The 72,089-nt window shown below is 35.8% G+C and overlaps 1 long non-coding RNA gene across 1 annotated transcript; it reads left to right on the plus strand.

Moving 5' to 3' along the window:
• The first annotated feature begins 20,466 nt into the window (after window positions 1-20,466).
• On the plus strand, window positions 20,467-25,326 carry LOC131029076 (uncharacterized). The gene is made up of 3 exons (XR_009102679.2): window positions 20,467-21,839; window positions 21,927-22,167; window positions 24,606-25,326. It is a non-coding gene; the product is annotated as an uncharacterized LOC131029076 (long non-coding RNA).
• The last annotated feature ends 46,763 nt before the right edge of the window (window positions 25,327-72,089 follow it).

Here is a 72,089-nt window from a genome sequence, read left to right on the forward strand (position 1 = left end):
GCTGATTGGGCAAGCAACATTGATGACAGAAAAAGCACAAGTGGAGGAGCTTTCTTTTTAGGAGAAAGACTAGTGAGTTGGCTTAGCAAGAAACAAGGATGTGTTTCACAGTCAACATCAGAAGTTGAATACGTTGCTGCAGCATTGAATTGTACCAACATTGCATGGATCAAACAACTATTGGAAGGTATAAATGAGAAAGTTACCAAGCTAGTAACTATATTCTGTGATAATACTAGTGCCATTAACATTTCAAAGAATCCTATTATGCACTCTAAGACAAAGCACATCTCTATCAAATATCATTATCTTAGAGAAGAAGCTCAAGAGAAGAAAGTGGTGTTGGAATATGTTAGCACAAAGGAACAAATAGCAGATATCTTCACCAAACCACTACCAAGGGACACTTTTGAATATCTCAGAAGTAAGTTAGGGGTCCTACCCCTATCTTCTACTCACTGACCGAGTTCGGTGAAAGCATCAATTCAATGACTCTATCGAATATCTTATAAGAGTTGATGTTGATTTACACACTTTAGGATGTTTTCTAAAGGTGTGCAGGAAATAATGCAGGAAAAAATACAGGAAACAATATAGGATACAATACAGGGAACAGGAATTGAAGACAAAATGCTCTAACTGAGACTTAGTTGATACACAACAACAAGAATTCACTTCATACAGGAAGAAATTATGTTTTAGTTCTTTACTTTTTGGCATTGTTGTCAAAGGGGGAGAAAACTGATTTAAAAGACTGAAACTGAAGGAGAGAAGATTGAAAAAAAGGAGAAGTCTAATGTATGGGGGAGAATTCTGATGACAGCAAGAGAGCATTTCAGCATTTCAGAATCACAGCAATCCGAATCTTTTTAAGGTCAAATCAATTGGTTTTGCCATCAATGCCAAAGGGGGAGATTGTTGGCATTTGGCATTATAACAGACAATGGGAGATTGTTGGCATTTCAATAAGGATATTGAGAAGGTTGTTGATGATTATGGATATAACTGATTAAGGATGTTTACTATCTTGATATTATTATTTTGTTATTGATGTCAAGAAATTGATTTTCTAATTTAGTATGATGTTGTCATATCTTGAGAAGTATGATTTGAAGAGTATAAAGATGTCGGTAAAAGACATAGAAAGAATATGATAAATAAGGGGATGAATAAGATATTCAATGGGAAACTATTACCGAGTCAGACAATGATGAGATCATGATTTTTAGATTGTTTAAACATCATACATATGTTGTAAATTGTAAGGTTAATACTATACTATGTTACCGAGCAAAGAACCTAGTCGGTAAACCCTAAGGAACCTAGTCGGTAAACCCTAAGGTTATCGCTATCGGTTAATGAAGACAGAATGTCTACCGAGTGAAGTTTAGTATTTACTGAGTTGTTACCGAGTTATAACCAAGCTATAACATAATACATTAAATGGTTCCATGCATTATTTAATGAAGGAAGCTGATGAGCTGGAACTAATTAAATGATCGGTATGTCGTGCATGAAGTTTGTTAATAAATCTATGGCAAAGGAAAATCGGCATGAAGATCTACAACTTAGATTGAACCGCAATACCCTAGCACAAGTTCCAAGAAATGTATGCAAGTTCCAAGGCAGGGTAAAACATTTTCAGAATGAAGGATACATTGAACCTGGTCAAAGTTTGAAGATCTGATGGTTATGATTGATCATGAGAAATGTGATCAAGGAGATTAAGTGGTTGGCGAATTGTTTATAAATAGGGAACTATTGATAAACAATGCATGCGAGCAAATGTATGCACAGGGATGCTACATAGTGATTACCGAGCACAGAAGCTTGAAGACCTATTTGAATAACAGAGTATAGAAGCCCAGCAGATGGACAAGATTAGTTCTATGTCTAGATTGTATTGAGCAAATAAGAATCTTCTTTAGCATTTTAGATGTGAAGTTGCAGATAGATTTTTATTACTGTTATTTTGTGAAAGTGACAAAAAATCTCTTAACTGAGTGGACTTAACAGTCTTATTTGTAAAACCCTCTAGCAAGGTGACATTCTGATTGAGTGTTTGAAATTTTTTAACAAGGTCACTTCTAACAAGGTGAAGATCCTAACAGATTTGAGGGAAATCCCTTAACCGAGTCACATCTAGTAATGTGTTTGTAATCTTTAACAGGATTTGCTTTTAACCAAGCATACTCTAGAAGAGTATATTTCTTAGTGGGTCCGAAATCCCATAGTGGTTTTTCCCTATTTGGGTTTCCACGTTAAATCTGGTGTTATGAGGTTTATGATGTTTATATGCTTTTGAGTTTGCATGTTTAGCAGTTTTGGTTATATTACTGAAGTATATGTTACCGAGGTTGAATCTGATGTTTGTATGGAAGATTAAGTTTGTATGATTCACCCCTCCCCTCTCATCTTGTTGGCTATTGGATCTATACTTACATTAAGTATCAGAACTATCAATTGGTATCAAAGCTTTGGACTCCGGAAGAAAAGTTTAAAGGTAATTGAGGCAAAGATCCAAAGATGTATAAGATGTATGATTCACCCCCCCCCCCCCCCCTCTCATCTTGTTGGCTATTGGATCTATACTTACATTAAGTATCAGAACTATCAAAAACCTCCATAACATCCAATATACTTGTCGAAAAAATAGTAACTTCTTATTGGTAAATAATTAATTATCATAGCAATAAAATCCTAATGGTAAAAAATAATCACTATTGATGGTGAATCCCTCATCCATTATGAGTGATTTACATATAATATTAGTATTAATTAAAGGTTGATGACACCTTGGTTCTAATATTATTACACTTGACATCATACATTATAAATACATCCATAGGAAAACATAAATGAACTAATTACAAGGTCCATGGACTTCTTGTACCATGTAAATTTTTATATGACTAGAGGTTTTCTCAATGAATCAATAACATTCTCTTAAGTTTTTATCTTCTTTAGCTCTATTTGTCTATTAATAATTATTTTAAGAACAAAATGGTATTTTTCCATTGGTAGTTATTGTTGTAAAGATTAAGAGTGCATCATGAAGTTGTAGACTTCAAGGGATCAACCAAGAAATAAACCAACCACAAGAGAATGTTGCAACATGAACAAGAATGGAGCAATAAAAATTGAATTGAAATGATTGAGATGAAATTGATATGATACAATGGAGGTAGAAATGCAACTACCTTGTTACAAATATTAATTGCATGATGCATTTTTAATTAATATTAAATAATGAGCTATGACTCATATCTATCTAGAATGACACTTAGGATAACTAATTTATGAACAATATTAAATAAAATTTACATGTGACATCTAAACCATCATAAGTAATCTTAAAAATGTGAATAGGTCCTAACTATGAACTAGTTAGGATATAACCTTATTCACACCAACACACTCCCTTTAGTGCAACTTAGGTTGAGAAATTATTATGAAAATGATGCAAGTCTAATATAAGAATGCAATATATGGGTTTGGACAACTAGCCCATGTTAGGTACCTATGCACAAATAACCATGCAACTAATCTCTCACAAACAGGGAAATGGAGAAAACCTTGTGGGACAAAACTCCTCTCCAAAAAAGAGATATGAAAATCATGTACAAGTGGATGATGAAGTGATGTACATGGAGGTCTCAACATCAATACCCCCCAAGAATCCAATTGATAGACCCCCCATAGGAGGGAAAGAGAGACCATGTAGCCTCTCTCCTCCCCCCCCCACCCCGCCAAAAAAATAAAAAATAAAAATAAAAAAAGAATTGTTTGCAATAATCATGGTAAGTATTTGAAGGATCCAACACTTGCAAACCACTTGTCTCCTCATAGGGAGAAACAAAACCATGTATAGATGTAGGTATGCTTGCCATATAGGATATGTTGGAAATGATGGAAACACTAACAATGAAGGTGATCTCTTTGAAAATTACTCATGTGTCTCCTTTTCCAAGTGATATGACAATGCCCCAATCAAACAAGAAAGTGACAAGTTGGAACTATACATGGAAATTGATGTAGAACAAAATCCAAAGATGAATATGATGAGACAATGTGAAGGTAATGATTATCATTAAGGAAGAGAGATAACCCTTCAAATATATCCACTTTATAAAGAAGCCCATCAAAGAGGAAAATAAATATTTAAATTATCTTTAAAATCATCATAAATCATCATGCCTACGTTGAGTTTTTAAATTTGTATTCATCACTAAAATCTTCAATATGTAAATAATATTTAGCCTATACTTATTTTCTAAATGGATTCTCAAAATAGAAAGATTGCTAACTAAGAAGAGAAGAGGTGGTATAGAAATCATGTCCACCACTTTGTTAGTTTCCCATGATTGTACTTGAAGACTGGTGGAATTGTTGTAAGTATGTCATCCACTTGTTATAGTGTGATTGTTGCAACTTTATTCAAGATTGTAAATAATATAGCTTATAGTGATTAGTGTACATGCACCATCATTTTCTTTTCTATTATATAGATCACTTCTATTTATTTACCACTAAAATGATTAAATTCATATTTTTTAATATGTACTATAATTCATGATATTAACTCTAAATATTTCTAGATGATAATAGATTTTCCTACCTCCTCATACAACAACACAATACCCATAGTGTAATCACTTACATCCAAGTTTTGACTTTGAAAAGTTGTTGAATAGTTTAAAGTGCGCAAATTAAACCCATGCTTAGCTTTTCTTAAATAAATTAAATTTATGTTTTTTACTATCTTAATTATAAGTTTCTTCAATGTCCATTAAAGCATGTAATTGGTTTGACATATACAAAAAATATTTTACAAACTTCTAGATTTATTGAGTTGCTCCAGCAAGACTCTTTATTTGATAATTATTACTAGTATTTGACCACTTTAAAATAAATTCCACTTGGAAGGGACTCATTTTCACCTCTTGATTGATAATCACATGACCAAAATACACCAACATATTTGTGGTAAATTCACATTTTTCTCATCTAACAAGAGTTGGTTAGATTGTAAAAAATATTAAACACTTCTTTTACGTGAGAGAATTTCTTCATATACTATATATTGAACAACTTATATCTTAAGGAAAAAGAACAAAAAGAAACTATCAAAGGCCTTAATACTTTATTTATTAGCAACATGAAGGTGGGAAAAGCGTTACATAAAAAATAGTAACATCAAAGCATTCCAAATTCTTTTTCTTCCATATATCTCCTTTATTTATCTTATATCTCCTTTATTTATCTTAAATTGGTGACACCTTAATTATAAACTTGATTTAGTTTCTAACTTTCATGCTAGATTCAATTGAGAAAATAATCTATTTGGGATAGTAGCTACCTAAATTATATACAAACCCTAATAGTCCACAAACATGCACTATGTCTTGTTCTTCTTTGGCACAATTATAATCAAATAACCATAAGGCGATGTACTAAGTATTATCAAATCTTGTTCTAATAATTTATTCAGCTAAACTTTTCAACCTCATTCGCTATAGTAATGCTTTGAAAATACATCAAAGTGTGGGTATATGACAATGTAACAAAACTTAGATCTCTAAACTTTTCTTCACTTACAAATTTTTATATAAGATGAGTGAGTGAGAAACCCATGCAACCACTAAAGTTGCCCTCCTACTACTCTCCTTTTCCTCTAATCATCAAACAAGTAAACTTCCCACTTGCATTACTTAACTTTTTAGATCGTTAAGCACTGACTATAGATATTGTAGTTTTCTTCACTAAAGCATTCAAAGTGAATGGATCCCCATATAGAAAAATCATATATTATTTTATCCCATGGAATTAAATGCCATCCCTTATGTGCAAATATGAAATTCCAATAAAAACCTGCATAATTGAAAGCCTGCATAATTGAAAGGAAAGAAATCAACCAAAATTTTATCCTTGAAAATGGCTTTTATACAAAATGATGACATAGGTTTTTATGTGATATAGACATTCATTCCTTGCTCGAGCTAATTGAGTGAAAGAACTCACCTATTATTTAGATTTTGATATGGAACAACTATGTGATTTTTTTTGTCCATTGAAACTCTTAGCATCTACACAAGTATACTTTTTCATCACATAAGAAATACTAAAAGGTTGAGTTTGAATCTTTCTTCTTCCTCCTCCTTGAAGGTGCAAGTTTTAGATGTAGCTTTATTATCACAATGTGAAAAATAGAATTTATCTTTATCCTTCCCCTTTTCCTTCTTTTGGATAGAAGTATTATCTTTATTATTGTACTTTCCTAGGCTTTACCCTTGATTTTTCCATTGGCTATTTTTTATCACTTTTTCCTTGCTCTTTGTTGTGAATGGAGATGTTTTTTTAATTTTCAAGTCAAGATAGTGGACTTGAACATATGATTTGTTATTATTATTATTTTTTATGAGTATATGAGTCTTTAGGTTCCTAAAATATCCTTTAGTGTACTTATCTACAATTACTTGTCCTTGGCATGCTTGTCAAGTTGAACCAATCTTTTCTAAAATTCACTTGTGTATTCTTGTAAACAATAACCTTATCTTTATGAGAAATAGTTGTCATTACATTATATGCTCCAGATAGAAAATTGGATAAATTTTCTTTTTCATCAATCTTTCATTTATATATAGGAGCTAGTTTCCTATAGTCTAGGGACAATGCATAACTTTTGGACAATGTCAATGTGTGATTAGCAAGCTTAAGCCTAACGGATAAAATTTGTTTGTGTGGTGAGAGATTTTGCAAATTAAATAAAACTTTTATTTGTGATATATGTTTATATTTCTCCATACTTATTTCCACATTATAGGGTTGAATGTCTATTTTAGCTTTAGCTTTAAATAAATTCCCTTTTGAAGAATATCCTTGTTAAATTTTAAACTTTCCTAGATTTCTTTCTTCTTTATGAGATTTATTGTTTTTCAAACTCTTTGATTAAAGCAATCAATATGTTCTCCAACCAATCAAAATTTTCCACCAAAAATTGCTTATTATCACATCATCTTCTATCCACTTGAAATGGGTCTCACAATATTCTTCATCACTTACCATAACTCTTCATATTTGTATCCACTATCTAGAGCAGATTTCAAATTTGTATGGATTTAGATTATCACTTCCACTTGATTTAACATATGAAATGTTTTGTCCAAAAGATTCTCTATATCTTAGATACTACTTAATTTGTAAAAGAGTGAAGTTATGCTATAATCCTTATCTACAATAGATCCATGATAACTCTACAAACAACACACTCAACATTCATTACAATATCTTTTTATATGATTACTATAGTCTAAGCTTGCTTAGAATTAAAATACAAGCATAGAAGAAACAAGAACAAAGATCATGCACACCTCAAATGAGAACCAACACCAAGGTACTGCTTAAAAAAACCTAAGATGCATGAAAAATATAGGAAGAGTGTGTAAAGATGTCTAATGTCTCTATCTCAAATGGTCATATATATATATATACTACATCACCATACATGATTCATTGACACTTGCAACACAAAACATAAACCTCTTCACATCTACTTCACCTCCTACCAAGAGCGAAAATTCTAGTCATTTCAAATCCTCCAAATAAACATGAAAATGAAATCAACCCTTGCAACCAAAAGATTATCAAGTTGCAAAACTCCTCCACCTTCCAATAGAACCCAAGAAGCGAAAATGGTGTAGAATGAATGTTTCCATCTTCCAAAATCCTTCATGTTATACTCTCTACTTGTGACAATATTTCACTAATTTTCTAGTATTTTTTTTTATCAGTAAAGGCAGAGCCGAGTTTTATATTAATTATGCATAATTAAAGTATTAACATAGTTGAATGATGGAATACCAAAAAGGCTTATAGAGTGCTTTTGAAATCATTCTCAGCATTTTCGAGAAAGAATTTCCAGGCAAGCAGCAAACCATAAGCATCATAATCTATCATCCAAAATCTATCAAGATTATGTAGTCTAGGATCTTTAAAAACTATAGAAAGTTTAGATAGTAGATTGTCAACTGCATGAATAATAGAGATTTTAACATAATTATGTAGCCAAAATTAACTATTACAAGAGTCTAAAGATAAGCAATGAAAATGCTTTAAACATAACCAAATTTAGAAACCTAGCTTGGAATTTCATTCAAGGGTTCGGATTAAGAAGCAGCATTTCTCGCACTCCCATGACCTCTACCTGGAGGGTAGCCACGGCCACAACCAGACCCACGACGACCCCTGCTTGCACTATCCCAACAATCTTGTTTGGCCTAGTGGTTCTCATTTTCGACTTTCAAAGGTAGAATTCCATTAAGTCTTGCAAACTGAAGGAGCTCTTCCTCTCTACTGTGGTCTTCTGAGTTTTCCCCTAAGAATCGCCACTTGAGATATCTGAGGCCTACTCCAGCAAAAACCCTATGTCTATTCAGGTCCTTCCCTTTCAAATCTAACAGGAAGGGGTAATACTTAATGAGCTCACCATGAGCATTGAACAGAATCCTCTCACTTGGTCAAGGAGCCCCTGAATCATGGAGTGCCTTATTCAAAATCTCTTGGAATTCTTGGAGGATTTCATCTAGAAATAGCTTCTTGGTGAGGCTCCATACAACTTGCTTAGCCAGTTTTAGGTACATCAGGGAAGCAACAAATCTGGAAGAAATACTAGTGTTGTCTCGAGGATACTCCTCCCTATTCAAATGCCCACTGCCCAGAATCATCTTTACCACCAAGATAATAGGAGGCTCCGAGTGGAGAAGGAGACGCTTCAGTCTCAAGTCTGTAATTCTTCTGAAGGAAACTTGGCGCATCGAAGCCGAGAGGGAAATGGGGGTGTCTTCTCCAAAGAAGGAAATAGGCCTTGGATATACGCTCATAATAAACCTATGTGGCACCTCTGTCGACATGGTTGGCAATTACATAGTATTCAGGCAAGAAAGGAATGGGCAGATTGAACTTTGGGATGTTTCTAGCAAGAAAGGGATGATAACGACTTGCAGAATATGCTAAGGCAATATCATCGGGCACATTCTTTAATGCCTAATTATGAGGAATAGCTTTGCATTAAATTCGCCAGCTAAGGTGGCGGAGTATATTTGTCCTAGACAAGACAAATCTCCCTGGCTCAGTTAAGATGGCTACCCTACGGACAATGTATACCTTGAGTCCGAAATGATGGCTCCTACCAGCTAGATCTCGGGAGGTGAGGAAAGGAAAAGGCTTAAGAGAGCATTTAGATGACATCACTGTGTCTGGGCCCACTGTTTACCCGAAGTGAAGTAAAGTTTGAATTCAAAAAAAGAAATAGTTGTTTCCCACTAGACCGCCAAAGATAGGCATTTAAACATTTGCTTTGAATTAGGAGGTGACTTTAGTTGATTTTAACTCTCCTCTCTGAAATATGTCTCTTACTCTTAAAATATTTAAGGGGCATATTCCTGTTGATTAACCTGATCTACTAGGTTAATTAACTGAGCTCCCTGACCCCACCAATGAATGAAGGTTCTCTGAGCTGCTAATTTTGATAGGGCATCTGCCACTGAATTTGCTTCTCTATAGATATGCTTCGCTTCAAAATGCTCTATTCTATCCAAACTTTCTATTATATTGTCTAAGATTGCCTGTAGTCTCTAATTTGGGGTTTTTTGCCTCTTAATTTCATTAATTGCTATCTCTGAGTCTTCCTCCACTATAATGTTTCTTAGACCATGCTTGATGCAATCCATCAATCCTAGTTGTAGTGTTTTGAATTCAGCTATATTATTAGTGTCAGGTGGAATCAACTTTACCATTTTCCCTATGATCGATCATGGGTGATCTCTGATTACATATCATATGCCAGAGGGGCCTGGGTTGCCTTTAGAGGCACCATCAAAGTTTAATTTTAGCTATCCAAGCTTTGGAGGGGTCCAGGTAGCATCCTTTCTGGAGTTGGTTTTTTGCCCAAAAGATGGAGGAATCCTGATCCCTTGCTAGTTTTTCCTGATGCTCTCATCCCATGAAGAGAAAACTTTGGGCGGTTCCAAAGAGAAAGCTATTTTGCAATTTATTGTGTCCACTATTGTCGATTCAATTGAGTTTAGGATTGATTCTAGCCTTCTAGCTTTGTCTTCAAATAGTCTGTGATTCCTTTCTTTCCAAATTTCCTAGACTAAGCATGATGGGGATACCTCCATGATTTGACTCAAGGTGCTCTCCTTCATTGGGAAAGGCCAACTTTGAAATAGAGATTTTATGTCATTCGGCAGGGCTATGATCGGCCCTAATTTAGCATAGAGCCAACACCAGCATTTAGAAGCAAAGGGGTAGCTCAGTAGGAGGTGGTCCACTATCTCTGCCTGGGATTTAGACATGATGCACCTTGAAGGTCCTTCATATCCCATTTTTGTAAACTTTTATGCGGTCAGGATTTTTTTTGATAGGCTAGCCACGTGAAAATCCCTGCTTTTGGAATGATCTTGGAACTCCAAAACAGCTTCGTCAGAATATCCTGCTTGTCCTAATCTGAATTACTGACCAGAACTCTATAGCCATCTTTTGAGTTATATTGCCCTGTTTTGGAGGATGCCCAAATTAAAGAGTCTGCTCCTCTTCTAGGATTGATATTTCTTGCTTTTAGTTGTTCTAAGAGTTGGTCTAGGTCTTCCCCCGAGATTGGCAATCCTTCCATTGATTTCCACCTCCAACTTTGAGTATTCGGCAAGTCATCCTCTTCCAGATAGTCTCTAACTCAAACACCCCAATGTTGTTTAAACCAGTGCTCTGTAATAGGAATATTGAGGGAGTTTTCAACAGGTGGATAACCACCCCAAGAGTCCTCCCAGAAGAGACTAGCTGATCCATCATGAATATCGCATGTGATTGATTATGAGACCAATTTTCTGCAGGAGATGATAAAGTTCCAGGTTCTAAATCCCTTGAGAAAATTTCCTATTCTAAGAAGGTTGAGGGGATCCTGATCTAGTAGATACTTGGTTGCCAGCATTCTGACCCATGTGATATTAGGATTATTTATGAACTTCCAGACTAGTTTGTCCCCTAGGGATTTGTTTTGCAATTTAAGATCCTTGATGCCTAATCCCCCCATTGTCTTGGGCTCGATTATTTTATCCCAAGCAATTAAGACAATTTTGTTCTTTTCCTCAGTGTTTTGCCAAAATAAATTTCTCATCTTCTTAATTATAAAGGAGTTGGCACTAGCTGATAGGGATAATATGGATAATAGATAAATAGGAAGGTTCGAGACCACTGCTTGAATCATCACTAGCCTTCCAGCCCAAGAGAGCCACTTTCCCTTCCAAGAGTTTGAATTTTGTTCCACTTTTAACTTTAAGGAATCCCAAAATTTAGTATTCCTTAGACCTCGGTTTATTGGGATGCCCAAATGAATGCAAGGGAGCTAGATCATTCTCTGCAATCTAGAATTCTAAGGATCTTGTCCTGTAAAAGATTTGAAGTAGAGAAAAAATAAACTTTAGTTTTATCCTTAATTCTTATTTGACCTAACGTCTTTCCATAAGATTCTAATATCTGGTTTAGGCGGGTTGCTTCCTTAACTTTTGCTGCCCCCAAGAGAAGATTATCATCTGCAAATTGTTGGTGGGTAACTACAAAAATTTTCGTTACTTTGATTTCCTATAAAAGGTTATTAGAATGACTTGCTTTGATTGCCCTTCCCAAAGCCTCCCCCATTATAATATAGAGGAAAGGAGATATAGGATCTCCTTGTCTGATACCCCTTGTGGAAGAAAAGAAACTCGTTGGCTTTCCATTTATCAGAATTGAGAATTTAGGAGTTGAGATGCATTCAAACACCTAGTTGATCCATTGTTTGGCAAAGCCGAAGGCTTGCATGATTTTGCAGAGAAAACGCCAATCTACACTATCATAGGCTTTTGATATGTATACTTTTTTTATCATACCCGGTTTGTTTGTGCTTTGAAGGGTGTGGATTGCTTCTTGCGCTATTATCACCCTATCAAGAATTGAGCGGCTTGGGACAAACCCTGTTTGTTCTTCTGATATAATACTTTCCATGAGGGGCTTCATTTTGTTTGTCATGAATTTTGAGAGGATTTTGTAGACTGTATTGCATAGGGAAATAGGTATGAAATCACCTAGATTTGATGCTTTCTCCTTCTTTGTGATGAGTGTTATAAACGTGTTATTTACTTCTTTAAGAATTCTCCCTGATCTTCTTGAACATTCTAAAGCTTCTGAAAGGTCCTGACCTAATATATGCCAACACTTCTTGAAGAAATCCATAGGGAAACCATCCAGATCAGGAGCCTTACTAGAGGGAAGTTGATTAAGGGCTTGGAATACTTCCTCCAACTTAATTCTCTCATTTAGTTTTTGGTTTTTCTCATCTAAAATGATCTTGGGGATCACTTCCAAAAAAAAAATTTGTTCCAACAATTGAGATCCTTCTGTGTTATTTAAGAAATTAAAGTAAAAGGAGGTGATCTTTTTCTTTATCTCATCAGGGTCCTCTGAGATTTGGTTATGCTTTGTCTCCAATTTTGATATCCAATTCTTGCTCCTTCTGAGCTTTGTTACATTATGGAAAAACTTGGTATTTTTATCCCCCTTTCTGAGCCAGTTCTCTCTGGACTTTTGTTTCCAGAAAATTTCTTCTTTTGAAAGAATATCCTCATACTCCAAAAGGAGGTTCCTTTCTGATGAAAGGAGTCTTGATCCATTCCCACCGAAATAATCTTGTCATTTAGAGCTACCAATCTCTCTTCTGGTGATCTTTTGGTTGAGAAAATATTTTTGAAGTGCTAAGAATTCCATTGGAGCAATTTTTGCTTTACTAATTTTAGCTTTGCAATAAAGCAAAAGAGTTTTTATCCTTCAAAAGATCCTTCCTTCCACCAATTTTCTATCAAGTTAAGAAAATTTGGATCTTTCATCCACATATTCTCAAACCTAAATGGAGCTCTGAAAATTTCCTGATTACCTTGCAGAGAAAGCAAAATGGGGTAATGATCTGATCTTGAGCAAGGGAGAACCGCACAGGAGAGAGAAAAGGGAAAGAGCCTTAAGTCACCTTGCCAGAAGAATCTATCTATTTTTCAGCTATATTGTTGAATCCTTTCCTTCTTTTTGTCCATGTGAAGGAGTCCCCTGAATCTATTTCCAATAGACCATTCCTTTCAATCTAGTTGTTAAAGTCCTGTTGGGATCCACCTAAGTGGGTGATTCCTCCCCTGATGGCATTGAAGTCTTCCAGTATGAAAAGTTGATCCTCAGTCAAAGAAGACAAGATTCCATCTAAAGAGGACCATAAGAGGCGCTTTTTGTGTGGGAACACTAGGCCATAAGTATTTATAACAAAAGAGGAAGTATTGGACTGAAGGTGAGTAATTTTGACAAGAAGCCAATTCTTGCTAGAAGCAATACCCTCAGCTTTGACTTGGGAAGGCTTCCAGATTATCATTAAGCCTCCAGATGCCCCTTTTGAAGCCACTATCAATTGCAGAGATGCCTGAAACAAAGGACTAATTGCACTTCCAAATAAGACTGCTTGCTTACACTCCAATTTGGTTTCTCGCAAGAGGATGATGTTTGCACTAACCAAAAGAATCCTTCTTTTGATCACCCTCTGTTTGTTAGGGGCATTGAGACCCCTAACATTCCATGAAAGGATTTTCATTGTTGTTTAGGAAGGGGATTTCCATTCCCTACTTTCCAGAGATCAGATAGTTTTGATTGATTCTCCACAGCACCATCCTGGGATCTAGCTTCAATGAGGGATTTGCGACCCTTCTTAGGAGGGGAAGATCCAAAGTTTGGTTTCTCCAATCCCTCTTGATTTTGATGCAGCCCCCGTTTCCTTTTTTCCTTAATCTAAGAGTACAGTACTGCTAGAGGACTTTCTAAGATTGAGTCTGGGTTCTCATCCTCTATCAAAAAATCCTAAAGAAGATTCTGGGCATTCTAATCTATAGACAAATCCAAACCTTGAGGCACTATAGGTGAAGAAAACAGAAGTGGGTAAGGAATTTCCGCTGAGAGATTAAAATGCTGGTTTGATGGGGGTAGATCTGAAGAAGGAGAGATCTCTCCTTTAGATAAGTGTGGTTCATATTCCTCCTCTAGGTCATCTTTAAGGTCATTTTCAATGACATCCTCTTCCTGTAGGATTTTTGCAAGGTGCATAGGTTTGCTTTTACTAGATTTTATTAGCTGATGGGATCCCCTTAGTTTCTTTCGCCTTAAACTATTCTTCCTCTTTGAAACCTTGGCAGGAGGTTGGGAGAATATGTTGAAAGGTCCTCTACTCAGGGAAGGAGTTTTTTTTTTTACCAAACAAGCTCCTAATAGCCTTTTGAGAGTGGATCTCAACAATCGGGGATAAAATGAGAGGAGGACAACTTAAAGGAGAAGGTGGAGAGATCTGAGGAGCCTAACCTGAATTTGATTGATTCAGCTCACCTGGCTTATCTCCTGAAAATTGATGAGTTCTAGGAGTAAGAAGGATCTGTGAATCTAGATGAGCTGGAGAGGCAGGGGGCGTAGCTAATGCTCTATCTTGAGACTGCCAAGATGCATTCTTGCTTGCCTGGGCTGCATCCAAGGCAGCGGGGACCGAAAGGTTTTCCAATCCCTTGACCATCTTCTGAAAATATTGACTAGTGGTGATTAGCTTTGAAGACGGATGAGGAAGGTTGAGAGCTCCAATAGCAGCTGCCAAAGAGCTATTATTGACTATTTGGTTTCGGAGAATACATTTGCCATGGATTTCCTTTCCCATTCTCATCACTTTCTGATTCCATCTACCCATTTCTGTTTACTACTTCATGATGAATTCATTGGGGCATATTATATGATAAAAATGTAATACGAGCCATTGATTTTTGCTTGATAGGAAGGAAAGTAAAGATAAATGACAGTGTTTCTTGGTCCATGCTCCATTGCAAAGCGTTTAGAAGATATAAGAATATAAACCCAAATTTGATGAAGAAGTTGTTAAGATGAAGAAATCAAATTGAAAACAGCAAATAAATAGAATTAATAACACACAACACAAACAGTGAGACACAGATTTATCATGGTTCGGCAATTGCCTACATCCACACTTGAAGTAGGGGAATCACTCTATTATCACTAATCTAGTTTACATATACATAGCTGCAATCAGCTCCAGTAATTAACCTTCAGAAATGAATTACAATCAGCTCTTAAAGAGCTTGCAAAGAGAATGTGAATAGCCAAGAGTTTTGGCGGCAAACAAGGAAGGAGTCATTTGGACTTCAACTTCCAACAATCTCCCACTGAAGGCCAACGAACTGCTACAATAAGTAGATTCTCCCACTCAGTTCTGCTATCAGTTATTGGAAAGGTCGAGAGAAGCTCGGCAAAAATCGAACTTCTCCCACTTAACCACTTTAGTGAGAACATCAGCTGGATTCAGGTCGGTATGAATCTTATCTACATGAAACTTGCCTTCTTCGACCATATGGCAAACATAATGACTGCGAACATCAACATGTTTTGACCTCGACTAAGATGTTTGATGTTTAGTCATAAAAATTGCAATGTTGTTATCACAAAACAAAGCAAAATCTGATTGCTTCAAACCCAACTCGCTGAACAAGACTTGTAGTGATACCATCTCTTTTCCTCCCTTAGAAAGAGCTATGTATTCTACTTTCGCAATTGATTGAGCAATTGTATGTTGCAATTTTGAAGCCCAACTAATTGCTACCCTAGCAAATGTGAAAGCATAACCAAAAGTAGACTTTCTTTTGTCTAAGTCACCGGCAAAATCAGAATCGGTAAACCCTTGCAAAACTACCTTGTCCTTTTCAAATCATAAACAAAAATCAGAGTACCTTTGAGATACCTCAAGATATACTTAACCGCCTCCCAATGTGATTTTCCCAGATTAGCCATAAATCTGCTCACCAATCCCACAACATGAGCAATGTCCGGTCGAGTAGACACCATAGCATACATGAGGCTTCCAACTGCAGATTTGTATGGAATTTTATCCATAAACTCCTTATCTTCTTGTGTCTTAGGATGCAAATCTGTCCAAGACTTTTTTAAAGTAGTCTTGCTGACATAGTTTGAGTTCTCTCTTTTTTCTATCCCAAAAAATAGTCATTCCTAGGATCTTCTTTGCTGCCCCTAAATATTTCATGGCAAATTCCTTTGCTAAATGAGTCTTAAGTTCACTCACAATCCTCATGCTTGTGTCAGCCACTAGCATATCATCCACATAAAGGAGAAGAATGACAATTTCGCCATTAGGAAGCTTCTTGTAATAGATACAAGGATCAGACTCGCTGTGAGTAAACTTGTGATCAATCATGAACTTGTCGAATTTAAGATACCACTGCCAGGGGGCTTGCTTAAGCCCATACAAACTGCATTTCAATCTGCAATAAAGGTGTTCCTGCCCCTTCTTAATGAACCCTTCCGGCTGATGCATAAATAGTTCCTCATCAAGATCGCCATGGATAAATGTCGTCTTCACATCCAACTGTTCAAGTTCAAGATCGCACGCTACAACTATTCCCAATACTACTTGGATGGTAGTCGTTTTAACTACTGGCGAGAAAATTTCTTTGAAGTCGAGGTCTTGTTGCTGAGCATATCCCTTTACAACCAGTCTTTCTCGAAATCTTTTGTGACCATTGGCTTCATCTTTTAGTTTATACACCCATTTATTTCTTAATGCCTTTCTGTCAGGCGGAAGTGGCACCAAATTCCATGTCTGATTTCTCACTAGTGCGTCCATTTCTTCGCACATTGCAGTGTTCCTGTTATCATGGTCTACATTTTTACAAGCCTCTTTGTATGTTGCAGGCTCTGTTTGATCAGAGATGAGCAAAGAAGGTTTAGCCTCTTCGCAAAACAATAAGTCATAATTAGAAAATTTTGTAGGAGGTCGCCTCTGTCTGGTTGATTTCCTCAATTGACTCTCTGTTTCAGTAGTAGAGTCATTCAATTTTTGTGATCCCTGCTTATGCACACTCATATTTCTCCCATTTTTAATTTGCCTGGTAGTTTTAATGACCTGTGGAAATTTGTCCACATTGGATACAGACAAATCATGGGAATGTGGACCTGCAGAAGCATCTTGCTCTGCCTACGTTGGATTTAATGGTAGAGAGTTGGGTCTGCGGGAGGGGGCTGCCACATCACCATCGGCAGTTTGGATGCACGATGGTGGCAGAGACCCCTTATCAGTAGGTGAGTGCAGGGGACGGGGTAGTGCAGAGACTGTGGCGTGAGAGTGGGCGGGGAGCTCACGGGAGGGAGCTTGCACAGAGGGGAAGGATGTTGCAGGGGGTTCGCGAGGAGCCTGCAGCGTTGGCAGGTCCTGTGAGGAGTGAGGGGAGGCTGCAGGGAATCCACGGGGAGAAGGAGAGGAGACTGGGGGGTGCGGAAGCTGCAGAGAGCTCACGAGGTGTGGGGAAGATGATGATTACGGTGGGTGGAGTGTAGAATGTTATGCAGTAACCGGTGGAATTTCAGACCACCGTGGTTCCTCCAAATTTCTTGTGACATCAGTGTGATTTTGGGGAGGCTTTGCTTTGTTTTGCAGACCCCCAATTTCAAAATTACAAGAAGACCAAACATTTTCATCACTCCCTTCTTCATTCTCAGACTGAGAATTGTATTCAACAGATGTAGATGTCATAGGAGCTCCCACCGAATGAGAGACCGGAGGCAGAGCGCTGGTAGTCGAATTCTGAAATAGAGACATAGGGACATATTCTGTCTCTAATTTATTTGCATCTTGTAGTGCGGGAAAGGAGGTTTCATGAAAGACTACATCTCTGCTGTGAACAATCCTTTTGTGAACTGAATCCCACAATCTGAAACCAAACTGCTCTTCTCCATACCCCACAAAGATACATTTCAGCGACTTTGGATCCAATTTCGTTCGCTTTTTCTTGGGCATATGCGAGAAGGCTTCGCATCCAAACACATGAAGATGCGAATATGAAATCCTCTTCCCTTACCATTCCTCTTCCGGAATACCAAAATCCAATTTAGATGATGGACTTCGGTTAATTAAATACACTATTGTGTTACACGCTTTTGCCCAAAATTCTTTGGCTAAACCTGCATTACACAACATACATTGTGCCTTCTCAAGGATTGTTCTATTCATCCTCTCGGCTACACCGTTTTCTTGAGGAGTGAAAGGAACAACCTTGATTCTTCTAATCCCATTATCAGCACAAAAATTATCAAATTCATGTGAACAAAATTCCCCACCATTATCGGTTTGTAAGCATTTAATCTTATGCCCAATCTGATTTTCAACTAAAGCCTTGAAAATTTTAAATTTTGAAAATACTTCAGATTTCCTAGAAAGCATATAAATCCATACTTTTCTTGTACAATCATCAAGAAATGTTACAAAATAATTAGCTCCTCCAATGGAGGTTACCTCGATCGGTCCAAAAACATCCGAGTATACAAGCTCCAACGGTGTTGTCTTTGTGTCATGCCCACCTTTCAAAAAACTGACTTTCTTTTGTTTGCCATAAAGACAATGTTTACAAAAGGCTAAGTCCACAGGCTTGAGGCTCGGTAGTTGATTTCTTGTATGCATAACATGGAGACCTTTCTTGCTAATGTGCCCAAGTCTTTGTTGCCAAAGATCTGCTTTGTTGTCCTCAATCACCATTGCAGCTCCCACGTCACCATGAGTCTTAAATATGTAAAGACTTCCCACTTTATTACCATTTGCAATCAGCATAGCACCATGTGTTACTTTCCATGTATCCGAGAGAAAATTCACATTAAGACCTTGACCAAAGAGTTGTCCAACGAATATCAAATTTCGCTTCAATTTTGGGACATGCGGAACATCTTTGAGCAGCCTTGTTTTACCAACTTCTAATGGCAACAATACATCCCCTTTGCCTGTAATTTCACAAGCTTTGTTATCTTCTAAGAAAACATTGCCAAAATGACCTTCATGGTAGTTAATGAACGCTTCAAGACATGAGGTAGCATGATAGGAGGCACCGGAATCAAGAACCCATGAATCTGGAGTAGTGTCGGTTGTTGAAAGGATTAAAACGCTATCATCTTTATCATAAACTGTATTTGCTTCGTTGTCCCGCACCCTCTCTTGTGCCCTTTTGAAATTTCTGCAATCCTTTTTCACATGACCAGCTTTGCCACAAAACCAACATTCACCATTTATGTTTCTAGACTTCGATCTCTTTACTGATTTCAAACGTCTATAGTAACTATTTCTGCCTCTATTATGACTTCTACCTCTATTATCAATGCTGACCACCATTAAGGCTTCATTGGATAAAGGTTCATCATTCTTTCTTCTCAAATCCTCGCTGAGAAGAGTAGCTGCTACATCATTAAAAACTAACTTATTTTTACCAGATATAGATGTGCTAATTGTTGTTACAACACCATCCCAGCTGCTTGGTAAAGAACACAATAATAAAACCGCCTTGCTTTCATCATCTTGTGTCATCCCCACCGAAGTCGCTTGACTAACCAATGTATTGAATTCATTGATGTGGTTTGCCATAGCACAACCTTCCTTCATTTTCAATTTGTACAAGCGCTTCATAATAAAGACTTTATTTGCAGCCGATGTCATTTCATACATGGTTGAGAGTCTATCCCATACTTCTTTTGTTGTTGAATCACCTGTGACATTAAAGAGAACATTATTGGACAGTGAGAGAAAAATTGTCGCTCTCGCCTTCTTGTCCAATTTTTCCCAATCTTCATCAGTCATCCTAGCTGGTTTCTTTGCTTTCCCTTCAAGCGCGAGTGAAAGGTCTTGCTTTATCAACAAAGACTCCATCTGCACTTTCCATAACCCGAAGCTCTGACCGGAGAACTTCTCTATTTTCGATTCTTTCATGATTCTGAAAATTCAAACACCAAAATCTAAACAGCGATCTAACCTCGCTCTGATACCAATTGTTAGGATGAAGAAATCGAATTGAAAACAACAGATAAATAGAATTAATAGCACACAACACAAACAGTGAGACACACAGATTTATCGTGGTTCGGCAATTGCCTACATCCACACTTGAAGCAGGGGAATCACTCTATTATTCACCAATCTGGTTTACATATACACAGTTGCAATCAGCGCCAGCAATTAACCTTCAGAAATGAATTACAATCAACTCTTAAAGAGCTTGCAAAGAGAATGTGAATAGCTAAGAGTTTTGGCGGCAAACAAAAAAGGACTCTGTTGGACTTCAACTTCCAACAAAAATCAAGTTTAACTATTTCATGTGAATTGCTATGGCATAGACTTGAAGATGTCAGAAGAAAATACGCTTTGCATTAAGAAATGTGGGTTTTTCGGTACTGCTGAGAATATGAATATGTGTTCTCTGTGTTATAAAAAATATATGGAAAAAAAATCGTTGGCTGAAAAGGTAGCAAAGGAAGTGAAGGAGAAAGAAGAGAGCGAAGCAGCAGCAAAAAATGCAGAAGAAACATAGAAAGAAGAAGGAGAAATAGAGAAAGAAGAAGTAGAAAGAATATTGAGAGAAATATTAGAAACAGAGAAAGTAGGAGAAATAGAGAAAGAAGCAGCAAAAAGAATATTGAGAGAAATAGAAGAAAAAGAGAAACGAGGAGAAATAGAGAAAGAAGCAGCAAAAAGAATATTGAGAGAAATAGAAGAAAAAGAGAAAGAGGCAGCAGTTAAAGAAACAGAAAGAGAGGTAGCAGAGTCCAGATGTTTCAACTGCAATAAGCATTGCAGAATGGGAATGAGTTTTAAATGCAGATGCGATCATGTATTTTGTATCAAGCACAAACATCCAGAGGAGCATAATTGTTCTTTTGATCACAAGAGATTTGGGTGTCAAAGTCTTGCCAAAAAAAACCCCATACTCAAGCCTTCCAAGATTGACAAACTATGATTTAATTCTTGATGTTAGAATAGACTTTTATGATCTATATGTGTGCTTTTTGTCCAGAAATGATATTTCTGTTGGTTTACTGTATACCAATTTTGCCCGTGGATTTCTTGTTTTTTTTAGTTGAAATTATTCTTGCAACGAATCAAAATGAGCATATCAAAACAAAATTAGGTCTCCGAAGTGTAGCCGTGTCTTTGTAATGGACTGCGATGGTGGGCACATAAGGAGGTTGGTGTCTTGCTACAGGCATGCTGTATTTGGACGTGGCACTCTAGAAATAGTTAATGTGGCTTGCTTGTGCTTTCACATTTTCTATGCACTTTGCAGGTGGCTTGTGCATCACCTGTTTCATCCCTCTTCAATTTCCCCTAGGCTGTTATTATGACTGATCTCTTTGATTTCAAGATCATGTTTTCCGATCTGAAGCTTCTTTCCAGAATTTGAGCTACAGCCACTGATATGATCTTCAGATTTTGAGCTACAGCCAGTGATATCTATATATTCTCTGATCTGAAGCTTCTTTCCAAAATTTCATCCATGATCATGCAAAGAAATTTTGTTGAGTAAACCAGTCTGAGCGTAGCAACCTCCAGATAATCCAGCAGACGTTACCCCTTAGCGAAGCCTTAAGGGAAACCTGTCATTATATAAATTCAGGCCTCCTGGTTTTCGTCCCCCTCTGAAAAGCAATCCCTTAAAAAAAACAGAAAACCCAAAATCTATCATGTAGAATCATCCGTAAGAGATAACAGTTTTTGTTTTCGTTTTTATTAAATGGAAACCCTAGAAAAAAATAAAAGAGAGAAAAATGTGCCTTGATTATCCTTCCACATTTTGCATACATGTCTGCGTCCACGCAAGTACAGATGGTTTCAACAATATTTCCTGATGCTACCAGTCAAAGGTTTAAAACTCGCCAAAGGAGATTGCAGAGGAATTGAAGTGAGTTGCTTGTCATGGTTTCAGCGAGTTTTTTAATAAATCTGTACACAGCAGATAATTTTTTGTTGTGTTTTATTTCTTTCTCAGAGTCTTTCTTTGAATGTCTGCTAAAAAATAAGACAATGTCAAGATTTCCTCCTGTTGTGCTTCGCTTCAGATAGTTCGGCTCCTGCCATTAATTCCCATTATCGACTAACTGCTCGATATCCTCGGTTCCTGCCATTGTTTGCCATTATCCACTAAATGCTCTATATCTTGGGCTTAGCCGGTTACCCCATGCTTTACAGAGGCCTGCTTTTCAATTGCCCGGCTCCTCTCAATGCAACTGGTATACAATTTTCTTGAATATGTCAAATTCTTTTGTTATGGGTTTTATTTTGTATCCTCTCTGCAAATAGACTGTTTTCTAGAAAACCTTTTAATTACTTGCCAAATCTTTGAATACTCTCTGAATTTTAAAACTATTATTTGAGTGTGTCTTTGCCCATCAAGATTATCAATAGGGCTCCAAAAGTTCCTGATATCCTATCCTACACAACGAATTCCATAAAAACTCGCGAGTGCTCTTTGATCGAGGCTCTTCTTCTAAGGTTGGTTGATCTCTTTCTACTTGTCTCTTAAGCTGTTAAATGCCTTCAGGGAATAAAAACCCTTCATCCTGTCTTTTCTAGATGCCTTTGGCCTTTAGTTGTAAAGAATTGCATGTCTTCTGCCTCTTTTACTACTCATGTTTACCTTTTTCCCAACCAAGCAGCACAAGTGAACTACAAGTTAATCATTGTAGTGTGTGAAACCCCAAGAAATAATACTCTAGTCTGTCTTAACTCCTCCATAAATTTTTATGAAAGTAGAATTTAATATTTTTCCAATTTACAATGAATTTCACCACTCCCTTTGCCTTGTTTTTCCCTTTTCAGATTATGGATCAACCAGTTAATCTTATATTCCAGGTGAAACCAACCAACCACCCAAATCCAAGCTGCTATTATCTAACAAATTGTAGCAGAAGCAAGTTGACAGATGACTAAGATACTGACTGCTCTCATACCTGCTATTCTTCCTATGAAACAATTCCTTGAGCTCATATAAGAGCCAAAATTTCTCAAATCCACAAACAGCTCGAAGATCACGAATTCCTCCTAGACCATGTTAAAATCTAAAATTGGTCTAACACAGGTGAAGTACTTTTCGATAACCAATCTATGGATTGTGTCCATTTATGCACTCTTATTACAAGAGAATTCAATCAGAAGTGAGAGGGCTAGTTTTTCTCCTTCATCTTCCCTTCAAAAAAGGCTTGGGTCATTTATGCTGTTAATGGGGTGAACACATTCAGCTGCTTCAAATCCCTTGAGTATTAAGATTTGGGCCATCTCTTAGAAGAACCTTTGCCTTTAGATGATCACAACAAATATCTTTCTTAGATCCTTATGGATTACTATTATAAGCTGCCCAAAGATTCCATTCAATCTTTCAAACATTTGGTTAATAAATTTTTTAATATTTTTAAATATCTAAGACAACCAGCATCAATATCAAAGTTTCCTCACGACGAAGCATGGGCGAGATGAAACTGATGCCAATCGTATGAAGAGATGGCAATCAATTGTCCAGGAATCCACTGGTGCCAACAGTTTTGAGGAATGGACTTGGCTAACTAAAATATGTATATATAGAGTTTCTAACTAAAATATGTATATGTATAGTTTATAATCAATACAAAGAGGGCTTTTGCCAAAGTTTATAATTTTTATTTCTTTTTGGTCGGTAAAGACAGAGTCAAGATTTACATTAATTTGGATTAAATACAGAAATTTCTTAGCTGAGAATCATAACATTAAAAACATATTCTCAGCAATCCCAACAAAACATGATTTCCTCAACAGACAGGAAACCATTAAACTTATGGTTTGACCATTTTAACAGAGCCATCAATTAAGCAGTCTGAAGAAAATGAGACTAACCATTTTAACAGAGCCATCAATTAAGCAGTCTGAAGAAAATGAGACTAGAAACGTTTATGGCAGATTTCCAACTGCCTAGAACCAGAGAGTTTAAGCATAATAATAAGAAACCAAAATAAAGTTTATAATTTTTCTTAGGAAAGAGTTTAAGCATAATAATAAGAAACCAAAATAAAGTTTATAATTTTTCTTAGTTTTCCTGTGATTGTGATTTTAATTTGTTTGAATGTATTTATATAGGATACTTACGCTAATACGTTTTCAGAAATTCAGAGTAGGATACTTATGCTTAGAATTGAAAGCAATGAAAGCTATTATTGAAAGCAATGAAAGCATGGTAGATGAGAATTTCAGAATTTATTGGCCATTTTATAATGCATGGCTAAAATTGCTTATAATATTTCTATTCTATTGTTTGATTACATTTAGCTCTTTTTCAATGTTAGTGATACTGATGGATTTGAGTCGATTTGAAAAAGTACTGATACATATTACGCATTAACTGGGTAGCTTGGAATACACACATACACAGGTAACTTATCTAAAAGTATTAGAAAACTGAGAATTTGTGGCTTAAACTAATTATAATGGCATTTTGGCTTTATTTTTCGTGTATCTCAGATTTTACAAATGACGTTAATAAAGATATTTGTGGCAATTTTTTTTATTTATTTTTCTTTGAACTATGCTAATTTGTGTGTATTTTCAGTTTTACAAATGACATTAAAGAAGATATTTTCTTTCATTTTTCAAAAGCAACTTATGTTTTTGCCTTTAACTATAATTTGTGTGTTTTTTTCAGTTTTTATAATGTTTATGATCATGCACGCTGGCATGCAATATCAGCGCACCAGCCAGGTGGTTGCAGGCAAAGGGAAATTGCATCATGCAACCTTCTGAATCATATGAGTGGTCTCGAAGTGATTAACATGTTGTTGTTATCTCTGTTTTTGCTATACAATCAATCATAATTGCACCGAGCAAGAGCAGTTTTATAGTAGCTACAAGTTTCTGGGTCTGAAAGCTTTTATCATTGTTCTTTCTCCATCTCCAAATACTACATGGATCTCTTCCAAAGGAAAATAAGAGTTTGAACATCTTCCAAAAGAAATTTGAGTTTTTTTTTCCATATTTTTGTCACATTCAGCACTTGCCTTAACAAATTTCTGGGTTTGAAGCCTTTATCATTTTTCTTTCTCCATCCACAAATACTACATGGATCTCTACTTTTATGAACATCTTCCAACATTTTTCTTTCTCCATCCACAAATACTACATGGATCTCTACTTTGAAATAAGCTATGAACATCTTCCAAAGGACAATAAGAGTGTGTTTTTTTGCCATATTCTGCACTCAGCCTTTATCATTGTTCTTTCTCCATCCATAAAATTCACTCTGAAGCCTCTATCAATGTTCTTTCTCCATTCACAACTTGAATTTTTTTTTTGATCGGTAAAGGCAGAGTCAAATTATATTGATTATATAGAATTTACAGAGCAATGGTTTTTTTAGCAGAATCCAAAAAAAGAAGCATCAAAATTCCTTCTAATAGAAAAGAAGGAATGCTACCAGGCATTCTATAGAAGGCATAAGGAGTCCTCCTTAAAAACATATGTAAGTCTGAGAAAACCCTTTTAAAACAACTTGAATTTTATGGTAACTACAAGTCAGGATTTTATTGTAACTAAAAGTCAGGTTTTATGGTAGTTACAAGTTTCTGGATCTGAAGCCTTTATCATTGTTCTTTCTCCATCCACAAATACTATATGGATTTCTACTTTGAAATAAGAAATAAGCTATGTACATCTTCCAAATTATTTTTTCACATTCTGCACTCGCCTTAACCCAATAATTTTCACATTCTGCACTCGCCTTAACCTGTATGTAGCATAATGGACATCTACCAAAACCTTCAACTAATCGTTGTCTATGTTGTCAACTAGAGCGATATCTACCCAAAAAAACCTTCAACTAATCGTTGTCTATGTTGTCAACTAGAGCGACATCTACCAAAAAAAACCTTCAACTAATTGTTGTCTACGTTGTCGATTAGAGCATTTGGCTTGGTTGTAGAGGAATTGCTATGGTATATGTTTAGTAGAAAATTGATTAGCATAGTTTTTTCGAAATCTCAATATAAACCTTATTGATTTCAAAATTATTTACACTATTTAATCATTTCATGAATTTATACTTTGAAATAAAGTATGAACATCTTCCAAAGGATACATACATCAAACAGTAACAAAAATAAAAGTGTAGTTTTGCTAGCTAGTTATATTTCTTCACAAATTCACTGTTGACTAGTGCAATCACTGAAATACCTCCTCTCTCTTCTCCTCATTCTACAATGCACCCCTCTATTGTTTTTTCCTCCTCATTATGCAATGCACCCCTCTATTGTTTTGTTTTTTCCACTTTCTTATCTCAATTAGACAAGCAATTTGCTCACTTTCTAATCTCAATTAGACAGGCAATGTTGTAATAAATATTTGGATTCACTTATTAGACAGTTCACTGCAAAATCATTTTTGACTGTATTCAGCAGTGACTACTGCTGCACATTGAAGTTCGTAACTCTTTTGAACAATGAAATTAAAGACTTACATTACACAACCCTCTTCTTAAAAAAATGCATGTAGATTATCTCTCATAGATTCTGCATGTCATAATATTGAAGAAACATCACACCTCTTCTTTAAAAAATGCATATAAGAGGCACCTCTTATAGATTCTGCAGGTCATCTAAAATGTGTTATCCATCCCTATCCCTTCTCATACCCACTCTTATTTGCTACTAAAATATTCAAAATTCAATCAACCAGCATTTTGTATTATATTGTTCTCTGCTATTTATTTTTCATTAGGCAGGGACTCCAGCAGCTCTTCTTGATTTAAAAAGTTTGGTATTTTTTTAAAAAAGGGGTTGAAGATACATATATAAAAGATAGAATAAACTCTACTTCTTAAGAGCGCAAAGTTTTATAATTCATTCTAAAAAAGAGTTACTCTGAAATCTATTGATTGAATTTGCGAGTAAACCTCTCCCACTTAGTAGGCCTTGTACTACAACATATAATTTGTTAAAACTTTCTCTTTTTTTCAAAATAGGATTTAGATGTAATGACTTTCCTCCTCTTTGGTAGTTCAAGTAGATCCCATGTGTCACATTCTTTCAAATACTTAATTTCATCTTCCATGACCTTCCTTCACATCAAGCTCGTTTGGAGACAAAATACACCATTGTAATTAGAAATGCTATAACTTTGAACGAGGACCTTCTAAGAGGTTTAACAAGCGGCTTCTATTTTTCTTTATTAGAAATCAAATTTTAGTTTTCTCTTTGCTACTTTTGTCTACGTCTTCCTAAATTTTAATTGAATATCAAAATGCATTATTTTGTTAGGCTTCATATGAGATTGTTCATCATTTTTCAATTCCCTTAACTTATGCAAAAATAATATCTGAATGTTCTCAATCTTCTTTAAAAAATGCATATAAGAGGCACCTCATATTTATCTCAATCATAAAAAAGAAGATAAATATAAATCTGAATGTTCTCAATCATAGAAATGAAGATAAATAGCTATAAAATGGAAATATAAGATTCCAACCACAAATCTAAAATTAACCAATATATAACCAAACGGAATCTAAATTACTACTAGAAGAGAGAAATAAAGAATAGAAGAGATCAATTCATGTAGAGAAGCTTGTGTTCTCGTATTCATGTAGAGAAGCTCGTATTCATGTAGAGAACTCTTTTCAGAAGAAACTCCATCCAGAACTCCACCAAGAGAGGCTAAAGTCTATATTATCTTCCTCTTTCCTCTTTAAACTTCAATCATTTAGCACATTTAAAAAAGAAAGAAAAGAAAAACACACTACTATCTCCTTTAGCAGCAAATAATGTAAGATGGTTTCCCATTCATTCAAGCATCATAAATATAGCCCATGATAAGTTGTAACCAAGCTACTAACATCTAAAATTCCAATGCCCCTCCTTTGAATTATTCAAGAATGCTAAATATAGCCCTTGATAAGTTGTAATCAAACTACTAACATCTAAAAAGTGGGTGCCTAGTCTATACATATTTCAAGTTGGTCTTTGTCTAGTTTCACATTCCAATGCCCATAATAAGTTGTAACCAAACTACTAACAACTATATTTCAAATTGGTCTTTGTCTTCTTTCACAAGGTGTTATGGGCTTATAATAACTATGCCACAATTGTTAAAGGTTTATTAACAACCTCCAAATAAATAGTAACTAGATAAATAGTAACCGCTTGTTGGTAACTGTCAATAGTAATAAAAAAATTAATTATCAAAGCAAAAAAATCCTAATAGAAAATAAATTCTAACAGAAAAAAATTATCATAGTTGGTGGTGAATCCCTCATCCTTTATGAATTATTTACATATAATATGAATTATCTACATATAATATTAAGATTAATAAATATATAAGTTTTACAAGGTTGATGACCAATAAATACATAAGATTTACAAGGTTGATGGCACCTTGATTTTAATATTATCCCATTTGACATCATACATTATAAATAGGAAAGCATAAATGAACTAAACACTAAACACTAGGAACAAGGCCCACTACCTTCTTGTACCATGTAAACTTTTCTATGCTTAAAGGCTTCGTAAATGAATCTAGAACATTCTCTTAAGTGTTTATCTTCTTTAGCTCTATTTTTTCATTAATAACTATTTCAAGACCAAAATGGTATTGTCCATTAGTAGCTATTTAATTTTTAATAACTATTTCAAGATAAGGACATAGTTCTTGAAAGGTGGAACTTTTCTTTTGATGTTCTAATTGAAGTCTCTTGATTAAACATCTTATGTCAAAGAACTTGCATCTTGTGCCAAAGAACATGTGAGATTTTATGATGGTTGTTGTTGATTGGAGGTTGCAGGTTATGTGTGTAATGTTTGGAGGTTCTGATGGGTGGGTGAAATAGGATTTGAAGTTTTGAGTGTGTATGTTGTTTAATGATCTACTAAAGTTGAAATGTGGGGAGAAGGGATAAGGACATGAGGTTGTGGGATGTGGTTTGCAATGCAATGGTTTGGATGCTAATATGAGTTGTTTTTGTTAGTATTTTGACTCCTAAATTTGATTTGGAAATTGGTTTGGTGGGTTGAGGGGTGATATGATGATTATAAGAAGATGGATGAATCACCTTTATATGGTTGTGTGGGATTGTGGAGATTAGAGGTAAGGGTTGTCAAAGAGATTTGTGGGTGATTCTTGGTCTTTCGAATCTTCCTCTTCCTCATGTGTGATTTGAGATGTAAATGGATGTGTTCTCTAAAGGTATTTAAACTATAAATTATTCAAATAATATTATCATACGTTCTAGTTGAGGATTCTTCAAAGGCCATGAGTTATTTTATAGCTTGTGATCTTATGAGAGTAATGCAAGAAATAGACCTAAGAACAATGGGTTTGAATATTTTGATATGGATGAAAAGCTAAGTGATTAAGGAGGTTGAAATTGAATTATTAATGATTTTGGAGTAATGAAATGAAATTTAGACCTTAGATGTTCAAAATGGGGATGAATTTGTTGATTTCATTTTCTTCGATTGGACGGATGTTGAATTTAACTTGGCAACATTATGGAAGATCAATAGGTGGTGAAGGCTATAAGACTAAATTTCTTTCAATTTAATCTAGATCCTTGACAAGTGGGGATGATGCAATTACTTAGGGTTGACAAGTGCCTAAGCAAGATTGGATGGATGGGGATTTTGGAAACTAACTTAGGGTAGGTAAAGTATCAAAGTTAGTAAATTTAAAGTGATAAGGGATAGCTCAATACACTACTTAACAAAAGAAAGTTCTTAAGGGATAGCTCAATACACTACTTAAGACAAGAAAGTTCTTATGCAATATACAAGCTAGTGGATAAAAAGGATGAGATTTTAGATTTTCAACAATTTTATTATTTTTGGATATGGAGATGGATTTTGATTTGAAGATGAGTTGGGTCAATAATGATAGATGATAGAAGATGGATTCTTGATTGTCTAAGGTTTAAAAATGATGATTATGGATAAAGTATCTTTGTTTATGGTGTTTTTATAAGGTGATTGATGATTTAAGAGAGAGAGAGAGAGAGAGAGAGAGAGAGAGAGAGAGAGAGAGAGAGAGAGAGAGAGAGAGAGAGAGAGAGAGAGAGAGAGAGAGAGAGAGAGAGAGAGAGAGAGAGAGAGAGAGAGAGAGAGAGAGAATAGGGTGAAGGATTAAAATTTTGGAATGATGGGTTTTATGGTTAAATATTTTGGGGATGGTTGAATGGTTTATCCAAGGTTTGGAAATGACTATATTGATGGTTTTTGGATGGTTTATGTAGGTTAATTTTAGGTTTGCAAGGTCCAAGCTTTCAGATTAAGGATCTTGATTGTTTAGTTTTGGTCTAAACAACATAGGCATTGTAGCATATTGTAACGACTGAAACTTGGGGAAACATATGCAATAGACCATTAACAACAACCACTAACTTAGATCTATTACTAATTTCCAATCGTAAACAATCGAAGCATGCTAAAAAATTCAACAATAGTAACAAATCAAATATATCAAAGACAAACCAAACTCGAAGTTGAATCCAATCATGTGGCTTTAATTTCTCTTCTCTTCCTTGTGGCATATGATGGTAGTGGATCTCAGAGTCATACAATACCTGTAGAGTTTTAGCAGGATTTGAAGAATGTGGTTATCAATGATTGATAATTGATGTTGAATCTACATATTTTTTGAATTCAAATGAATGGTTGGGATTGATTTGAAAAAAAAATTGATCAATTGTTGAAAATTGATGAGAAAAGTTCGTTGGAGATGGTCACTCAACGTGACTAAATTTGATTGAGAAATTTACTCATTTGATTGACTTGATGAGTGGATAGATTAGTTAGTCAGAAAAAGTGATTTCAAATGGATTGACTAATTAGTTATAAAAGGTAGTTGATGACTCACTAGTGGGAACTGGGAGTCGCTGGCAGTTACATGTTTTTGATATGTGTTGTAGGAAATTGAATTAAATTGGCATTTTGGTTAATTTGGAGGGAATTTGGTTTTTAAATTTGAAATGGAGCGATGTCAATTCAGAAGAATAAAGTCAAATTAATTAAATAAATAAAATTGTTTAATCAACAAAGAGGAATAATTAGAAAAATTAATGTTCTCAGGCGCAAGACAATTTTAGGTGTCTACATTTTGCCCCTCTTCGAGAAAATGCAAGTGTTGTTTCAAAGAAAAATTGATAAAATTATACCCTAGTGGCAATAGCGTAATGCAATGTCCCCTCGGGAAATTGGGCAAAAAATCCCGAATTGAAGGTCAATTTGATGGGAATATGATCAGGAGTCCAAATATATATTTTGCTAAGGAAATGGGGTTTGTAGGATCAACTTATGAGGCTCAAAAGGCAAAAGGGATTGTGACTAGTGTATTAGGAAACCCTAATTAGGTAAATTTTGGGCGATAAATAAGAGAATAGGACCTCATTTAGGTTCATTTGTGTATCATGAGTTGGGAGTAATTGGAGAGAATAGAGATATTTTGAGCATTGTTGTAGAGTTAAAGCAGGCATTAGGTGAGAGTTGCATCACAACGAGTGTATTCGAACCTTTAGTAGGGAAATTAGGATAGGCGGTGGGGTAAGTGTTCGATCTCAACTTGTTGATTCATTGCATTTTATCTAGTAGGTTATAGAAACTCAAAGATTAAGTGTGATGCATAGGCTTGTGCATTTAACGTATTTGCGAGTTTTGTGTTGCATTTGCTAATCAATTGTTGCATTCAAATATTGTAACACATTTGTGGTAAATGTGCAACATTTTTTTATTTGTTACACATTTGAATGTTAGATTTCTTATTAAATAATTGTTACGCATATAGTGTTTGAGTATTTGATGGTAAAGCAGCACAATTGACTTATTTGTTACACATTTGTATTTATCTGCATTGTATTTTCTTCTCTAAGTTTTAAATGATAGTGCAAGTAGGTGAAGCACCAATTGATTAGCCATATGATTTGCGTAAAGGTGACATAATGTCTATTTTCTACTCAAATATTTCTTCCCATTTTAGGTACTTGCGAGAGTAGGCATAAGTGCCTCTCTTTGTGATATTAGTTAGATGACATCAAGAAAGAGTATTTGCATGCACTCTTTATCGTGTTTGTTTTATGCTCGAGATTAGGGTGAACTGAGATTTGACCATTACACTTGTCGAGCAATGGTATTCAGAAACATGTTATTTTCACCTGTCAACTAGAGAGGCTTTCATGGTGCTTGAGGATGTCTAGCACATCCTTTGGATCATAATTCATGGTGAGAGGGTGATTTATGAGCCCTACCTTGGTATTGTAGCTCTCTATAGATTGTTAAATGTGAAGTTGAGAAAGGTGTTGATGACTACTAGGAGATCTAGTGGGATACCATGGTGTGCACGTATGACAGGTATATCCTTGTTATTATTATTATTGTTGTTGGTATATTGGCTTTGGATAGACGTGGTCATGGCTTTCTAGTGTGAGGAGGACAAGAGTTGGAGGGCATGATTTATGATAGCAAAGTGTATGCATGAGGTTCGTGTGTCTTAGCCATGCTTTATTACTAGCTTCACATAGTTGCTTAGTCAGGTCCTTAGTCTCTCAATTGTTGTATCACTTTATTACAGGTTTGGGCATGGGAGTACATTGTCATGTGCTGATTAGTTGTTGAGAGGTATATTGATCCAAAACTACCATATGTTTATATCTATGTTGCCCAAGTTATGACAACGTTAGGTGGGTCATACATTGTACTAGCGACACAAGTTGGACATATTACAACATTTTTTTTGGAGGCCATACAAGGATTGCATAAGGTGGGATGATGATGTAGAGCATCTCCCTTGTTAACAACAAAGATATTTGATTTGGCAGACAATGCGGTCATAGAGGATCATCGGTGTTTAGTTGTCAAGCAAGATCCTTAGACAATTTGGTATATAATAGGATGTTCCTAATGTGACTACCTACTTTGCTTGTACTAAACTAAAGGTTAGTGATTGGGGCCCTTATATCAGCCCCCAAGTAGCCTATGCAGATTTTGATAGTCTTAGATCAGTGCAGTGGGATTGGGGATCATATGTAATTAATGAAAGCACTACTCCTTAGTATGATACAAGGTGGGTCATTCATAGGCCCACTCTTATAGATTCAACCATTCTTATAGCTATTGTGATGGGTAGATGGTAGAGGGTAGATAGAGGTCAAAGATAGGGCTAAGGACAGAGTCGAGGGAGAGTTAGAGGTAGGGCTACGCTCAAAGGTTAAGGAAGGGTTAAAGGGAGGGATAGAGGAGATGATGGAGGTGATGGAGGAGATGGGGGAGGAGATTGAGGTGTTGTTAGTGGTGGAGGAGATGGAGGAGCTAGTAGAGATGTCCCAACTATTGGTGTTGTGCCCTAGCTTGTAGATATGATGGATGTAGAGGATTCTGAGGAGGAGGACTATGATATCTTTGCTAAAAGTGATTATGATTTAAACAGTGATGATTCTGATGATTCTATTATTTATGGAGATGATGGAGATTCTAATAGTGATGATGATGAGATGAAGGATGTTGATGTGGGAGAGAATGTAGAGGATATCACTAATCTATGGGCACTGAGAGTATAGGTGTAGACCCCAAAGGGATTTTATTGTAGAGATGCAAGTACAAGTGGGCCAGTTAGAGGTTGATCGAGCAACTGATAGGGCTTTATATATGAAGGAGAAACAGACATGGATAGTAGAGTGAGATGCTCTTATTGTAGAGAGGGACTGACTTAGAGTTGAGCGAGACTCTACCACTCATAGGGCACAATGAGTTGAGGATGCCAATCAAAGACTTATTTTTGGTATACAAGATCTCAACATCAAGGATATGAGTGGTTGACTAGTAGAGGTTGGGATGGAGATTTATTACTCAAGACACCTTTATGAGGGGGTTGTGCCTATTGGTTAGAGGGAACCAACTTATAGAGCCAGTCAATCTTAGAGCCATTCATATTCTTGAGCTACAACCAACAACAAGGGTGTGAAGGATCCACTGAGGGCATCTTTGATAAGATAGGGTGGAGTTGGTCCTTCCATTGGGGTAGGATGGAGTAGGCCCATTGGTTAAGAGGGCAGTGGTAGTACCTATTGATATCATAGAGACATATATTTTTGACTGAGCCTATGAGCTTTATTTTGAAATTTTACACAGACATTATGATATTGTACTCTAGCACTATTATTTTTGAGATATATATATATATATTTATATATGATATGAAATATTGGCGACGATGATTATATAATGTGTTATTGTTATTGTTCTATATGCATGCTTCTTTCTATATGATTTCATGATGGTCATTATGTGATGGATGTTTTATGATGCTCTTGTAATATTTTATGTTTTGTGATATATGCTTATGATGGATGCATATTCTTTTGATGTATGTACATAATGATTATGATTCTATATGAGATGCAGTATATCTCATAGATGCTTTATATGATGTATGTTTTTTATAATATGATTTCTATATGGAGGAATATAGTTATATGGATGGTTTAGTGTAATGCATGTCCTTCATTACTTTGTGGATGTATATGTATGAAAACCTAACACATATTTGTACCATCATGATCCCATAAATGTTGATGGGTGCCTAATGTGCATTGTTTCTGTGTTTTTGAGATGCGTATATATGATGATGTGATGAAATGCAATACATACAATATGCCTTGTGTGCAATTATTGTGAGATTTTGCCAAGATCAAGAGGCAATGAAAAGCACAAATAAGAGAGAAAAAAATAGATGATAAGAATAAATTGTATTCTATCAAGATGCAAAATATGATCAACTGGATCATTACAAGATATAGATTGATTGCCTATTTATATAGGCAAGACTATATGGATATGTGAGCATACAAACATGACATGTGGCTCAATAAGAAACAAGGGTAGGTAGGAGAAACAATATAATATTCCACATGAGGTGGATCACCCACCGAAGGTGGAATTATCACTCCACAATAAGTGGATATGATAAAGTAGTAACAAGATCAACACCATAAAAGGTGGAATTTCTCCTACACACACTATCCCAATGTGGCACAAACACCCAAGTGTCTCATACCCAAACTACTATGAAATGCATGTACCTAAGTAAACTTAAGTATAGTGTAATAATATCCAAGATGAATAATTATTTACACCAACAATTATGATGTGATATGATATGCTTATATGCTAAAATGTGTATGGATGCAAGATGCACTTGTTTTTGTATTCTACAACACTAAATGAAAATAACCATGTGAGCTGATGGATATATGGTTAGCTATAGGAATGAATTAGTGAGAAGTGAGGAAAATTAAAGAGATAGAGGTAATTGGTAGATGGCTAATTTTAGATGGTGATGGATTGGTATTGAATTCATTTTGTTCTTTTATTGAAGGACAATGATATCATCATTAAGCCTTATTATATGGAAAATAGAGATGTGCGTACCAAGGTATGAAGAACCAAGGTGTAGATGCTTTTTCATTGCATTAACAAACATATTGCAGACATAGAGTGTCTCCATCAATTCTAGAGTTTGTGTTAAGTGTTGAGGTATGTGCAATAGTCACAAGCATAGTCATCCATGATCTTAGGTTTGCATAGGATCATTGTCGAATGAATGTGCCAACACAAACACCCAAAATATCTTTGCCCCAAAACTTCATGAAAACACACCACAAACAACAAACAAGGAAAAATGAGATTATGAACCATCTTGGATCCTCTAGCCACTTGTTGACATCCTTGAGCAACATAGGATCATAATTAGAGATAAATCAATTAAAGATAAGACTAACTTAACCAAAAGATTCAACAAGCATACCAATATTTATCGACGTTAATTTCTTGTGTGATGATGATAATGTCTAGTTGTAGAGATGTAATACCATGTATAAGGCCAATCTATTTTCTTTAGCATACCCTTTGTAGCATCCTAATTTGTAAACACCTACAATTTTGTTCACCTAGGCCTCACTTTGGCATTATAGTTTCCAAGGTCTAATTGCACTGCTAAATTTTCTCACACCACCCATCTATTGTGTATTTTTATCAAATTCTCGATTCTCACCCCAATTTGGAGTCTTAATTTCTAGGGATAGGGCATACTATTCCCTAGTCCTCTTAAGTGGGCCCCAAATTGAAGCCTCGAAATGATCATCATTAATGAGAGAGAATTTGGATCCCATGTTGGCCTATTGCAGAAATTCAATTTGATTTTCGATGGTCAAGCATAAAAGGAGGTCTAACCCTCTCATTTAAACCTAACAAACTGAAATAAAGATCTTAATTACATTCTATAAAATTCAAGTGAGCAATCAATCGGTCATTCATCAAGCATTGGAGCAAAAGTGAAGTCAAGCTCAAGCATTCAAGATGGCATTCGTGATCAATGTTTTATGAAGACATCCTACATGAAATCCTAAAATCTTTGTGTAAAGACAAACTGTAAAACTTCATCAAGGTGAACATTGTGGTTTCAAGCATTACATTTCAGATTCAATCTTTCCCTCAAAAGGAAAGTACTTAATTATAGTCTTTTATTACATCTGTCAATTCAATTTCATGGTTAATTTTAAAACTGGGGTTCGAAACAAGATATTCCCAATATATTTCCCTTTCTTTATGTGTGCAAGAAACAAGCATAGAGTTGTACTTGGTAAATCTGGCAGAGTTGATAGTAATGAACAGATTCAACTTTTGATGGTGCAAAATTTAGAGGACTAGGGCAGATATGCGTTACTTGGTCTTGAAAAATCAAGTTGAACTTCTAAGAATAGGTTCTAGACATCTCCTTTTCCCTAGATCCAAGTTTGTGGCTCAGTGGGACTTTTGTAGATTACTATTTATGTCAGTTTACTTCAATAATTTATGTTTTTACCCTAATTTCACAATTGCATTTCAATTCAACTTAGAACTTGAGGATAATTAACCCTAACTAGTTGAATCCAATCAGAATCTCAATCTCTTTCCCATTAGGATTGAGCCTAGATCTATTGTTTTCAATTCTCTTTCAATGTAATTTGGTCAATTGGTCTATTTAATGGATTTTACTTAGTATAACTCTAATTCCTAATTTTCCGTATATTACATTTTGGTGAACCGGGCATCTTGCATGCTTAATTCTGATTTATTGTCTTAGATATGATTTTGTATGCATTTTAAATATTCAAATTTATACTCATAATTGTTATTTTCAATTAGAATTCATAAATTTAGAGGTTAAATTCATGAAAACCCAATTTATTATTCTAAAATTAACATGTATGTTGCATAATTCTTCAAGTGTATTTTCAGATTTGACTATTATGACATGTTAATATGTTATGATCTAAAGGCATTTATTGTTCAAAATCACAATTCAAATTGCTTAATTAATTATTTAATCAATCATTGTTACAACAAATTGCACTGCTTAATCATAGTTTGCAAATTTTTTAATTCAAATTTCCCTCCTTTGTGCATGAGTTTTGTTACAATTAGTCCTGCATACAATATTTTTGTGAGAAGAAGTTGTAGAATTAAGGCTTCCCAAGGTTTAATCACTAAGGGTATAGAGCCTCAATCAGATCACTTATTCCATGAGAATGTTGGTGCTTCCTCTAAACCAACAAATGACATCATTTATCTCCATTCTCCTCATAATTCTCATGAGGTGGATAAATCACTAACTAGGGTTACTATTGACCAATTAGAGAAGACTGAAAAATGAATTTGAAAATCTTTAACAATTGGTGAGTCAACAATACCTAGAAATTGAGGCAATCCCTTTGCTTGAAGGATTAAAAAGAATGGTGCAAAGTGATAAAATTGGTGTTGATTTGTTGTGTGGACTTGATCATATTTTTGACACTAATATCATGCCAATCAAAATTTGTGCCAAAGTCCTTGGTTACTTACAACCTACTTGTCAAGTCAATAAATCCATTTGCATGCCTACATCCTTGCCTAGTGTGCCTTAATTTACATCTTCTATCATGGCTACTTCAACACAAAATGTTAATCCAACACATGTTACTCATGGAGGCAATCTCATTAATCAATATTCTTACATACCGCCTTACATGAGTCTTCCATTTGTATCTCAATCATCTCCCATACCAACATACCATAGTGTTCCACCTCCTTATTCTCAACCTCCACCTACATATAAAAATGTTACCCCTCCATCATAATCCCACATGTCCAATTTCAATCCATCTATCAAAGCAACCATCAGTCATCTAGTCCAAATTGTTGCATCCCTACAATAACAATTGGCTTCCATCACTCAATTCAAGTTTAATGTGCCCACATTTGATGTAGCAAGCCCATTATCTGATGACATTGTCCATACGATTCCCCCTAAACATATGGAAGTCCCTAAATTATAGTTGTATAATGGAAAAGGTGACCCCTTGACTCATATGAAGACATTTCACTTTGTGTAGTGATTTTTCTCATGACCAAAGACTTATGACTAAATTTTTTACATGAACCTTTAGGGATAAATCTTTGCAATGATATTTTTATTTGTCTCCTTATTCTATTACTTATTTTCAACAATTGGCTAATGCTTTCACTCAATAATTTTAAAATAATATCGGTCCTAAAATTACTTTGACTTATTTGATTCACTGTAAGCAAGGAGCTAAAGAAAAAGTGACTGATTTTATTAGTAGATATAAACATTTGCATTCTCAAATTGCCTATCAAGTGCTTGATCATGATGTTCAAATCAATTTTATTGCTAATTTACAAAAAAACATTAGAGACAATCTTCTATTCTCTAAAGTTACTTCCTTTACACGATTGTGTACAGTGCTTCATAATTATTAGCTTCAAGTGAGTCAATTTGAATATTCTCCTTCAATGGCTTCGGTTGATAAGAATGAGGGTGCTCAACAATCATTTGTGAAGTTTAAATTGAACAAAGGTTACATCAATAAAAATGACAACATCAACACTTAAGTAGCAGTGACAATATCAGGTGTGGCCCCTTTATCCAAATACTTTAGAAAATAATTAACTCCTCTTTCTGAGTCTTTGCATAGTATAATGTCAAGGTTGATAAATACTAATGTGTTGAAATTTCCTCCCAACAAGACAATTAATACTTCTAAACCATTGTCATCCTATCATGATCCCAAAGTCTTATGTTAATATCACCGTCAACCTGGCCATGATAATAAAAAATGTTATACATTAAGGAGTAAGATTCAAGATTTTATTTATAATAATACCATATTAGTAGTTGGTGTGAATGAAAAGGGAAACAATTTTTTAGCTCCTCCTAATCAAAACCTCCAAATGTTCACCAATCCTTTACCATCTTACTCTAGTAATCTTGTTGAGTCTGAGTCTCTTTCCTTTTCTATGAATGACCTTTGCATGGAATCTAACAATGTTTTGAATCTTGTTGATAAACCTATACCTCCTAAAGACATGTGCATTAGTTTTGATCCTAGTGAGACTATTATTGCATCTAATGACCCATTGTATATAATTGCGAAGATCAAAGACAAACTCTCACGAGTAGTTCTAATTGATATAGTGTGTATGGTGAATGTGATTACTGAAGAATATCTTTATACTTTACAATTGCATCAAACTACATATGATAAATCAAATGTTGTGGTCAAGGTGTATGATGCTTTCTCTTGCCCTACTATTGGCTATATTACTCTCCCTGTTGAGGTTGGTATTAAGTTTTTAGATGTGAATTTTGCTATCATTCCTACATTAGATAAATTTCTTGTGAAGCTAGGACATCCTTGTCTCTCTTCCATGAAATATATTCCTTATACAATCCATAAATGTTTTAAATTTCTTCATAATGACACTGTCATAACAATTAATCATAGCCTTTACCAACCCACGTCGAAGCATGGTAATTTCACCCTCAATTACTTTTGGCCTCAATAACTTGAAACTCTTAAGCTTCAAAGTGACATCCTTTTCTTATCTTATCAAAAGTGGAAAAATGAGATGATCTGTCCTTGAGTAAACCTAGAGATCCTATACCTATGGATATTCTCCCTCCTCATTATGGACCTCATATTCTCCTACTCATATTCCTCCCATTTATGCCTCAATCCTGCCTCCTACATCTTCCAAAGGAAAGTGATTGGAATATTTTATGTCTCAACCTATTAGGTCTCCTTATGCCCCTCCTCCTTCAAAGGAAGACAAGAAGCCTATGTCCATTGATCCTCAACCTTCACAAGCCTCAACTAAAACTAAAAGGAATCAGTGTGTGAGAGAACATTGATGAAGATGTTTGAAGATGTCATACTAAGGCTCGTGAAGTTTCTTCCCAAACCATTTCCTCTGGAAAGACACAAAATGTTGACTTGATCCCATTTGTCCAACCCTCACCTAACCCTAGGGAGGAAGTTCAACCTAAATCACCAAGATTAAAAATGCTTAAGTCAAATGATGGTTCATGATATTTTCACATTAGAGATCCTATTTTAATTAATCTAGATGATGGGATGGATGATGATGTTGCTAGTGCTAATAGTATCAATTCTAATGATTCCAATGATGTGTATGAGCTTATTGATATTAAAATCATGAATTATCTTCACATTTTTTGAAACCATTAACCCTAGTTCCTAGTGACAAACACATTGACTCATCATTAGAGCATGATCCTTGTTTGGAACTTGCAATACTTCATTTGTTGTTCTTGAAGTGGCTCCTCTTGCATCTTGTCAACATTCCCTAAATGATGTTCAACGAGATTGGGGGGTGGATGATTTGCTTGATTATCTTCATTCGTGTCATAGATCCTCTCTTGTGTGTTTTCTTGTTCGTAATGTGCTTCCCCCGTGATTTATTGTTTCATATATATTTTTGTGTTATGTTAAGTTCTCTTTGAATGACCCTTGTTACTTCATTGGTACAAGGTAAAAAAGAGGTTGAATCTATTATGACATTCTTCTATTTGTATCTCAATTCTTCTATATATTGTCCCTTGTGTTGTCTACTTGGGGACAATGCAAAGCATTGAGATCTCTTTTGGTCCATCCCATGTTGACTAAAAAAGAATTAAGTTTTCTTCTTCCATTGTGTTTGTAGTTCCATTACTTTTGAGGGAAGAGATCAATTCAATATAAATATCTTCAATATACATTATTTACCATAAAAGCATACTAACCCTAGAGTTAGTGGATCCTTTATGTGCTTTCCCTTATATGTTTTGTGACCATTATCCTTTCTTGGGGGCATCTCATTGTGGTAACATGCTTGTCTTTTGAATGCATACTACCTTAAATAAATTGCTCCCAATAAGGAATATGCAATTTCTTTAATGTGGGGGCATACACTCTACTCAATCTTACACCTTTTTGCATACACCGTGACATGTTTTCATACTCAAGTTACTTTGCAAAGTGAGCCTTTTGCTTTGAAGTTTGGTATTTTTATTTTTCATGACTCATAGTAAACCAATATTACTAGGGTAGTATAGTCATGTATTCTCTCTCCTTCTTCTTTTTTATGTTGTCCCTTTTATCTCAATTTTAGAGTAGTGAGATCCTAAAGTCCTTGGGCGCTTAGTGTTTCTTGTCTCTTTGATATCTTAGTGAAATTTTTTTAGTACAACTTTGTACTTTACCATGAGTATGCTTAGTCTCATACTCCCGCTAAAGTGGGGGCTAAATGTAAGTCCTAAATTGTACTTGCCTGTAATTTTATCTTCACGTAGGCCTCACTTAGGCATTTCTATTTTCAAGGACTGGTTGCAATGTTGATTTTGCTAACACAACCCATCTATTTTACATTTATCAACTTCCATGTTCTCCCCCTAATCTAGAGTCCTGATTTAGATAGGACCATGACATATCACACTCTGGGCCTCTCAATTGGGCCCCAAATTGAAGCCTCATAACAGTCATCATTAATGAGTAGGAATTTGGATCCCATGTTGGCATGTTGCAGAAATTCAATTTGATTTTTGACCCTAAAGTATAAAACAAGGTCTACCCCTCTCATTTAAACCTAACGAACCAAATCAAGATCTCAATTGCATTCTAGAAAATTCAAGTGAGCAAGAAAGCAATCATTCATCAAGCATTCCAGAGCAAAAGTTAAGTCAAGTTCAAGCATTGAAGATGGTATTCATAATCAATGTTTTATGAAGACATCCTACATGAAACCCTAAAATCTTTGTGTGAAGACAAACAAAACTTCATCAAGGTAAACTATAGTGCCCACTCTTGAGAGGACTCTTGTTTTATTTTGTATTGACTCGATCGGACCTTTTTATTTTGTGTGATGGATATGATTTGACTTGTGTGATGCATGGATATTGATTATGACTATTTACGTTCTCAGTTGATGATTTTGATGATAGACATTAATGATCTTATACCATTGATGTTATTGACTTTACTCATGACTAGTTATGATTTCTAGATGGTTAGTAATGGAATTTTGGATTATCATCTGCTTTGATGGATTTTATGGATCATGCCTCATTTTGGAATGGATATACTAACCCTAGTCTGATTTGCTTATGATACGATGGTTCATGAGTTATATGTTCATTGTATGGATATTTTTTGACTATCTTCATGGGGGATCAACGTCACATCACTCATCGCAAGCGGGATGTGCCATTGCGATATCCCTCCACTTGCTATATATATATATATATATATATATATATATATGCACATGTATCTTTGTGGTGGTTGCAGGGTTGCAGGTACTAAGACATTCATTCCTCCTGGGCAACCGGGTGCGAGCTCCCCTGGCTTTACAGGTGTGAGCATGTCTCTTCCCGATGGCAAATATTTAGTTTAGAGATGTCATTGGTTCCCTACCCACACTCTAGGTCTAGGTTTGACGTTGATTCCTTGTCATTAGTCTTGGCGAAGTTCGCCATGTCGTCATCATCATCATGACTTGTGAGTATGTGTGGCATGGTGAGTTTGATCATTCAGTTATTTGATTGAAGTTCATTGAGTATAGTGATAGATGTATTATTTGATTTATTTAAGTCTTGGTAATTGATTGACTATGACTAAGTGGCTATTTAATACTAATTTATGACTTTATTAGTAAGTGTTATTTTGAATTATTAAGATTTAATGATTTTTAATTATTTATTATTTTTCCACGTTTGAACTTGAGTCAATATTCAATTGGGATTTTGAGATTGAATTTAATTATTTATGTTTTTAGTTGATTTGATTTATTGATTTATTTATTTATTTCGCTTTATTAATTTTATTTACTTATTGTTGATTTTAATCTTTAATTAATTATTTACTTTGATTACTTTAATTATATTATTTATTTAATGTTGAATTTAGTTTCTATTTAGCTATTATTGTGGAGTTCGATTATTTAATTAATTGATCTATTTGACTATTTAATCAAGTTTATTTATTAGTATATTTAATAAGTGGAAATAGTAATGACAGTGTTAAACAAAGGGATAAATTATAAATCAATATCCCATTTATTATATTTTACTATATTTTAATGTTTGATTTTCTATCTTGACTTGTTTTTAAAATCTCATGAAAGAATAAAATGATAAATAAATAAGTTTATTATAATGCCATAGTTGAAAAGGGAAAAATATTTCAAAATTAAATATTCCCATTGACTAATCGATAGGCTAGGGTTTTCACTATTTTTCTTGGGCTTTTATTTTCTTGTCGTGAAAACATGTTGTCTTCTTCTGCACTCATTTTTCTGTTGGCACTTGCAAAAATTTGGAGATTTTGGCTCTGCAATTTGTGGTTTGGAGTTTTGTTCTGGAAGTGGATTTGTGCGATTGTTGGAGGCAGTGGGAAGCTCTCCATCAAAGGTTCTCTTCCATAACACAGGAAAGAGGTTGGCCTATTGTTTCCCCTTTTGTATTGCTCTCATATTTTAATGTTTATGTGTTTCTTTTGTGTTTGAAGATGCTTGTAAACTGAGGGTAGAATGTGTAGTTTATTTCTTATAATGTAAATTGTGAAAATACTTACTGCCTAGAATCCATTATTGTAGAAATTTCAGACCACCATTGTCTTCTTTGAATTCGGTATTATATCTTTGCCTGAGAAATTTGATTGTCAAATCCTTCTTGCATTCCATGGAGTCTATGATTTCTTGTTGGCTGGTGATAATTCTGGAATTCATGGCTTGATATTTTGATCCATGTGTTGATCAGTTTAACTTGTTTTGTTGTTCATTGTTATCCCTGTATTGTGGGTTATCTATATTTTACATTACCCATGTTTGATGGGTTTGCGAATTGTATTACTGTCGCCCCTCTTAATCTTTTTGTTTGCTACTATAATTTTTGTAACCCACATTGTGGGTTGGGTGCTATGGCACCACACACAATATGTGGGATGTCGTGGCATCCACCAAATCATGGTGGGTGCCTACACCCCCATGAGTTGGTGTTGTCGTGGCAACACCATGGGGTGGATGTTCTTAGCACCTCCCACCAGATGGTGGTGCTATGACACCACCAATATCGTGGTGGTGTAGCACCACCACCCATGATATGGTGTGTGCACAACACCATTAATATCGTGGTGGATGATGTTGCACAACACCACCATATTTATTAATTCTAACTGCAATTTTGATTTCCTTGTTGGAAATAACTTCATTCTGCCTACAGATGCATGGGGTGTAAAATTCATTCAATCGGCCTGCATTATTAATTATAAAATTTAGTTTTAGTCTACTATTTGCGTATGAATTCTTTAATGATCCATTCATTTGTGCTTCAGCTGCCCAATTTGATGGTTGGGCAGCGATACAGTGTTTAAGAATATGTGATTTTATCAGATTATTGTTAAAATTTGAATTGTTTCTCTTTCTCAAATTTCCTGAGTATGTCATGGTTTTAATATATGTATTCATGTAATCAGCGATAGTTATTTGATTGTTTTAACTATTTGTTCTAGCTGTGTGTTTATGTTTATTGGTTGTAAGAATCAAGTAATGTTTAACCAAGGAGTCTATATGTGTTTATTTGTGAAGTTTATCTATGATTTGGGGAGAGCCTGCAAGTGATAGCACGGGATAAGCATGATATGATCACTGCCCCAACTTGTTTCATTATTTTTTTCTCATTGTGGGAGTCTTTGTGTTGTGCCTATTGCCTTTTGGAACTGAAGGCCGTTTATTTAGGTGTGGTTTGGATTAAATTTTAATTTCAGATTTCATTCTTTGTTTGATGCAAGATTAAGATGTCATTTAGAAATGCCTCATGATGCTATTGCCATGAGAAGTTGAATTATTTTTACTACTGAAATTTTATGACAACAAGAGTGAAGACCTCGTTGGGTTATGTTTAATTGGTTGCAACAGCTTAATGACTTGAATTATGTATTTATTGGGTCAAGGGGCTCATCGTTTCTCATGTGTTGATGTTGAGTTTCTTAAGTATGTATCTATGCTTGGTTGGGTGTTGCATGATGTATTTTAACTCAATTTTATTCTCTAATCTTGAGCTGCTTGTATTGTTGCTTATGGGTCCATGTAAAGAAAGTGGGCTCTTTTATGAAACCTGGGGGTCACAAGAGATGGACTATCATGAGGTTCCTTGTAAGGATGTGTGAAGTTGAGAAATCATGTCGTAAGGGAGTTTACTATATTTTAATCAAGTGATAACTAATTAATGAATGGGTATGGGTTGTTAGACAATTAAAAGATAATGAAATTGATAGTGCCTCATGACTCAGTCCTAAGGAGGATGTTTTAGGCTGAACATGAGAATACCATGGAGACGGTAAGCCATCTCCCTTGGTCTCTCAAAGGTTGAGATGGCTCTGCATGCCCATAGGCTAGTGCCTTGTTCTTGGTTTGGCATGTGATGACACTCCCTTGTACATGTGTTCCCCTTATGTTTCACTTTTGCATAATTGTATTGATGTTGTGTCGGGCTTTGGAATTTTCTTGATCATTGTTCGCATTGGTGTGTGGTTGTGTGTGTGAAAGTCTATTGGTGATAGTTCCTTTGGTTAAAAGCATCAACCTAGGTTTAGTGTGTGAGTTGGGACCTAGCGACATCTCTTAGCTCGGGGAGTGGTTCCTTTTAGGTTCCACATTGGTCAGGTGGTTGGAGCTTTTCTGCCATTGGGTTTTTTCCCTTCTTGTTTTTGTTCTTCTTGTGCGTGGACTTGGATCTTTCTTCGTGATGGCTATGGATTCTATGAAGCATATTTATGCATCAAACTTCATGTCATATGAGATGTACTTGTTACATAATAGTGTAGGAACCATTTGAAGATTGATCAATCTTAGAATCATATGGATTATGTAATTGTAGCATGTAGTGTATCCATGATTATACACTAGACTTAAGCATTCTATGTAGTTCATCTTTTGGTTTGTGATGTAATGGGTCATATGTACCATTGATTTAGGAATGGTTATGCCATTTTTGGACAATATTGTAATCATGTGAAAAGAGTATAGACTCTTGGTTGTTTCATCTTTAGGACAACATTGTAAACTTGTGTAAAGACTTAAACACTTGTGTTGTAATTGCCATGCTTGTGTTGTAATGTACTTAGTAAGTTGTAATCTTATGTGTTTATAATGGAATTAGTTCTAGAGCAGCAATTTGAACAATTATGTGACATTATCATGACATGTAATGGATATATACATATAGTTAGTTCCATGTTGTAATGTAGAAAAGATCTATTTATTTACTTTCTTCATGTTATGTTTTAAACATTGGAAACAAACTAGTATTTGGAAGTGATGTGCTCTCATGAGAATGTTGATGTAATACAAGTAGATGTTAGTGTATTGTTTATGAGATACTTTGATTTGTGTAATGACATTTAATTAAAATACCTTACCAAACTACCAATGTGGGAATAAGAAAGCATGACAAATATAACAAAACCATAGTTAATAATATAGTATCCAAATCAGCCGTGTGGTTGGAAATCATAACAAGATTTAGAAGATTAGGCATGTATCAAACATAATTTATGATGAAACCATCAATGAGATGGCTTCAATAAAATGATAGTTGTTTGTTGATATCAAGTATAGGTAAGCATGGCATGCACCTCATAACAATAGTAGATGGAATGACATGTGCATAATGTATTATGTGTAAGGACAACAGTAAGGTATGTTAACAACATGTTAGCACTAGGTTGCATATTAAGTAAGTGATGCATTAAGCTTATGGGCAGTAGTAGTAGCATTAGCAACATGGTAGTACTAGGTTGTTTGGCATTTAGATGATGCATCTAACATGTGAGCAGTGATAAGAACATTAAGATAATGGTAGTAGGAGATCTTCTTTAACATGTTAAGTCATAAGCATTTAGTAGCCTGCATGTTGTAGGATGAGAGTTAGTAATTACGCATTGCATGGTGTGATAGATCATCTAGTTGAATGTATTGTAATCATGTAGACATAGAATGTGTAATCATAAGTAATGTGCATATGATAGAATCTTCTCATTGAGTGTCATGCACTAGAAAGAGTATAAATTTCCAATGCATTAGGTAGGCTAAGGCATGTAGACTTGTAGGATTGAATGGTTTAGGTTCCTAGGAGGAGCTAGTGTATAGAGGGGTTTACTTCATATGTAGTTAAGTAGTTACTAAGCATTATGGATAGTAGAATGCATTGAGAGATTATATGGCAGCCTATGTAGCATACCCTCGTGTGGAGACATTATGATAGCTAGATCATTAAGAGCATGTATGCATTGTCATGTTGATTGTAAATCTAATGCATGGATTAAGAATCATAAAATTAGTATGGAATTTAAGTAGTGGCGTCAATATGCCCTAGGGAGCTCTATGAGACTATGTAATCATGTTTCCGCTTATGTCAAGGACATAATTAGACAATCAATGTTTAAGATTCAACACTAAGATGAGTTTAAGCGAACTAATTTCTAATCATCGTAACCTAGAGTATGTATTATGGAAACTTAATTAGTAAACAAAAAAAAAACTACCTCATTTCTAGGTTGTTAGTGTAAGTACCTTGGGGTTTGTTGGCGAGCGCTACACAAACATTGTGGTTTCAAGCATTACATTTCAAATTCAGTCTTTCCCTCAAAAGGAAAGTACTTTATTTCAGTCTTTCATTACATTTGTCAATTCAATTTTATGGCTATTTTCAAAACTAGAATTTGACCTAAGGAAGACCCCTTTTCCCAACATATTTCCCTTTCTTTCAATGTGAAGGAAACATGTGTGGAGCTATAATTGAGAAATTCAATGAAGTGGACAATGATGAATAGGTTTAGCTTTTAATGATAAAAGTTTTAGAGGACCAAGGTGGATATGTGCTACCCAGGCCCAAAAAATCAGGCCAAACTTTTGACAATAGATTCTAGACATCTCCTTTTGCCCAAATCCAAATTTGTGGCTCAGTGGGACATCTATAGCTTACTGTTTCCATTAGTTTACTTCAATAATTTATGGTTTTAACATAATTTCACAATTACATTATAATTCAACTTAGAAAGAGGATAATTTGTTGGCATTGAGTTGCCATTGATGTCAACCAATGAGTAGGAGTTTGTTGGCATGTTAAGTAAATACCGGTAAGGCATGAAACCGGTATGTATGAAGGTTGGCTGCCAGTTTGTGATGAAGAGGCATAATGTTAATAAGATCACAATGAAGTAGTATATCGAAGGATAAGGTGAGTTGTCAATGTGTTGTGTTACCAGTAAGAGCAAATATTCAGTATGTTGGACATACCGGTAAGGGTATGTACCGGTAGAAGGATTTGTCAGATGAACAAGTATGAACCGACCCTATGTCGGTGAGTGGGTTGTATGCTGACTTGCCTGTCATGTGGATTCCAGGTGGAAAGAAGGTAGATGTCAGTGTGTTTGCATAGTCGAGGCAATGTAGTTGCAGGGACAAGTAAGCATTTAATGAAGTCCCCTTGATTTGCGGATTGAAAATCAGAAGCTTTTGCGGCTCGATGAAGAATGAACGACATAGGAAGATTAGAGAGTTGTTGGCATTACAATCAAAGAATGAACCAGATTATAGGATGACCTCGAGCAAGAAGCAACTAGATCTTAAATACGGTCAACAAAAATCAAGGTCGTACAGAAGGGTTAGGTTTTCTACTTTTAGCAAACATGCATTCAACAAATGAAAAATGTGCATAAATTCAGTTCCTCAATGTAGGTGATCGATCCAAGGAATATTGGATTGGATTGAAGACAGATTTGGTGGCTGAGAAGAAACCCTAACCACCCTAAAGTTGAATTGGGTTTTGGCAGGAAGGCTCAAGTTTAAATATGCCAACTTGAGAATTTGATTTTTGATGAGAGAGTGTGAAGCAGGGTGATGTGTGTGTAGTTAGAACAATTGGAAAGAAAATTCTAAGTGAATGTGTGTGTAGGTGATACTAGAGCAAAGGAAGGAAACCGATAAAAGTGTTCATATCGGTAGAGTGTGTGAAGAATACAGAGAGAAGGAATACCTGCAAAGTTAGAACCGATGGATGTGTTGCAGAAGTTAAGTGTGGTCCAGAAGAGGTAAAGAAGATTATGCAGAGTGTGAGATCCAACAGTAGAGATTGTGAATGTGACCTGTATAGTTGAAACTAGTAGAATAGAGTACATAAGAGTTACAAAACTTTATTTGTAATAGAGATTTATCACTGTATTTGAAATCTATCAGTTTGATCACTAAGTTGGTACTTAGTGTAGGGGTTGTAGCTTCTTTGGATAAGTGTCCATAAATTGGTAGGGGTTAGTGCTCCTTGGGTTAGTGCCCTAAAATTGTAATCAAATCATTTTCATTGTAAGGCTAGGTTGGAGCAGAAGATCTCCAATAGCTATTCTCACCGAGGTTTTTCCTGCCACATTGGGTTTTCCTCGTATATCTGGTGTTGTGCGATGCATTTTTATGGGTGTGTATTATTGATTTAGTAACTATTCTTCCTTCACACTCAGTTTGTGTTGTCTGGTTATTCGGTCTACCCATTGTTTGTTTTAATTCGCTACCAGTATATCCCTAAGGTAGGAAAATGTATAAATCATTGATTCACTCCCCCTCTTAGTGATCCATTGTGACCAACATAATTAACCCTAACTAGTTGAATCCAAACATAATGTCAGTCTCTTTCCCATTAGGATTGAGATTAGATCTATTGGGTTCTATATTCTTTCAATGTAATTTAGTTAATTGGGCTATTTAGTGTATTCACTTAGTAAACTAATTATCATGACATGACACCCTTCCCTATGTAAGACAAATTGATAGATGATGGATAGGGATTGATTGATTTGATTGATTAGACATGTGATCAATTTGATTGCAGACTTGGTTTAATGGTTGCCTATTCTTGTGTGATTTGTTTAGCTTGATGTTGTGATATGTTGTGTACTTTCTTATGCAACTATTTTTGCAAGGAGATAGTTTGTTACTTTGGATTTATATGATTTTTTTTTAATTTTTTCTTCAAGACATTTTATGCTTTTTATTGATTTTTTCTAGAACTTTATGATTTTTATGATTTTTTTAAGGACATTATTCATTTTTCTTTTTTTTAGATTATAATTTGAGATTTTTCCACCAATCAGGCCTAGGACCATGTATAGTGAGAGTGGAAGATGGACTAACTTATTGTGGAGAGGGGTGTGTGACAATAAAGGCCAACAAATCCCAGGCCATAAGAGGTATGTCAATGAGTTTTATTATGGAAGATGGAACAAGATTGAAAAACAACATGGTGCCTATTTTCCAGGTACACAAAGTGCCTGTTTGCTAAGTTTTCACTATAGGGCGAATTATTTATCTTTACATTTTTTCTTTTTTTAAATAAGAAAAATCATAGAAGACACCTATTTACCAATTTTTCATCAGGGTGATCAAATGTTTTTGTTCTTTTTCAAGACAGTTTTCACATTTTTTAATTTTTTTATCAAAGGATCAAGTGTACAACTTTTTCAAATGCATAGTGTTGATGGGATCTAGCAATGGCTCACATTTTAGAGTTGACAATTGATAAAAAAACATTTTCATATAATATTGTAATGATTTATGGGCCCAACTAGTTTAGTTTGAACTTTCTTGGCTTCTATGTTTCTACTAGGTTCCCTTGATTTTCCTTGAGGACTAAGTCTCCTATCTCGAAGATGTGAACTCCTACTCTCTTATTGTATCTTCATTGGAGACAATTTTGATATCCTTGAAAATGATTTAGTGCATCCTAACATTTTTCATCAAGCAGTTCTAGCTCATGCAATCTTGATATTTGATACTCTTCATCTAGAATCAAATTTTACAGTGACACTTAGTGATGGAAACTCGACCTCGATTGAGAGTATGGATTCAAAACTATATACAAGGGAGAAAGGTGTCGCTCCAATAGGAGTGCGAACACAACTTTGGTAGGCCCATAGCGTGGGGTTCAGCTAAAGTTTCCAGTCATGGCTAGCATCATTGACAACATTCTTTAGGATTTTTAGGATAGTTTGTTTGTTGCCTCATCTTAACCATTGCTCTGAGCATAATAGGGGGTATAAAAAGAGTGTTGAATGTGGAACTTGTCATAGAGCTCATGAACATATTGGTTCTTGAAAGGGAGACCATTATCTGTGACAATGGATAGTGGGACTTCGTACTGGCATATTATATAGTTCAATGGGAACTTAGTGATCTAATTGTCGATGACGTAAGGGTAATTTCCTCTACCCACTTTGTGAAGTACTCTATGGTGGTAAGGTAAACTTATGTCCATTGAAGGATTTTGGATAAATCTTCCCTATGAGGTCAACCTCACATTTAGAGAATAGCCATGGAGATTTTATAGGCTATAGTTCTTGAGTTGGTGCATGTATTAGGTCCCCGTGTACTTAACATTGTCGACATTTCTAAACAAATTTGTATGCATTTTTTTTTCCATTGTAAGCTAGTATTACCTCATTTGCTTGAGCTTCTTTGACAAGGTAATACCACTAGAGTGAGAACCATAAATTCCTTCGTGTACTTATTGCAAAGTTATTTGTGCTTTCGTTGAATTGAGATGGGAGCAGAGTTCCATCTAGAATTTTTATTATAAGGTTTCAACCATGATAACATAACAAGTAGCTTGTCGAATATAATGGATTTGTATTGATTTCAAGATAAATCTGGAGAAAAATACTAATCATGGATATAGGTGTATATTTCTTTATACCAAGTGGAATTGAGACCAACAATCTCACAAACAAATTCAAATAGGATAATTTTGAACACTGGGATCATGAGTTGCTCCACAAATAACTTGAAATGTGTTACATTATTTGGCATATCGAGAAAAGATCCTATGGTAGTGTAGGGTGGGAGGCCCCATGTTACTTTCCACTCACCCATGGTGGGGGTTTAAGGGCTCCCCCCTATTCATATCGATTCAAACTTCAAACACTGGCATTGAATTACTCGCCAACCCCTACACCTGAAATTCTATAAGAACAAATTAAAAAAATTAAACATCTTGGAGTATTTATATGCGTAGTATATGACTCGGTGAAAAGAAAACGAGTGCTCCAAGACCCTGGGAACCAACATTAGAGGAGTTCATTCATTTTATTTCCCTACTATTCTAAGGGGGTGGGTAAGGTAAGTGGTTTATTCCTTGCTTTGCAAGTTCCATCCCAACTCGTGTGAGTAGAGGAGAGCACAAGCAAAGTTGTTCATCGGTAGGAGGTTGATTGGAAAGGCTGAGATTTACATTCAGGATTAGATAGGTTGAAGCCGCCCACATTGTTCTAAATTTGAGGGATCTATTCACACACAGTATTGTCAAAATACTTCTTGAAGTCATTAGGCCAACTAGTTTATCATCCTTGGTGAGATAATCATCAATATTTTATTTGACTATAAGATGGGAGTCACTATAAATATGGATATCTTTTATCTTCCATTGGATTATTGTTTGAAGGTCAATGATGAGAGATTTTTACTCTACCATGTTATTGGTGCAGGGGAAGTTTAATTTATAAGACTTCAAAATAGCATCCCCCTGGGATGTGATTAAAAAAAATCTTGCTCTTGCTCCATGATTTGTATATGATATGTCAAAACACAATTTTTATTCTGTTGATACATTTAATGTGAATATTGATTCATCTGATAAATCTAATAATATTGGATGATCTTCTTGGATAGGGGTGTCTACAATTTGATTTGTTATCACATATTCTTTGATAGCCTTTTGGTCTAAATACTTTATGTCAAATTTGCTAAGGATCGTCACTCATTTGGCTATTCTTTCTATGAAAGTGGCTTTGTTGAGGAGGTATTTGAGTGTATCGATCTTTGCTATGAGTTTTGTTTTATGGATGAGCATATAATGTCAATTTTTTTGGGATGCAAAGATGACTACTAGACATGCACACTCTATCAGGGTATAGTTCAACTCATACCCTACAAGTGAATTTCTATGTAGTATTTGCCCTTTCTTTTCCTTCACCATGTTGAGCCGAGAGGGCTCCCAAGAATGAGGAAATATCTGAGATGTACACTAGTAAAGGATTTCCCTAAGTGAGAGATATCAACACTACTAGAGAGAGTAAATAATCCTTGAGCAACTAAAATGCTTGTTGACACTTATCTATCCATTTGAAGGGGACTACCTTGTGGAGAAAATGTTGAAAGGGGTAGCACTTGATTTCTAGTTAAGAAATAAATCTTCTTAGAATGGACTACAATTTTACTTGTAGGCTTTGTAGTTGCTTGATATTGGAGGGTGGGGGCATGCCCAAGATGGATTTGACTTTGGCTAGTTCCACTTCAATCTCTTGATGAGAAACAATAAACCTTACAAGATTCCCTGAAGTGACACCGAAAACACATTTATTTGGATTTAATTTGATCTTATATAGCTCTAATTTGTCAAAGATTTTTCCTAGGACAACAAGATGATTGTCTCATGTAGCCAAGTTTTCCAACAAGTTGTCAACATAGTCTTCCATTATATAGTATGTATCATATCATGGAATAGAGTTGTCATTTCTCTCTAGTAGGTTGGCCCAACATTTTTTAATCCAAAGACATGACAATCCAACAATATGTCCTCCAAATATAGGTGAAGGAACTCTTATGATTATCTTCAAGTGTTATTCAAATTTGGTTATATCCTAAGAATACATCTGTAGACGTATAAAAATGACCATATTCCTAAATGAAAATTTTATGTTCATTTCTCTATTTAATTAAATCCAATTTAATTAAATTATCCACATTCCTCTATTTAATTAAGAAAATTACTCAATTAAATTCACTATACCCATTTAATGAATAAATCATTTTATTCAATTAAATCCCCCCTATCCACTTTTAATTAAATTCAAATTTAATTAAATAGTTATCCTAAATTAAATAAATCTAATTTATTTAATTAAATAGTTATCCTAAATTAAATAAATCTAATTTATTTAATTACAACCAAATTGAATGAAATTCATTAAATTCAATTAAATCCTATTATCCCTCCATCCACTTGCATTCTCCTACATTTCCCACTTGCTTCCTAAACCCCTTCCTAATTTCTTCTAGACTCTTCTAATCGTTTCTAATTAGCCTAACCCATCTTCTAAACTTTGTCACATCCCTAAGCAAGGGGAGGTCACTTCTCAAAACCTTAAAGTCTTTGATAACCATTAAAGGCTTCAAATCTTCAACCACTTAATATCTCCAAAGTCTCCAAACCATTAATGGTTAATTCAACCCTCTTACATGGTTAGAGACTTTTTGCCTAACTTAACCTTCATCTAACCCAAAGGTCTCATCAAGCCTTTAATGCTTTGACCATTATTATCTCTTAATCATTTGCACAAGAGTTTATCCTTGGATTAACTCTTAATCTAATGGGTAAGCCTAACTTAAGCTTAACCCTTATCTCTAGATAACCATGACGTCTTCTCAGGCATTTAATGTCTCCAACCCCTTTTCTCAACCAGTCTTATGTTGACACTTGTCACCATTTCATTGGTGCAAATTGCAAACATGGATCCCCAACTTTCAAACTCAACCCTTGATCAACTCTTTCAATCCTGACCATCCATTGCCCTATTTTTGCTATAAATAGAGCTCTCATTCCTCCATTTTAAGAGATCAATCCAAGTTTGTAGTATCACACTTATGCTCAAATACATTCAAGCTTTCATATATCATTTATGCTCATCATTTAGCCTCTCTTTTAACTAGGAATTAGTTTAAATATGCATGTTTAGAATACTTTCTTTATCATTTAGCTCAATCATAGACTAATATATCATGTTAGGATAGTATTTATACTAACCTTGTCATCTTATAATATAGTTTATTACATTTCTAGAATCATGCATAGCTTAGGATGCATCTCATATTAAAACCAACAAAAGCATCCCTCGTTCTTGCATTTGTCATCCCTAAACCATTTTGCTCAGTGATCTGAGAGCAAAAACATTGGTTTGAAGGACCGTGTAAGATAGAGAACCATGGGACCAACCTTGCGAAGCTGAGTGATACTTCATTACTCCATAGCTTGCACCAAGAAGTCCTCTGTGTGTGTGAGCAAGGCTCCATAGAGCTCCATTTTTTGCATTTTGAGTTCTATCGACCCGCTTTTCCCGCATACATTTCTAGCGCCCACCGTGGGGCCCGACCCCATATATCAAATCGATTTTTGAAACTAACTACTTTTGCAGGCACGCAGGAAAAATGAATTAGCGCATTCAATTCAATGTTTAGCACATCCAGTAAACAGCATAGCGCATCCAGTCCACTATTCAACGCGTGGAGTCCATCATCTAGCGCGTGTAGTTCATATATTAGCGCATCAAATCACTAATTTTTCCTGTGGGTCTCAGCACGGGAGAAAAACAGAGCAGCGCTTTTGACGCACAGAGTAGCGCATCCAATCCACTGTTCAGCGCATGGAGTCCATAATCTAGCGTGTGCAGTTCATATATTAGCGCATCAAATCACTAATTTTTCCTGTAGGTCTCAGCGCGGGAGAAAAACAGAGCAGCACTTTTGACGCACAGAGTAGCGCATCCGGAACACAGTGTAGCGCATTAAGACATTGTTTTAGCACATCTAGGTTATTTTGTAGTGCGTAGAGTCCTTTCTGTAGCGCATCGTAGACAGAAGGTAAAAATTCAAATTGTAACCGGGTTTCAAGTTAGACTTGTTGAAGTCCACAAAATCCTATGTTTTGCTAACTACTGTGATGGGTATTTTGCAGGATTTCTAACATCATAGTGCAGGGAGGAGCTTAGTGTTATTTTTAGGATTATAAATTGTTTAAATTTTACTAGCTTGTTCAAAGTTAGTTAAAATTTACAGTCTTTTTAATTCTTGTTAAATAAAATTGAACTCACCTTATTTGGTCTATAAAAAGAACCACAAAAACAATCTTTTCTTGCTTTTTCCTAGGAAGACACAATTTTCATTTTGGGCTTTAAAAGGAACAAATGGAATTTTCATTTTTGCAAACAAAGGGGTTTAAAAAGAATTTCACCATCCTTTGGTGCATAAAAGGATTCACTTCAAATTTTTGCAAAATAAAAGAATCACACATGTCCAGAATCATTTGCAATTAAAGAGGGAAGATCTTCCCCTTTTGATCGATTTCTTTTGTTGACAAAACATCGAATTTACTTTGTTGACCAATTCTTTTTCATAGATCAAAAAATCATTGCCTTAAAAGGATAAAATAAACACCATGTTTTTGTGAAGCAACATCTCCATATAGATTTTAGCAAATCACTGAATTGAAAGGCTAAAAAGAACCAACTTGATTGCTTTGTCTCGAAAGTGGAAGGAATATGCTCTCCCCTTAACTGGGTGATCAAAAATCCAGACCAATCTTACAGCTTTTTGTACTTCAAGCATTTACATCCTTTAGCAGGTTTGCCTTCCCGAGGAGTTGGAATCAATTCTTAAAGCCGTTTATGGCCGGTGTGAAGGGAACGACCTAAGTGGGGAACGACTTTGATGCCAAGAATTCTAACCCACTATAATCAAACGTGGAAAGTGACAAAAGTCCTTTTCAATGGTTGCACGCAGTGATTAGCCTTCCCCCAGTATCCTTGAGATACGTAAAGCCTTTGTTCTAAAGGTTGGGAAGCCTCCTGAGGGAGTTTATCACTGACAGCCGAACGAGAAGCCTGATTACGAACCCTAGAAATAGAAGCTTTGAACCGAGTCAGTAACCAGACATTTATAACATCATAGTGCAAGGGTGGGGAAGAATCCGCCCCCAAGATTACTCACCATATATCTCCCAAGATAACTACTCAACTGTGAAACGATTCACTTTGGGTTAATTTCTAGCAAAAGACAAAAAAATGGGTGCCCTTTAGGGGGTGACACGGCTGTTTGAGCTGACAGAGTATTGAGACTAGTGGGCTATGATGTTATTTATGACCCTTGACTAAAGAGTCTTTCTGAAGTGTATTATCCGTATCCAAACCTGTTAAAACATTGGGGATTTGAACACATCCTCGCAGAACATACACTTTTTGTTAGATTAAGAAAAATGGTTGTACTTTTTGTGCCGTGCTTGCATTTATTACTTCAGAAAATCATCCATCAAATTTGAAAAATTCACAAAAAAATCAAACAAAGGAAAAATCAGGGCAGATTAGCGCATAAGAGCAACCTCTTAGCGCATAAGGTACTTCTATTAGCGCATCCAATCATTAAATTTGCGCATCGGTTCAAAACAGTAGCGTTTCATCTCAAGGCAAAACAGTGTAAAATCCTTTAGCGCATAAAAGAAACAGTCTAGTGCATGGAAACATCATCTTAGCGCGTGGAGGCTAAACATTAGCACATTAGGTTCACAGGTTAGCGCGTGGCAGACCCAAGGTAGTGCATAGCTTTTTCAAAACAAATAGAAAACATTTTTGAAACATTCAAAACATTAGCGTGTGTCTGGGGGCAGCCTAGCGCGTGTGGTTATTATTTTAGTGCATAGAGGCATTTCAGTAGTGCATATAGTCACTGTTTTAGCGCGTGATCCAAAACACAAAAACAGAGGGCAAAACCGGGAGGAATTTTAAAATTTTCAAAAACATTTTCAGAAACTTTTTTCCATCAACATCATTTTTCATCAACACAGAGTGACAAAAACCAACCGTTACAACTATTTCTTGAGCTAAATTTGTGTCAGAACAAACGTTGTCAGGATCCTAAACCAATCGCGCGATAAAAGATGTCTCTCTTATCATAATCCGGAAGCCTCATCATCAGTATCAACAGAATCCTTTACCATCTTATGGATTTTTATCTCAAAACACTTGTTTAAAATTTTCAAATTGTCAAATCAAGTTTCCATATCGGGAAGCTTCTATCCATATCATTTGACACGCTTTGTCGTGAAGGGGCATCTAAACCTTCATTTTGATAGAGTAAGATTTGAAATTTTCAAAAACAAGGTCAACTGAATCCAAACCAATCAAAGGAAACCATTGATCACTCATGCATGACTAATCCTCATATTCTAAGAAGAAAGAACCTTTATCGTAACATCACATTGAAGAAACAACAACCTAGTTTTTCCAAATTCATCAAAAGAAACAAGTTTTTATACATCAATCATCAACTATTCAAATCTCATCGGGTATTCCTTCATCACGTCAAACGTTATATCCAAAACAAATCTAGCGAATTTGACAAAGAACCCTTGAAGACAAGAGCATACTATCAAAAGTCTGCTTTTAATCAAACCATAAACCACAGCGGAAGAATCAATCTAGCATTCTTGCCCGACGAGTGTATCACTTATAACACATCTCAACCAGAACCACCCACCCCTGAACAACATATCAACGAGGCTTTTGTCCCTTTCATCACTAAGAGTTTCTACTAAAATGTTTGTTACTCGCTCTCAACGAAACAAGCAAAGCGAGACACACGCTGAGTCTAGTATGAATCGAAGATTATCAAATCCTTTTGAAGTTCCACCCTTAGAAGAACCTGAAATTACTGAAGCACTTCTTTGAGAATGTCAGGAAAACCCTTCATTCCAAAAGCTTGTAGAAAAGCTCATGGAAAATGACAAAGAAAAATATCTGCTCATGCTTACAAGTAAAGGCGTTAAACTTCCCGAAGATTTAGACCCAAACATCTTTAAAACTGGATCTCGACAATATGCATATCAAGAACAACAAAGAGAAGAAGAAACTCGTAACTTTGAACAACATATACCTGAGCAACACATTCCAGAACAATGCATACCAGAAATGCGTATACCTGAACTAGAAACACCATAGCAAAATATACCATTTAGCACACCTTTTCAGCTGAGAACAAATACAAGGGAAGAACTTTTCCCTCGACAAGACAATATACCTTTAGCAGCCCTTACTCAACAAATGCAAATGTTGCAAAGGCAAATACAGGATATGCAACAAGGGACAACAGTACGGTACTCTCTGAACGAAATCTGTCCTTATCCATTTGATAGAAGATTGAACATGGTGCGTTTTCCTCCAAACTCAGACATTCCCAAATTTGATAAATATGATGGGAAAAGTGATCCCCGAGATCATGTTCGAGAATTTTGCACACTGAGCCTTGAATTTGCTCATGATGACACCTATTTGATGAGGTTATTCCCCAAAAGCTTGGGAGGGCAAACCATGGAATGGTTATCCAAAATTACACCGCCTGTTAGATCATTTGATGAATTGGTTAACAAATTCATAACCCAATATCCCTACAACATCCAACATGCCATAACCATGCTAGATGTTTGCAACACCAAACAAAAAAACAATGAAACATTCATGATATTCCTTCAACATTGGCGACGTATGGTATCCAGATATCCTCAGGATATTCCCGAGAAAGAGAAAATGGAAATCTTCATCGATAGCTTGAATAGTGAAATGAGTTATAGACTAAAACTTCAATGCATACCATCTTTCGCTAAATTAATTGAGAATGGCATTCAAGTAGAAGAAGCATGTGTCAAAAAGGGAACACTCACATTTTACAAGGAGGGAACAAACTCATCAAACTACAATAACCAGAACAACACCAACCTTGACAAATCTCGATTTTGGACTCGAAACAAAAATGAAGGCAACAATAAATCATATGATCCCAAATCTAAGCAACCAGTGCTCACATTATCTGGAAATCCTCAAAACACGAAAAATCCTAAGAATGCTAGTCCAAATATTAACACATATGCACCTAACACCAATCAAAGACAACTCAACACAAACAACACCAATGATACTCAAATCAAAAACATGAATCCAGGACCTAACAACAATTCACGCAACAACACAAACAATTTCCAAAAGCGTATCTTCACACCACTGGGGCAATCACTAGAATCAGCATTCAGAGAACTTTTGGCACACAAGATTCTTTCTTTACCTCCAATCAGCAACTATGAACCTCAAATCAAACAACCTTGGTGGAATGATTCACACTATTGTGATTACCATCGTAACAAGGGTCATCAGACGAACGATTGCATGAGGTTAAAACACGTGGTGCAAGATATGATTGATCGAGGTGACTTAACAATAGATGGTCTCAAAACAAATGGTGATCATGGAGCCTTTAAAAATCCTCTTCCAAATTACAAAGATGGAGCTTCAACCTCGGATAATACACGCGGAGCTTGAATCAACCATATCTACAACAACACCATAAATCACATATTAGCTGAAGATCATCAAGTAAATGTCATCACCATCCGAGATAAGCATGATCATGAATCTATCAATATAACAACCCGAACTCAGAAATATGTCTTGAAAGGACATACTGCACCTACAACTACCACACCAAAAATCCAATATGACTTGGTCAGCCAACTACGTAAAACTCCAGCACAGATATCTATACTGGAATTGTTGAGACTATCACCAAAGCACAAAGACATATTAGAACAAGTGCTATTGGAAACCAATGTACCTCAAAATTTGGATACAGACAAATTTCAAGCCATGGTCGCCCATATGACTGGACCTCATAACCTCACCTTCTCCGAACATGACGATGCTTCCTTAATCCTTCCGCATAATACTCCTCTCCATATCGAAGTCATTGTTTGCAAACACCGAGTAAAAAGAGTCCTAATAGATGGAGGAGCCGGACTTAATATATGTACTTTAAAACTTATCCGTGCATTAGGCTTCTCAAAAGAATCTATTGATCCCTGCAAGAAGATTACCATAAAGGCATATGATGATGAGGAAAGATCCTCTAAAGGAACTGTGATATTACCTATTCAAGTGGGACCAATACAAAAGGATACTGTATGTCAGGTCTTGGACATAGACCTTACCTACAATATTTTATTAGGGCGACCCTGGATACATGAAATGCAAGCAGTACCTTCCACATATCACCAGTGTGTAAAATTTCCTTATGATGGACAAGAAGTATCCATATCTACTGATCACAATCCATTTCAACATTGCAACGCAATGGGGGCAGCCCAAGCCAGTTTGGTTCCTCATAATAGAGAAAAGTAGTGATCTTCAATATCAGATCAACAAACAGCAAAATCCAACTCCTTATGGGGAGACTTCAAACAAAAAATGCAAATCCAAGACCAAGGTATGGGAGAATACTCTTTGGAGCCTTTATGTTTGGCTAAATTGCCAACATCACCTAGATCTCATGGATTGCCTACTACATCAACACGTCTGGTCACTCAGCCCATCACCAAATTTGATGGTACCTTCATCCAATTGGGCACTCTGGCACATGAATCAGAAGACAAAGATATTCTTAGCTGGTTGTACAAAGATGAGAAAGAAGATAATAGAGCAGCCGCTCTGGACATTGTTCTACCTACACACCTATATGGAAAAGGATACTTAATCATGCAACAAATGGGATATGATGGTAAAGGACCTATTGGGAAACGTAAGGAAGGAGTCACTGAACCTATAAATCTTCCTTCACAACCCAATAGAAACAAAGCAAGATTGGGTCGTGAGCTCACCTTCTTATTAAAAAGGCCACCCCACCTAACTACAAAACCTCAATGGAAAGTAAAGATGAAGTACAAAGAAGAGTCCTGGCAGGAAGCACTCTTTGAATCAGCAGAAACAATCCGCAAGGCACGGGAACGTCAGGATCAGAAGTTACATCAGGAAAAGCTTCTAAAACACAAAAGGGCCATATCTGCAGCAGTAGCTCATATTCAGACGCCAATATCTCATGAACAAATAAAATCATCTCCGGATACCTTTGTTTCTCCCCAAAGAAGCACAGTCTATGAACAAATACAGAAAATAGAAGATGGATCTGACACAGAATCAACAAAAACTATCAAAATGGTATCTATCGTCAAAGATTTGTTTTCACCATACAACATACCAGTTTACAGCACTGATAGAATCTGGGATGATGCCTCAGAGACTGATTCCAATGAATATGAATGGGGTACCTGCTCCAATGCTACTACATATATCCCTAATGATACTGATTCTATATCTCTTTCTCAAGAAGAACATAGCACAAGAAATAGACCTCTTGAATTTGGACCGCAGAATATCTATGACGCCACGGAAAGCGAACAGAAACATTATGAACAAGTCTATGTAGAAGATAATACCATCGAAGACCTCAACGAAATCCTGAACTTCTTTGAAACCAAGAACAAACACAATGAAAACTCTATCCTAACACTCACAGTAGCCGAACTTGATCCACCTAATGATTCCTTACTGCTTGTCTTTCCTGACCTCATCGATTGGGATGAACCTAAAATCCATGATATACCAATTTTCCCCGATGATGAATCTATTATCCATTACCTATGTACCGTAAATCCAGAAATAGACTCTACTAGTGAACGAAATAACGATGTCTACAAACCAGGGAGTGCCAAGTCTCTCAGTCACAAAAATGAACCAAATAAAGGATCTGATGCTGAAAACCAGTCCATGGCAGCTCTAGATCACAAAAAAGTAAAAATAAAGGACGCATCTGAGGGTGAAAACCTTTTTAAGGCACCTAACGATAGGAGACTTGACACTCTTCTTGAGCATTTTCATGAGCGATCACCCATATTGATTGAGCCCACTCAATCAATTAACATTGGCACCACAGAAGCAGTTAGGAACCTACACCTTGCAGAATCTCTAACAGAGGAAGAAAGATCAACATTCATCATTTTCTTTAAAGAATAGCAAATTAACTTTGCTTGGTCGTATGCTGATATGCCCGAAGTAGATCCACACTTAATCATGCATCACTTGTCCATTTCTTTAGGAGTTAAACCAGTCAAGCAAAAGCTACGAAAAATGAATCCACAAGTGGCACTCATGGTCAAAACTGAACTAAAGAAATTATTAGACGTCGGATTCATCCGACCCATTGACTATGCAGAGTGGATTTCTAACATCATTCTAGTATCAAAACCAGATGGTAGTATTAGAATATGCACTAACTTCAGAGACGTCAACAAAGCTTGTCCAAAGGACGACTTTCCTCTGCCCAGTATCGACATAATTGTAGATCTTACAACAGGCCATGCAATGCTCTCACTAATGGACGGTTTCTCAGGCTATAATCAAATCAAAATAGCCCTAGAAGATCAAGATAAAACCATGTTCACCTATCCTTGGGGAACGTACTATTGGAATGTTATGCCTTTTGGCTTAAAGAATGCAGGGGCCACCTATCAAAGAGCAATGACAACAATATTCCATGACATGATGCACACATTTATGGAAGACTATGTGGATGATTTACTCGCTAAATCCTTCACCAGAGTAGAACATCTCAGCATCCTAACAAAGATCTTTGATCGATTGGAGAAATTCCAAGTCAGGCTCAACCCTAAGAAGTGTGTCTTCAGGGTTACATCAGGCAAGTTACTAGGCTACATTGTCTCAGCTAAAGGTATTGAAGTAGATCCAGCAAAGGTACAAGCCATTATGGACATGCCACCACCAAAGAATATCAGTAAACTTAGATCTCTACAAGGACGACTTCAATCAATCAGGCGATTCATCGCTCAGCTAGCCAATAAAAGTCTACCATGTAACCATTTACTACACAAAAATGTACCATTCAAATGGGAGACCAAGTGTGCAGAATATTTTTACCAAATCAAACAGTATCTGATGAATCCACCAGTTCTAGTACCACCAGTCATAGGAAAGCCTCTTATCCTATATATCTCAACCACAGATATATCGCTGGGGGCACTATTGGCACAAGAAGATCAACAAGGGAAGGAACACACCATATATTACATCAGTAGGACATTGAATGGCTATGAACTCAACTATACATTCATTGAAAAGGCTTGCCTAACAGTGGTCTTCGCATCTCAGAAGTTTCGACATTATATGCTAGCACACACCATTAAGCTAGTCGCAAAAATTGATCCTCTCAAATATCTACTCAGCAAGGCAGCTCTTACAGGCTGATTGGCTAAATGGGTCATGATTCTCAGTGAATTTGACATCCAATACATAGAAAGATGAGCCATCAAGGGACAAGCAATTGCAGATCAGTTGGCTGAAGCACCACTACCAAGCAAACACACCATGGAGATTGAATTTCTAGACAGGGACGTTCTGCTCTTTCTACCAAACAATGGACCCTATACTTTGACGGATCCTATACACAACATGGTTCAGGTGCTGGCATTTTGTTCATCACTCCTGAAGGACACACTATACCAAGATCATATAGGCTTATGTTTCCCTGCACAAATAATGTGGTTGAATATGAGGCCTTGGTTATAGGTATCAAAATGGCCGTAGAATGGAAAATCACAGAGTTAAAAGTCTATGGGGACTCGCAACTGGTCATCCATCAAATCAACAACAACTATCAGACAAAGGATGACAAGCTACTACCCTACAAGCGAATGGTGGATGACTTCAAACAGTATTTTGTGCACATCACCTTCGAACAAATACCAAGGTTAAACAACAAAGCCGTCGATGCAATGGCTGCTATCGCTTCACTACTACAAATTCCAGAACAACAGAGTCATTACGAGTTCCTGGTAGAGCAACTGTTTTCCCCCGCCTATGACCACTCTGAATCCTAGGTTATCTATGCCTTGACTGGTTCAGATTCTCCGTTATATGGACCAATATACGACTACCTCAAGCACAATATCTTACCAGTTGACCAATCTCGTAACCAAAAATGTAACTTTATCCAACAAGCTGCCCATTACACCCTTACCGCCGATACTTTGTATCATCAAGGTCTCGATGGTACTCTTCTTCGTTGCCTTGATCGTAATGATTCTGATTCTACTTTACACGAGCTTCACAAAGGTATTTGTGGCACACATTCAAGTGGCACTACTCTTGCAAAAAAGCTTCTAAGGATGGGATACTATTGGCCTACAATGGAGAAAGACTCATATCACTTCACTAAGAAATGTCCTAAATGCCAGATCCATGGTAATCTGATACATGCACCAGCACAGGAACTGCAGCCATTTACAACATCCTGGCCCTTTTGTCAATGGGGACTCGACTTAGTGGGCAAAATTCATCCTTCATCTTCCAATGGACACAAGTTCATTATAACAGCAACAAAATACTTTACCAAATGGATAGAAGCAGTTCCCATGACCACAGTGATAGGGAAACAAATTGCCTCTTTTATCCTCAATTATCTGATCTGCATATATGGTATTCCAAGTTCAATTATCACAGATAATGGATGGCCTTTCAAAAATCAAGATGTCCAAGAACTATGTGAAAAATTCAAAATCCAACATAGATTCTCTACACCATACTACCCACAGGGAAATGGTCAAGCGGAAGCATCTAACAAGACAATACTGAAAATCCTCAAGAAAATAGTAAATGATGCAGGCAAAGATTGGCATGTACAACTCAATCCAGCACTTTGGGCATACAGAACTAGCATCCACACACCTACAGGAGCAACACCATACTCATTGGTATATGGATCAAAGGCCATTTTGCCCCTGGAGGTAGAAATCCCATCTCTCAGAGTCTCTTTGAAAGGCTTAATCCCAGATGAAGAGTATCGAGTTAACCGACTGCAAGAACTTGAACTATTAGATGAAAGACGTCAACATGCTTATACTCATCTCAAAGCATATCAGCAACGCATGTGCAGGAGCTACAATCACAAATTCATCCGCCGCAACTTCAAGGTTGGTGACCTAGTCCTCAAAGAAAATCCAAGGAATCAGCAAGATCGAGAAAAGAAAGGGAAATTTAAACCTAACTGGTTGGGTCCCTATGTTATCATATCTATCTATGGATTAGGTGCCTATCAGCTAACAAATTCAGAAGGAGATGTGCTCGATGAACCAACTAACAGCATCCATCTGAAGAAATACTACACTTAAGTAGCCTAGTGCACAGAAAAAGCCAAAACAAGCAAAAAAAAAAAAAAAATTCAGAAAAAAGCAAAAACAAAGTACAATAAAAACAAATGGTGAAAACCTGGTAAATAGGTGCTCTTGTGAAAGAATAGCTCCTCCATCTATATCCATACCATTTTATCCATACAAACACTATCGGCCATCGCCCGACACTTAGCAAATATCCATTCAGGACATACTTAGCGTAGTCACTATCCTGGCTTATCCATATATATCCTCTTACCACAAATCTACCATGGCTTGGAAATCACTGTACATATTCACATCAAGAGGCACACTCGGCTAGGGGCATTCAAATCATCTCAAATATTGCAACCATTCAAGACATCAGGGCTATTTGCAAAACTCAAAAGCATGACATCCAACAAACCAAAAACTACGCTTCATCGCAAAAGAAAACAAAACAATTCACAAAAATACCAAGGATGGATGATTTTCTGAAGTACTGGATGTTGCATTATCACATAAACATCTTAACTAGTTTTGCATTTTGAACTTTTTTGACTTATTGGATTTTCTCCCTTTTCTCACTAAAATGCTTCACAGCTAGAGATCATGGGGAAACTCCAATATTTTCTTAGTCTTCTGTCTGGGAGGCGATCACTTGTACTGTGTGAATACTTGCCTTCAGACGTGATACGTCGAATATCACTGAAGGCTTGATTCCACTTCACACATACAAATGATCTAATCTTGTCTGTTTACGCAATACACACTCAGGTCGTCCTGGTTCAATTATACCTTGATGCTTGTGCTATCTTGCAAAATCAAAAATCATGTAAATTTTTCTCAGGTCATTATGGTTCAATTATACCATTGTGCTTGTATAAATTTTCAACATATCCAAAAATCAATAAATGCTCAATGATGATATATACACAGAAAGCAAACAACATGTGGTTATACAGGGATGACAAATGGAGAATGAGGATGCTCAAAAACAAATAGTTACATATCATTTTACAATTAGTTGCATATCATATCATACATCTCATTTTCAAAATATCATTCATCATTCATCATTGCATCCCTCGCATGCATATCTGTCACATCATCATGGAATCTTTCTTCACTTTCATATCTCTATCATTCTTCTAAACTATCTTCTATCATTCTTCTAAACTATCTTCATCATTCTTCCAAACTATCTTCTATCATTCTTCTAAACTATCTTTTATCATTCTTCTAAACTATCTTCATCATTCTTCCAAACTATCTTCTATCATTCTTCCAAACTATCTTCTATCATGTCTTATACAGGATGTATCTTTCTTGAAACCAGATGTTTTGATCAGCTCTTATACAGGATATATCGTTCCTGAAACCAGATGTATTGATCAGCTCTTATATAGGATATATCGTTCCTGAAACCAGATGTTTTGATCACCTCTTATACAGGATATATTGTTCCTGAAACCAGGCGTTTTGATCGGTCTTATACAGGATATATCGATCCTGAAACCAGACACTCGATCATCCATGTCTTATACAGGCAGTATCATTCTTGAAACCAGATGCTTGATCATCCATGTCTTATATAAGTGATATCATTCCTGAAACCAGACGCTCGATCATCCATGTCTTATACAGGCAGTATCATTCTTGAAACCAGATGCTTGATCATCCATGTCTTATACAGGCAATATCATTCCTAAAACCAGACGCTCGATCATCCATGTCTTATACAGAAAGTGTCATACCTGAAACCAGACTTGCTCTCATTCCAATTAATCTAATCAATCTTATCAAACCCCATGCATGTCATCACTATCTACTCTTCTATCTTTCAAACAACATTCTTCTTCTTTCGAGAGATCATTCATGCCTTGTGTGCACGAATGATCTCTCGAGGGGGCATTATCATATCAAATATCGACATCAATTTCATATCAATTTCATATCGACATCAATCTCATATCAACTTTTCATATCAAAACAATTCTTCATATCTGGGGCATCATCAATATCGTTCATCAAATCTGGGGCATCATATCGACTTTTCATATCAAATCAATTTTTCATATCCATAGCATCATATCGATTTTTCATATCAAATCAATTTTTCATATCCACAACATCATATCGATCAAATTTTGACAGCATATCTGACAAATTTTCTTTGACTCAACATGTGCACACATGTCACTTCAAAGAGGGGCAAAATGTAGACATATAAAAATGACCATATTCCTAAATGAATATTTTATGTTCATTTCTCTATTTAATTAAATCCAATTTAATTAAATTATCCACATTCCTCTATTTAATTAAGAAAATTACTCAATTAAATTCACTATACCCATTTAATGAATAAATCATTTTATTCAATTAAATCCCCCCTATCCACTTTTAATTAAATTCAAATTTAATTAAATAGTTATCCTAAATTAAATAAATCTAATTTATTTAATTACAACCAAATTGAATGAAATTCATTAAATTCAATTAAATCCTATTATCCCTCCATCCACTTGCATTCTCCTACATTTCCCACTTGCTTCCTAAACCCCTTCCTAATTTCTTCTAGACTCTTCTAATCGTTTCTAATTAGCCTAACCCATCTTCTAAACTTTGTCACATCCCTAAGCAAGGGGAGGTCACTTCTCAAAACCTTAAAGTCTTTGATAACCATTAAAGGCTTCAAATCTTCAACCACTTAACATCCCCAAAGTCTCGCAAACCATTAATGGTTAATTCAACCCTCTTACATGGTTAGAGACTTTTTGCCTTAACTTAACCTTCATCTAACCCAAGGGTCTCATCAAGCCTTTAATGCTTTGACCATGATTATCTCTTAATCATTTGCACAAGAGTTTATCCTTGGATTAACTCTTAATCCAATGGGTAAGCCTAACTTAAGCTTAACCCTTATCTCTAGATAACCATGAGGTCTTCTCAGGCATTTATTGTCTCCAACCCCTTTTCTCAACCAGTCTTATGTTGACACTTGTCACCATTTCATTGGTACAAATTGCAAACATGGATCCCCAACTTTCAAACTCAACCCTTGATCAACTCTTTCAATCCTGACCATCCATTGCCCTGTTTTTGCTATAAATAGAGCTCTCATTCCTCCATTTTAAGATATCAATCCAAGTTTGTAGTATCACACTTATGCTCAAATACATTCAAGCTTTCATATATCATTTATGCTCATCATTTAGCCTCTCTTTTAACTAGGAATTAGTCTAAATATGCATTTTTAGAATACTTTCTTTATCATTTAGCTCAATCATAGACTAATATATCATGTTAGGATAGTATTTATACTAACCTTGTCATCTTATAATATAGTTTATTACATTTCTAGAATCATGCATAGCTTAGGATGCATATCATATTAAAACCAACAAAAGCATCCCTCATTCTTGCATTTGCCATCCCTAAACCATTTTGCTCAGTGATCTGAGAGCAAAAACATTGGTTTGAGGGACCGTGTAAGATAGAGAACCATGGGACCAACCTTGGGAAGCTGAGTGATACTTCATTACTCCATAGTTTGCACCAAGAAGTCCTGTGTGTGTGTGAGCAAGGCTCCATAGAGCTCCATTTTTTGCATTTTGAGTTCTATCGACCCACTTTTCCCACATACAACATCCATAAGGGAAAACATTTCATATCTAGTAGTACGATCGACAATCATATCTATATTGGGTAGGATGAAGTCATCTTCTAAACATGCTTTACTCAAATATTGAAAGTCAATACAAATATGTATTCCCTCATTTGGCTTGGTTACTAGTACTAGAGTGGATATCCATTATGCATAATCAATTAGTCTAATAAACTCCACATCTAATAACTTTTTGAGCTTGACTTTGGCCAAAAAGGTGATTTGTGGGTGCAACTTTCTCAATTTTTTCTTTACCAATTTGGCCCCACAAACAAGAGGTAAGTGATGAAGAACTATCTCAATATCCAACCCAGGAATGTCAGCATAGGACCACACAAAATTTTATTTGTCTTTCTTTACAGAACTTGAGGAAGTTGTCTTTTTTAGCTAGCGTAAGTGACTCTACAAAGTAGACAACTTTTGCATTTTCATTGTTGCCCAAGTTGATGTCTTGTTATTTCTCTACTACTAGTGAGGATCCTTCTTGATCTATGGGAAGAGAGTCCAAACTTCCATCTTTCGGCACCTCAGAGAGGTTTTCACTATGGGATACACCTTTTGGTTTTACTATTTTTGGTCAAAAGGTGCCTTTTAGTTTTTACCTAAAGACCAAGTATTTTCATTTATTTGGCTATAGAGAGGACTACAACAATTTGAAATAAGTTGCATGATCGATATTTATGGTGGAACCAAATTTATGATCCCCTAATGTTATACCATCTTGAATTCTTAAAAACTCGGTGATGGTTTAATTGTTTTCAAATTGTTGGCATATGATGAAGTGGTGACAAAGTATGTTGTCATTGATGTCAATATGTGCTCAAGAAGGTACACCGGTATGAAGATTGGAAGCAGTTTTGGTCAACCGGGATGGAGTGGACTGATGTTGGGGTTCACTAAGTGTTACTACCGATTGGTAGTCTCTATTCAGTTTTAGAGTTTCCGGTATGATCTGTGCATTGCAACCGATGGTGTTTTGTGAACGTTAAGAATAAGGATCAGGATGTCGCGTCAGCTGTGTGCATGTGAAGTATTTCCCAGAGGATTTTACGTGTGGAGATCGAATGCATTGAATGCCTACCTCGGGAATGTGCGATTTTCTGAGCAGTGTATGAAGAGTGCGTGATGGGTTACCGTTTTCTAGATGTGGTGAAGATCGGATGATGCAGAGTGACTTGAGATATGTTTAGATCATTTCATTCTATGTAAAGTGTTTGGATGGTCAGGATTGGAGCACTTGAATTTGTAAACCTAAAAGACTTAGGGTTTAGGGTTTATGTTACCGACCTAATTCTTGTCTATAAGGTCAATAAGTCTTGATATTGTTGTTGTTGGCAAATGTTGTGTCTGTATCCGAGTGATGAGATACTTGCTAGACCAGTGAGTGGAAAACTACAAAGTGTGATTGTAGAGTAGAGGAACTGAAAAGGATCTGCCTTAACATATAGTGTTGTTATAAGATCAAATTTTTACCTGTTGTCTTCTAACCATTTCAACAGAAGGAAAATCCCTTGACCGGGTAGCTTTAACAGACTTATTGTAAAACCTCTAACTTGGTGAATCAAGTTCATTGAGTTCTTTAAATCCTCTAGCAAGGTAACCTTTAACAAGGTATATAGCCACCCCTTAACCGGGTGATCTTTAACAGGATCGGTTCCTAGCAGAACCTTATTGTAAAGTCTTTAACTGGACTAGGCTCCTAATAAAGCGAGCTTCAAAAGAGTTCAAAACAAGCTTGTGGGTATTCATCCCCACCACGGTTTTTCCCATTTGGGTTTCCACATGAAAATCTGAGTGTCATGAGTTGTGCATTTTTCATGTGATGATTGAGTATTCTTTGTTTAGGTGATTATGCATGCAGAGCTAATAGTTATGGTATTACTGATACACCACATGAATATGTATATGGGTGAAGTAGTTATCAAGTGTTGAATGATATTTGAAGTATTCAGTTTTATCGGTTTAAGTTGTCTGAAGTCTTACTGTGTTTAACTGGTATTTCCATGGTTAAGTGCAGTGATGAAGACAATTGGTTAGCATTGTTTTAAGTTGATAAGTTGTGGAGAAGTTTTTGTATGTACTAATTCACCCCCCCCCTCTCAATACTAGTTAGGGTATTTGTTGTTCATCATTATTCATCAATTGGTATCAGAGTGACTCCAGGTCCTTGGTGATATAATCTTAACCACTTGAGGTAAAAGATCTTTCTTTAATGATGAAGAGGGAAGGTCCTAAGTTCAATAAAGATAACTTCAAAATATG

The sequence above is a fragment of the Cryptomeria japonica genome, chromosome 5, assembly GCF_030272615.1.
Source record: "Cryptomeria japonica chromosome 5, Sugi_1.0, whole genome shotgun sequence".
Taxonomy (NCBI): Eukaryota; Viridiplantae; Streptophyta; class Pinopsida; order Cupressales; family Cupressaceae; genus Cryptomeria; species Cryptomeria japonica.